Source organism: Lactuca saligna, chromosome 4, assembly GCF_052625555.1.
Source record: "Lactuca saligna cultivar CGN05327 chromosome 4, ASM5262555v1, whole genome shotgun sequence".
Classification (NCBI taxonomy): domain Eukaryota; kingdom Viridiplantae; phylum Streptophyta; class Magnoliopsida; order Asterales; family Asteraceae; genus Lactuca; species Lactuca saligna.
Genome location: NC_136420.1, coordinates 286,951,460 through 287,023,548, shown reverse-complemented (window position 1 = coordinate 287,023,548; position 72,089 = coordinate 286,951,460). Strand labels below are relative to the sequence as shown.

The 72,089-nt window shown below is 38.7% G+C and overlaps 3 protein-coding genes across 4 annotated transcripts in view; 1 reads left to right on the top strand and 2 right to left on the bottom strand.

Annotated features, from left to right (window-relative positions):
* LOC145043743 (ribulose bisphosphate carboxylase small subunit, chloroplastic-like) overlaps window positions 1–1,102 on the bottom strand; it is a 1,716-nt gene extending 614 nt beyond the window's left edge. Inside the window, exons 1-2 of the mRNA XM_078992486.1 lie at window positions 882–1,102; window positions 617–751 (exon numbers count right to left, since the gene is read on the bottom strand). Of these exons, the coding sequence (XP_078848612.1) occupies window positions 617–751; window positions 882–1,046 (300 nt within the window). The 5' untranslated portion in view covers window positions 1,047–1,102. The remainder of the gene's footprint in view (window positions 1–616; window positions 752–881) is intronic.
* A 48,138-nt stretch (window positions 1,103–49,240) lies between these two features.
* LOC145040740 (uncharacterized) lies at window positions 49,241–52,013 on the top strand. The gene is made up of 6 exons (XM_078988645.1): window positions 49,241–49,639; window positions 49,757–50,128; window positions 50,222–50,406; window positions 50,751–50,976; window positions 51,324–51,849; window positions 51,934–52,013. Exons 1-6 carry the CDS (start codon window positions 49,241–49,243, stop codon window positions 52,011–52,013), a joined length of 1,788 nt encoding a protein of 595 aa, XP_078844771.1.
* Window positions 52,014–55,777: 3,764 nt separating this feature from the next.
* Window positions 55,778–57,497, bottom strand: LOC145043741 (ribulose bisphosphate carboxylase small subunit, chloroplastic-like). Of its 2 annotated transcripts, none has more exons than XM_078992484.1 (3): window positions 57,273–57,493; window positions 57,008–57,142; window positions 55,778–56,190 (listed from the first exon to the last, which is right to left on the bottom strand). In XM_078992484.1, the coding sequence occupies exons 1-3, from the start codon at window positions 57,435–57,437 to the stop codon at window positions 55,957–55,959; spliced, it is 534 nt and encodes a 177-aa protein (XP_078848610.1). In that variant the 5' UTR covers window positions 57,438–57,493; the 3' UTR covers window positions 55,778–55,956. The 2 variants fall into 2 exon arrangements, with proteins under 2 accessions (XP_078848610.1, XP_078848611.1); XM_078992485.1 differs by having other exon boundaries at window positions 55,962–56,190; window positions 57,015–57,142; window positions 57,273–57,497.
* Window positions 57,498–72,089: the final 14,592 nt, after the last annotated feature.

The following is a 72,089-nucleotide window of genomic DNA, read 5'->3' as shown; positions in this document are numbered from 1 at the left end:
AAAAAAAACAAATTGGGTTTTTGCCGAGGGTATTGAGTTTAAAACTATATATAAATGTTATCCGTCATTGCCATTTTTACAAAAAAGTAATAATTGCTTGTTCATTAATACTTATCTATCATAGATGTCCAAAATTTAGTCAAAATTAGATAAAATCATCTCTTTATTAATCAAATACATAAATTTATATCATGAAACCAGTTAACTAAAAATTTGTACTTATTTACTAATATGTAAAAAAGATCAATTTCCTCCACATTAAAACTTTGGGTCAAATTTATATGTTTAAATTCCACAATTTTAGAATGTATCAATCATTTTATAATACTTTAATGCTTGCAATTTTTTTTTCATCTCAACAATTGAGGTTTTAACTTTTTTTTTTTTTTTTTTTTTTTTGTTAAATAAAGTGCGAAACAATGCAAACTTTAAAAATATGAACTAATAACAACCTAACAAAAAGTTTTTTTCATTTGCAAGATTATAAATATGCATTGAAACTATGCTACGAAAAATCAAGGTCATCAAATTTTTAGCATACTTTATGATAGATGAAAGTTACTTTTAAAATGAAGTCATTAAATTATAATAATTCAGAAAAAGATGAGAAATCGACCTCCAACTCAAATTCCAAGCAAGGAACCCATTTGTTGCGGAGAAGGTAGTCAACTTCCTTAGCCAAAGAAGCATCAGATAGAGGGGGCAAATATGAAAGAGTCTCGAACTTCTTGAGCCCTAGAGGTGGCCACACCTAAACACAAAATCATAACTTTTAAATTATTTTTTTATCTAGAACAAGATAATTATGTAAAAAAAATGTTCTTTTTTACTTTAAAATCGAACTATTTTGTATGTATATATGTATATATATGTGTATATACCTTCATGCATTGAACTCTTCCACCGTTGCTTGGAAGGGAGGAGAAGTCGTTAGCCTTCTTGGTGATAGGGAAGGCAGAGTTGGACTTGAGGCCGGTGAACGGAGCCACGGCTTGAGCGGGGGCAGCACGGCTGACAGTGGCTACTGCAGAGGAGATCGAGGCCATTTTAGTAATTTTACTTTAAGGCTACCCTTTTCAAATTCAGTGACTCAAAACAGTTTTCGTAGCTCTATTTATAATAGTTGTACATGAGCAATCCCTTTGCTACATGCCATCCAACGGATACAAACAAATGAGTCTAAACCTCTAGTGAGGGCAGCCATTAGATCATGTGGCTCATGTCATTTCTTACATAGTGTCCACAAAATTGAAGGATGTACTGCCTTATCATTAAACTAGCAGAAAAAAAAAAAAAAAAAAAAAGGAGCGCCACGTGTCAGTTGCACATTGCTCAAAAAATATTATCTCATCTTTTCAAGGAGAGGCATGGACGGTGGGTGAGTGTAATAATGTTTCTTTTTCTCAAATTATTTCAAAAAATTGAACATCTTAAAATTGTTATCCATTTTCTCTATACATCAAACCAAGCGTAAGTGAGTTTCACTCGATATTGAACTCAATTTGAAATTTTGGTTTGCTATCATAGTTATATCCCTTTCTTTCTCATAAGGGGTAGGCTTTCAAAGTTGGTTATTAATTTTTTGAAATAATTATCATATAAACTATTTGTGATTGAATATCATATATGAGCGATTAGAAAGTTTTGTAATAGAAATTACATTGAAAACAAATTATACGTGTTTATAGTGCATTATATTAAGGTAAATGACACAAAAAACCAGGTTACATACTGACATGTTAGTTTTGATGACGTGACATGCTGACATTATATGTTGACGTGTCAAAAATGAATTTTTTTTCCACAAAAAACACTAAATTTTCACTTTTTTTTCGATTTTGACACTAAGTTAAATTTTTTATTTCAATTTTGGCACTATGTTTTTTTTTGTTCCAATCGAACATCATTTATCAAATTTTGTTCAATTTTGTCTATTTTCCATTTGAAACCGTATAAATATATTTTTTTATTACATTTTAAACCGTATAAATATATTTTTTTCGTTTAAAATCCACATTTTTATTTAAATACAAGGTGTTTTTTTTCTTACATTCAAAGCATTAGTTATATCATTAGAATCAAACTAACCATAAACTTCTAATAAGATGTAAAAATTTGATGGGTTGCAAACTTGATATCCGAGTTTTGATCCACTACACGCCTCCAAGCATCCAAACACATTTTAAAGTTGCATATTTAATATAAAATATAATTTTTATATAACTAATACATATTTATACATAAAAATATGGTTTGAGTGTGTGTGTGTGTGTGTGTGTATATATATATATATATATATATATATATACACAAAACTATGGTTTTTAAATAAAAAAAAAAACATCTTTTTACGGTTTAAATGCATTAAAAAAATATTTATACGGTTTCAAATAGAAAATTGTCAACATTGAACAAAATTTGAAAAAATGATATTCGATTTGGAACAAAAAAACATAGTGTCAAAATTGAAAGAGAAAAATTAAACTTAGTGACAAAATCGAAAAAAAATGAAAACTAAGTGTCTTTTGTGAGAAAAAAATTCAATTTTAACACGTTAGCATATCATGTCAGCATACCACATCATCAAAACTGATACGTCATCATGCCACGTCAACATGTAAACTAGTTAATCCGGTCAAGTGGTCAGAATTGTAACAAATTGGAAAACATAGTGTCAAAACGGACACAAAAAACATAGTGTCAAAATCGAATTTCTGTGTAAAAAGAGTGTTTTTTGTGTCATTTACCCATTATATTAAGATGTTATTCAGTCAGTTTAATGGTTATCAATTTATTGTTAGGAAAACTAGAGTTTGTGGTGGAGATTTGGATACCAACTTGGATCGTGATATCACTTTCCGAACTGATATTTCTACCCTATGTCTGGGTTACAAGAAATTCAGCCTAGGATAATCAAAGTAGATACTTACGTTTCTAGGCACATAAAACGTAAGCCAATATGCTAGACGATTCTGTGAAAGTATGATGAAAAACGAGAGCTTAAGATAGTAACCCTCTTCTGAAGAGAAAGAACTGTTTATATATTAAACGAGATTAGGGTTTCATTAGGGTTGGGTCGTCATTAGTTTCTTTGGAAGCAAGTAATGTTAATCCGGATTTAATGAGGATTTAGGATTACTAAAACTAACGAGTTTTGTTAGTTTTATCATAATTACCCTCAAGAAATTGAATTTTTCACTATGTTCCCATATGTAAAATTTGGTGAGATTTTGGGGCCCCAGCCAGGGGCTCTGCCTCTTGGACCACGCTAGGGGCGCTGCCCCTTTGGAAACGCCGGACCCAGGAGCGTTGCCCCCGGACCTCCGAATAGTCATCGAACCGGCTTCTAATTTGATCTTATACATGCGTGCACTCCGCACAACCCCGTACATATATTAGAGTACAAATTATGAAACCATTTAGCTCACATGTTATTTCTAGTTACTTAAAATGACATGGTAACACTAAAATCACAAACATTTATTCGATTTAGTAAATTCTAAAAAATATTTTCCAAAATAAAACCGAAAAATATTTGGTTTGATTGGTTTTACGTTGAATTCGAACAACATATGTCGGTTTTTATTTTATTTGATAACATTTAATCTCTTAGATAAATTGGAACTAAACATTATTCTTATAAAGTAAATATATTGGAATAACCAGTGAGTTTCTCTCATTTGTGACCCGCAAGAGTTTTGGCCTCATTTTATATAGCAAATTACTTTTCTTTTTATTTTTTCATTTTATTTAGCTTTATGAATCACTTGTTATAACTATGTAATGACTATATTAATGTAGTTATTATGATACAATTTAAAATCCATTTCAGTTGCTACATATGTTTTATAAAAGAAAAATGTTCATTTTGAACATTTTTACCCTTGTGTCCCATATTTATAACTTATTTCAAATATCATGGATTCTTCTGATTACATATAAATATTGATGAAACCCTTTAAACTAGTGTTCGTTTCGACAGTTTTTGACAACTTTCTCATTCATATGTCGTATTTTGCCTAGTGGTGTTTGCTCGAGTTTTAGGATATCATTTTAGCAACTTTCTAGTCCCATGAAAATAATAAAAATATATTTTATAATGGTCTTTTATGTTCTTTCAGCAATTTCATTTCTTTTTAAAATTAAGTAAAATTCTATAATTATGAACCAAAACTTATCATATTTTGGCTAAAAATCATTTCTCTTATTTTAACAACTTGTTCTAAGATAATTCTATTTAATTTGTGAAAAATCAAAATTTTTTAAAAAGTCAAAAAAATTCAATCACTCCGTTTTCGACAACACAAAAATTTAGCTAGTAGCTAACTTTAAACAAACATAACTTATACATACATCTCCAAATAAGTTGAATTTTCTTGTTACACCTTCCTCTCATAACCCATTGAATTTATGGTTCAATAATGAACTAATTTTGATATTTATAACTCAAATTATGCATCTCTAAAGATAGCATCTAAATACTTTAAGTTTCCAGCATTACAAATTTCAACATTTCCAGCTTTGTGTAAAATTTTTCCTCAAATTTGTAAACTTATAAATTCTTCATAGGAATTCAGATTCGATTGATTATTTTCCCTATGTATTCTTTGTTTTATTGACTAAAAGACAGAAGAAATAATCAACTAATTTGCTTCATTTATAATAAAGTTACGTAGCCTCAAACATAGGTAGTTGGGGCATAATTTACTAAAATTATGCACTTATAAAATCAATCATTTTTATGCACTTATAAAACCAGTTTTGGCCTCATTTTTCATATATAAGTACTTTTCTTTTTATCTTTTCATTTTATTTAGCTATATACTTCACTTGTCATAACTATGTAATGGCTATATTAATGTAGTTATTCTGATACAATTTAAAATCCATTTCAGTAGCTACATATATTTTATACAAGAAAAATGTTCATTTTGAACGTTTTTACCCTTGTATCCCATATTTATAACTTATTTCAAATATCATGGATTCTTGTGATTACATATAAATATTGATGAAACCTTTTAAACTAGTGTTCGTTTCAACAATTTTTGACCATTTTCTTATTCATATGTCGTACTTTTCCTAAAGTTGTTTTCTCGAGTTTTAGGATATCATTTTAGAAACTTTCTGGTCCTGTGAAAGTAATAAAAATATATTTTATTTTGGTCTTTTATGTTGTTTTAGCAATTTCATTTCTTTTTAAAATCGAGTAAAATTCTATAATTCCGAACCAAAACTTGTCATATTTTGGCTAAAAACCATCTCTCTTATTTTAACAACTTGTTCTAAGATAATTCTATTTAATTTATGAAAAAATCAAAATTTTCAAAAAGTCAACAAAATTCAACCACTCAGTTTTTGACAACACAAAACTCAGCTAGTAGCCAACTTTAAACAGTTATAATGTATACATACATCTCCAAATAAGTTGAATCATCTTGTTACACCTTCCTCTCATAACCCATTGAATTTATGACTCAATAATGAACTGATTTTGATATTTATAACTCAAATTATTCATCTCTAAAGATAGCATCTAAATACTTTAAGTTTCCAGCATTACAAAACTTCAACATTTCCAGCTTTGTGTAAAAATTTTCCTCAACTTTGTGAACTTATCAATTCTTCATAGGAATGCAGATTCGATTGATTATTTTTCCTATGTGTTCTTTGTTTTATTGACTAAAAGATAGAAGAAATAATCAACTGATTTGCTTCATTTATAATAAAGTTATGTAGCCTCAAACATAGGCTGTTGGGCATAATTTACAAAAATTTTGTACTTATAAAGTCAACCATTTTTATGGTTCTTTCCATTACAATGATGGATTAGATGGTACTTGAACAATTACATGTTTTGTTAAACATAATGTTATTATTTACTAACTTCAAGATGTTGTCATTGTTCAAATTTCTATGACCTTATATGTAACATCCAGTTTAAGGATGTTTCTTATTTGGGATAGCATACCATAATTTGATTGAATAAAGGTTTTGGGCTTTAACGGAATAGATTTTAGAACCTATTGGATGATGATATTGGTGGTTACGTGATTTAAGCCATTGAACTATGTTTTGGAGACAAATGGTAGAATGGGAAAAGTAATATTGTAGGCTTCTTGCATGAATTAATGAATTTATTTCGGTATGTTTTTATTCAAAAGTAATTAGATTGGATTGTGGAGATTCTCAATACCTTCGCGTGCATATAAAGATCACTAAAAACGTAGTTAGAACGAAGAAGTTATGACCATTTGAAGTTGAAGCTGAAAACTAAAAAAAAATCGGGAATTTATCTGAAGACCACGTGGCACCCTAGCCTAGTGGGTTGTGTGTTTTTTTAGGATTTTGGGGGTTTTTTTTTAAGGCCATTAACCCTAAGGACTTCTTCATTCTCAGCCTGCACCTCCTCTAGAACACCTTTAATGAAACCTTAGCCTCCATTGAAGTGTTTGGAACTCACCCGCTCTCATAAATCCATTTTGGTACTCTGTTAATGCCAATCTTATTCTTTCTTTTGGTGGTATGGTACTCTAGAAGAAAAAAGAACAAGAAAGATTGGCCCTTCATTTTATGCATTGGAAGTATTAAGCCTCTATGTAATAAACGTAAATTTTCAAACAAAATTTTCAATTTTAAATTACCAACATCACATATAATAATTCTCAAAATCTCAAGTGTCAATGTCATAACATATTTCAAAATAGTTTTCAAAAGTAATTATCAAAATCCAGGATCCTCATTCATGACTCTTTTCTCTTGTGTGTACAATCGAGTCGCCGCCTTCTAGCGATCCTGATAGGAACCTGAAACACATAACACATAAAACGGTAAGCACGAAGCTTAGTGAGTTCCCCAAAATACCACATGCATATAACTAGCCACTCAAGGGTATGGCTCTACGAGACCTTCCGATCAATGTGTCTCAGTGGACCTTCCGGCTCCACAACTCTGGTAGACTTTCTGGTCCTACCCATGATGACCTTCCAGTCCTGCAGCTCGTTGGACCCTCTGGTCCGGTCTGGTTGAGCCTTCTGGCCTCATATAACGTTGGACCTTCCAGTCTGGTCTAAATAACTCATAGCATAATATCACATAGACAAGATGCATAACTCAAGTAAGCACATAAGACCTTCCGGTCACACATAAATACCACTCTAGGTAACGTATAATGAGAAGACTCACCTTGGACGATGAACAGCCCCTATAAATGCTGCTGCTACGCACCGACCTCTATCTCTGTGTCAAACCCACAATTATCCTAATTAGGAACTAATTCTCAACTCTTGCTCATTTGGTCTAAATGTAGTCCACTAACCAGCCCATCAATGACTTAGAACCCATTGGCCCACCAAGGCCCAATAATAAATGGGCTCTCACGAGGCCCAACTGTCTCACATCTAATGGCTAGCCCAACTTAAGGGCCCAAAGCACATATATATAATCGTCTGGTCCAAGACTCTATTGCAAAAAGTCCAAAGTCAAGGCCCAACACTCAAGGCCCAAAATGAGACTAAGCCCAAAAGTCCATACTGAGGTTACGCGGGGCGTACCTCTCTTGGTACGCTCAGCGTACTCACGAATCCAAATTTGCTATCGGGGACACTGGGGCAGTACGCGGGGCGTACAAGAATTACACTCAGCGTACTCCCTAGATTCACTCTTTCTACTCATTTGGTCTTAAACAGTTAATACATTACCTTAATCCCCATATCTGGACTCCCTAATGGCACTTACTGCATAAACTCAGTTACTTTAAGCGTTTGCTTGGCTGGAAAGGTCACAAACACCCAAAACACTCACTTCCTTATTTCAAAAACCTCCTATCTCATGCATGGCTTGATTCCAACATCCAAGATTGGATTTTTATGACATAACACCACTAAATATACTCAAAGGGACATATATTATCCGCTGGAGTTCAAAAACTCATAAAGCTTCAAGCTTTGGGACCAAAAACCCTAAAATTTACCCAATAAAAAAACTAGCACAACAATAATCAACTTCAAAACTTGATACCTCTAGAAGATGCACCAACAAGAGAAGAAAATAGATCCAAAAGCTAGGTGCTCAAGTTATCCTATTTCAAAGCTCCTTCTTCTTCAAAAGCCAAACATAACAAGTGATCACCCCACTAGATCCACATGAGAAAGCCACCAAGATTCAAACTTCATGCTTTCTAGAGCTCGATCAACATGATTAGGGCTTGGATCCACAAGCTCCAAGCCAAGCAATGCTTCCTCAAGGAACTCCTTCTTCCAAAATATGCACCAAAAACTCACCAAATCACCAAAAATGATCATGAATCACTCAAATGGAGGCTTAGGGTTGATTTTTAGGGTTTAGAGGGATGGAGTATGAAGATATTTGGGTTCGGTTATGAGAAAAGGAGCTTAAATAGGGTCCAAGACCCTAAAATAGCATTCAGGTCTTTTGGCGTACGCCGAACATTCATATGGTATGCCAACGTACTCTGAAGAACATTTGCGACCATCCATGGTCAGTACGCCCAGCGTACTCCAAAATTACGCCCAGTGTACTAGTACGCCCAACGTACGCTTTGTGTACGCCCAACATACTCGGTTAAGCCTACAAACATCAAAACTTCTGAAGGACATAACTTCTTCGTTATAAATCTGTTTCCGACGATCCTTATATCCACGAAAAGGTAACGAGAAGCCCTACACTTGTATCAATTTTTTCCTCCTGAAACCCACTCGAACTCGGATCCAAAATTCATGAAAAGCCCGCACCAGCGCATTTAACAATACATTTGGGCTCTAAAGGACAAACCAAACTCTATTATCACACAACCTACCTTACCCATATCAAAAAAAGGCCTAAACCTTTCTCCTTCATAGTCTCAAAACCTTCTAATACTTGTATTAAGGCCCATAGGCCTTAAATCACCAAAACAATCTGGAACAGGATATTACAATTCTCCCGAACTTAAATTAGATTTTGCCCTCGAAATCGTTCCTTTTCTTCGCATATATCGATACAAATAACCCGAGAAGCACAACCGGAAAATCTCTTAACATTCAACGATCCTTCTCCCAAGTCATCTGTGACACTTGTCAAATTCAAAGTCAAATAAAGTCAACAAGTCAAACCGGTCAGCTCAACTAACCCTTGTGTACTTGGACTTACGTTCAGTATTTACTAAACAACTCGCTATTCTGATAAGAAAACATAAATCGAAAAGTACGTACAACTAGATCTCTTTAACCTAAAAGCTGCGGTAAGTGGCAAGCCAAACTGATAAAACAATGATGCATACTCATCGGGAGTGTGTAAGATCCTTAAACAAGGCTTAACAGGGTTTACGAACCATGCATTGCGATGCCGGACACTCACAATTGTCACACATGGATCCTCTCTCAATCGTTTTCACTCTATCACTCTCTATGTCAAATCTCTCCCAAATCTCTCCAAGTATGTGAAATCTCTCTCAAATATCTCTCTGTATGAGAAATCTCTCCAAGAATGTCAAATCTCTCCCAAATCTCTCCAAGTATGTGAAACCTCTCTCAAATATCTCTCTGTATGAGAAATCTCTCCAAGAATGTCAAATCTCTCCCAAATCTCTCCAAGTATGTGAAACCTCTCTCAAATATCTCTTTGTATGAGGAATCTCTCCAAGAATGTCAAATCTCTCCCAAATCTCTCCAAGTGTGAGAAATCTCTCCCAAATCTCTCTCAAAAGTTTCCCGTAACTTTTTGGAACCATTCGGGTCATTCCGGCCCTTAACCGGGTCAAAAACGGCTTGAAACGGGGCGAAAACAAGAAAAATAGGCTTTAGGAACCGAAACCGGAGTGAGAGGCTTCTTAGACCAGAGACCGAGCCTCTGGTGGCTAAGCACGCGAGACCGAGCCTCTGGTGGCTAAGAGACCAGAGACTGAGCCTCTGGTGGCTAAGAGACCAGAGACCGAGCCTCTGGTGGCTAAGAGACCAGAGACCGAGCCTCTGCCTCTGTCGCTTCACGCTCTGCTCCTCTCGGTCTCTGTTCGCTACTCCGCCCCTCTGTTTCGCGCCCTCTGTTCCCTTCTTCTCGCTCTGTCTCTGTCTCGCGCCCTCTGTTCTCTCCTTACCCCTCTCGGTTCCTTCCCTCTTCCTTCTTCCCTCTCGGTTTTGCCCCTCTCTCTCTCTCTCTCTCTCTCTCTCTCTCTCTCTCGGTTCAGCACCAGAAGGCCGAGCCTCGGCCAGACTTCGGGAAAATGCCACTTTTAGCCCATTTTTGATATTTTTAACTTTTTAAGCCCGTTTTTCGTGATTTTAAAGCGGGATTTTCTCCAGAAATTATATTTTAATATAATAAACTCTAAATATTCATAATTTAAACTTATTTTTATGAAAATCATTATTTAAATAATAAAAATCAAATGGGTGAATTATTAAAGGTGGAGTGTTGACTTTGCCTTATCCAATGTCACAAGCAACCACCCCACACCCACTCTTTGACTAACCACACCTCTCCACCTTACCTAGGTCACATCAAAGTCCTTTCCACCCAATTTACACTCATTCCCACGTTTTTAGAGCTGGAACAAACATCCTCTCTCCTCATTTTCTCTCATTTGCCCTCATTTCACTAAGTATCAAACACCACTTTCTCTCAAACTTTTCCCACTCCAAACTCGAGATTCAAGGCTGATCTTCACGTGTTCTTCCACTCTTAGTAAGTAAAATTCATCCTCCTTATGATTATTTCACTTCATTCTACTCAAATCATGAATATCTTACACAAACTCCATCATATTAGCGTTAGAGCTTCGAATCTTCAAGTGATTCTTCAAGTGTTCTTGGGTTGAACACTTCTCTTCTTCAACACTTATCTACTGAAATCACTTAAGGTGAGTTCATACCCCTACATTTTCATGTTTTCTCAAGTTTTCAGGGGGGGAATACAAGTTAAAATACTAAGAACATAACTAAATTTTTCTAACAGCCTTCATCAGAAAAGTTCAACTCCATTCACGGACTGTTTTGGGCATCTTAAACATTTTTGTTTTCAAAACTGTACAAGGTGCAAATAGTTCAAGTTTTTAGCTTTAAAATGGCTACTTGCACATCTCCATACGATTTTTCTACAATTTATGGTGATTTTTACAAAACTACCTATCATTTCAAACAACAATCCGGACCAGTCTGTGATTTTGGACTTTTTCACCCAAGTTGGAGGTCATTAAAAATCGTGATAAAAATTATGAGTAAACTAGACATATTTTGTGAACTCTCAGAATTTACGGATCTAGTTTTCGACTTCGTATGATTTTTCTATGATTTTTCCAAAAACAGGGCAGAATGGCTAAAGTTAGCCAACAGCATGTAAATATCATAACACTTTGTATTATGTTGAGCAAAGTGTATAATCATAAGTTCTAATATTTGAATGTGTTTCCTTATTAGTTTATCATTATGAACCGAAACTAAGACATTCATATTAAATATTATTCATTCATTTTGGAACACGTATTATTTAACTATAAAAAGTATAGTTTGAATATATTTATAACACTAATACATTTCCATAAAAGGGTTCATACATATTATATACATTTTAGATAAACTATAATAGGTATAGTTTATGATACATCACTCAACGCACTCGTACAAGAAGGGTACATTCATACAAGAAAGATTTCTATTCACACACATTTCACGTAAATTTGTTAATCTATGGTTTGATAAATTCACAACACTAATACATTTCCATAAAAGAGTTCATACATATTACATACATTTTAGATAAACTATAATAGGTATAGTTTATGATACATCACTCTACGCACTCGTACAAGAAGGGTACATTCATACAAGAAATATTTATATTCACACACATTTCACGTAAACTTGTTACCCTATATTGTGAGACTCTCTCTCTCTCTCTCTCTCCCCATACGTCCGAGTGCGGGATATAATTCCTGGTAGTTATAATCAGAATCTCCTTGAGGGAGAACGTGATACTTGTATATAGATCTATATTGGGATTGACACCCCACACCTTGCTGCTAGCTACAGTTGGACCTGCAGGTCTACGGGTGATAAATGTCATTTCACATACTCCAGAGCTGGGTACCTGGTTGATGGGTCGTGCTGGTGCCTTACAGAAACTCGGTGAGTACCAGAAGGATTGTCGGTTGAGTAAGTTATGTTTATAGAATGTTCAGGGTCAGGGTTGACCCGAGATGATTATCCGCAAGGATTAATGTTAGTCGAAATGATTGAGCGGAAGGCCAACGAAGGTATGCAGCTGGTGTTAGAATAATTGGTGGGTTGTTGGAGGCAGATCGCTGGCAGTGGATCATAGTAAACTTCAAGGACGAAGTTTAGTTTAAGTGGGGGAGAGTTGTAACACCCAAAGTGTGGAAGGCCAAGAAAGGAAAGAAACCGCTAATTTTAAGGGGCGAATCGGCGAGTCCGAGGAGGAACTTGGCGAGTCCGAGCGGGATCCGGGTCGAGGAGTAAGTGACCGACTCGGCGAGTCGGCCAAGGGGACTCGGCGAGTCTGGTCTGTGCGAGGAAAACTGTCACACCCCAAAACCATGAACGGCGGAATCGTTATGGGGTGGAGGACGTCATGTACAGTATCACAACAATGAAAAGTAGTAAACAAGCAACAACATCATCCATTGCATTAATAATATAATTTTAATACAAGTGTGTTCTGTCAAATTTTAATAGACACTAAAGCATAAATCAAAATGAAAGATGAGTCTTGAACAAGCTCCATCTTCTCTAAACCCTGCATCAGTACCTATCTATTGATGACCTGAGGATACAAGTAATTTTAAAAAGCGAGTATCAGCTTTGAAGCTGGTGAGATCATAAGTATTTTAGTGTCTTAATTTGTATGTAAGAATTTGTATGAATATGAATTGTAAGTATTGAAAATGTTTGTAAAACAACCGTAAACGTTTGAAAAACTATAGGAATCCCTATGATTTCCTACTATTATAACAGGGAGTCTTCTACCAAGACCTAACTGTTCTGAATGTAGTCTTCTACCAAGACCTAACTGCTCTGAATGTAGTCTTCTACCAAGACCTAACTGCTCTGAATGTAGCCTTTTACCAAGGCATCTAGTATCTGAGTGGGTGTCTCTTGTAAGAGTGTGTATTTTCCCAAGTCTGACTATCATTAACCAAAAATATAGTTCTACATTACCATGCGTCGTTTGAATGTTCACGAAGTGAATGTAATTGGAAAATGAAATAGTACTATGGTGTAGTGTCGAACTACAACCGTACTAATTACCTTAAGTCTAGGGTAATTCTTCTAAGTACTGTAGCATTTGTAATAAATAACTACATCGGTACTCAACTGCTTTATTTGAGGGATAAGGTATAATGTGATGTCTAGATCCCAGACTATACGATCCCCTATCCAAGGGATTTTGAGACCTACCCACGACCCCTGCATGTATGCAAGCCGTGAGCATCCACATTACTATGATCATGTATACTCGATATAACTATCACAATCGCGTTTGTGATTGATCGGTATAGTTAGATCTTGAACTGGTTCCATGCTATAGCACCTAGTGACGTCTGTTCTATGTATATGTAAGTGTACTCATGTAAGTGTGATCATGTAAACATATCTATGTAATAGTATAGTAATGTACTGTAATGTTCTAGCTGTAATGTATGCTCTCCCTATCTAGCAAGTATAGTAATGTATTGTAATGTTCTAGCTATAATATATGCTCTCTCTCTATCTAGAAAGTATAGTAATGTACTGTAATGTTATAGAAAGTATTGACTCATGAATGAACTGACTCATTGTATGATATTGCATTCTAGTAATAGTTCTAGTATCTTCCTAAACTACCCATATGGTAGTTTACTAGTAATCTAATTGGTACGTATGGGCATGGATGTATACCCTTGCTACCCAAGGGCATTGGAATGAACTGGAAGGAACTTAATGACTATATATGTACACATGATATATAACTAATATTTAAATGACCTTCGGACGGGTACCCGATATCCCACCAGACCACATCCAAATCGAGGAAAAGGAAACAGTGTGGATAGCCTTCCTAAGTCTTTTAAACATTTCTTATATAATTATACATATAGAGTCATGAAATTTATAATATAAAAGCATAAAATAAGTTTTGTAAAACCTTTGAACATGATTATTATCTAAGAAAAGATCGACATGATGTCAATCTATAAAACAGTTTGAAGGTATGGGTTTGATAAAACAGTTTAGTATAAAGAAACATTTGTTTGAAATACAATTATAAATAAGTTTGAAATGTAACATACAGAGTAAAAAGTACAGTGTAATAAGGAGTTTTTAACACATAAAGTGTTTATGAAAAACATTTGAAGGAAACTGTTTGGTAAAACGGCTAATGAGTAGCCAATCATTTAAATGCTGCTTATTAATCACATGTGACTGATATAATAATTAGCATAATTCTACTTGTATCCCCCCCCATAAAACATTTAAAGATAGTTAAAACATTGATTAAGGGGTATGAACTCACCTGTAGCAAGTGGATCGGAAAGAAGTGTCGGATAAGTGCTTGGTGTCAAGTGAAGACTTAGACACGCACAAAGATCCTAATAGCATATAAGGATATATGTATATAAACAATTAGTCTTTAAACAACTAATAAACAAAGTTAAGACACTCTAAGGCATTACAAACATTTTGTATAAGTGTTATAAGTGCTAAGGAGTGCATCTAACTGTTGTAGGGAAAGGCTAGTATGATTGGGGTTCAAGGAACACTCTTAAAATGAGTTTACTCCCTAAGGACCAACAACCCTTGAGTTTACAGTCGTAAACTCTTGCGTTTATGGTCGTAAACTCCTAACCTTTTGACCATTTGTTGGTTTGGAGTCTTCTAAGCTATTCCAAGCATTCCTACTTCACGATTTAGCCTTAGGATGTGTTGTGTGGCATCAAAACACTCCTAAATGGAGTTTACGGTCTAAGGACCATTTATCCATAAGTTTACTACCTTAAACTCATGAGTTTACTACCTTAAACTCATAAGTTTGGTATTTGGCGGTTTTCAAGTCCTTAGCTCAAACATGGCAATAGTCTAGGTTAGATTTAGACATAAGGAACAACCGTGGGACATTTATGGGACTTTTACACCTCATTTGAGGTGTTTACGGTTTTGGGAGCACCCCAAACCGTAAACACATAAAAATATATGATTTTGGTGCTTTTTGTGTGATACACCCATCAAGGATGGATCTAGACAAGTCCCTAAGGCATTGTGAAGCATTTAGACACTCTAAAGCACCCTAAGGCACTATATTTGGTGTTTACAGTTTTGGGAGCCTCCCAAAACCGTGAACACCTTGTTCTTGTTGTTCTTGGGACTTTTCCTTGGTATAAACATGTATAGCAAGCTTAAAATGACTCTAGGATAGAAGTACTTACATAGAGGAAGCTTGAAATGAACTTTAAGTCCAAGAACACTTAGTGTGTGTTCTTGGTGTTTTTGGAAACTAATCAAAACACAAAAATGGATGGATTAAAGGATGTACAATCACTAGATTAAGTGATATACTAACTTGAAAGGGCTAGAAACACTTACTAGATTGAAGATTTTGAATAAAAACTTGGATGATACTTGAGAGGATATTTTGGACTTTACTCTTTTGACATTTGGGGAGTAAACACAAATGACTAACTTTTTGGGGAGTAAACTCATACATAGGTATGAGTTCACGGTTTTGGGTGATTTCTCAACCCAAAACATAAAAGTTTGGTCGGGTGTTTCTAATACGCGAAGTGTTTGCGGTTTTTAAAATTCAAAACCCGAGACGGCACTTTCTTTCGCCCGTTCGTTTAAAAATAATATTAAAATAATCAAACGAACTTTATATTTGTTAAAAATAAGAAATAATGACATTGACTTATGATATGAAGTGGTTGACTTTTAGGGTTTGACTGAATGGAAATTTCAGATTATCACAAAAACCCTAAATTCGGGACTTGGAGCCTATTTAAGAGCCTCATTCTCTTCCCTAGGGTTCCTTTACTGCCTCTCTAACCCAGAACACCAAACCCTAGCCGCCATATCCATTGTTTGAGCCAATTGTTGCCTTGAAGAGTGCATTAAATCTTGGAGAAGGAAGAAGGATCTTGGAGGTGCAAGAAGGGGCTATAGATCTGGGATTGGGAAGATATTTCTGAGCATTTGGAGGTAATAAACTAATTATTGGACTCTTATGCACCTAGATCTATGTGTGGGTGTTGGGGCTTTTTAGCCATAATGGTATCCATTTGAGTTAGAATCCAGATCTGATGTTGCTACTTCGGATCTAAGCATATTATGGTCTTAAGAAGCATAAAGTATCTGCCCTTGAGTTGATTATGGAGCCTCTTTGCCTTAAACCCTAGTTTATGGTGTATTTTGCCTAGATCTCCTTCTCTACACGTAAAGTTTGCAACTTTACGTGAGGAATAGGTTTGGGAAGGGTAGATCTACAGTTTGGAGTCCATGCATGCCTCAAAAATCCTCTGCATGTAAGGAGATTTGAATGGACTCGGCGAGTCCTTTAAGTGGACTCGGCGAGTAGCATGAAGATTAGGAGCAACTCCACGAGTGGGATGAACAGCTCGTCGAGTCAGATGAAGATTGCCTTGTACTCGGCGAGTCAGATCGCGAAACCCTAAACCCTTCGAGTTGAGACTCGAATCAGTGAGTCGAGTGGAGACTCAGTGAGTCGGACGGGTCGGGACTCGGAAATCGGTAGACTCGACGAGTCATGGACTGACTTAGCGAGTCGAGTCGCGAATGGAAGGACTCTGAACATATGAACTCGACGAGTCAATAGGGTGACTCGGCGAGTAGGGTTGACCTGGAAGGTTGACTTTGACCAGGACTTTGTCTATGACCAGAGTTGACTTGGTTGTCTTTCAGGGGTAAATTAGACTAAGTGTTGCATTGATATTGGTAGCTCGGAGAGCTAGTGGATCAGGAGTTCAGAGAGTTGCCGGGCAGCAGCTAGAGGGGTTATCAGCAAGTTCGGAAAGAGCAGGTGAATTTCCCTTTGTGTGAATAGGTCTAAGGCCACAATGCCGGCCCATGTAGTTATGAGTAGAAGGCCTGGGGGTTAGCCCTAGGCACAGTATGCTAGTATGATATTCAAGACGAGGTCCATTAATAGCGGGCGGGGTGCCCAAAGATTTGTTTATATGATAGTTTATACTTGTTGTCTGTGTGATACATGTATGTGCCTGGTAGGGAGGTGAGTGTGGGCGAGGTCCCGTATCTCACCAATAGTAGAGTGTGGATGGTGTTCCACATCTCATTAGTAGCAGAATAGGGGCGAGGCCCAAGTTAGGGAAGGAGTGAGAGTGGGCTAGGCCCGTATCTCACTACCAGTAGGAGCGTGGAAGGGGTTCCATGACTCATCAGTAGCAGGACAAGGGCGAGGCCCAAGATAGGCGACGCCTTAGGACAGGATCAGTCGTATGAGTTTAGCTTATGTGTTGTGATATGTTTATGTGTTATTATTTGTTGGCGAGTGAGGCCCTATGACAGGCGAGGCCTAAGTGAAACAGATCTATATCCGAGCGGGGCTCGAAGCCAGGCAGGGCCTGGAGCGGCGGGGCCGTTGTAGCGGGCGAGGCCCGAGGTAGGGGGCGAGGCCCAAGATAGCGGGCGTGGCCCAATACGTGCAGTATGTGGTTATGCATGGTATGTGGTAGGGTGGGGAACTCACTAAGCTACGTGCTTACGGTTTTCAGTTTTGGTTTCAGGTACTTCCAGTAGCGGAGGGAGGAGCTCGGGGTGATCGCATGGCACACCCCATTGATTAGACAGCCTGGGAATGTTTTACTCTGATAACGAACATGTGTTTTGGAAATTAATACTCTGTTTATGCTTTGGATTGATGATTTTGCTTTAAGTAATATTTTATTAAAATAAATTTTTTGTCTTGAATTTTGGGTCGTTACATACAAGGCTCAAATGACACTATTTATACCTAGACCTAATAACCAAGCCCAAGCCCAAAACTCAAACAACACAATATAAAGCCTAACTGAAATCACATACGATTTCGGTCCAATTCTAAAGGAACTCATTGGAATCTCATCCCTGGACCGAAAACCATAAAGGCCTAGAAAAGCAAATTGTAAACCATAAATTATGACCTAACAATCTCCCCCTTGGTTTATAGGTTTCTTTTCTTATGTCCTAACAATCTCCCCCTGAGATTGTAGCTTTCTTTTCTTGTCAATCTTTGCTTTGTTCTTGGCTTCAACTTTTGTCTTTGAATTCTTCACAACTTCAAGATGAACATATGAATCTTCATGAATAAATTCATCTTTAGTATTTGAATTTCCTTCTAAGAATTTGACTTTGAACGCACACTGGGTGTGGAGGCTTCTTGTAAGGATTCTTGAAAATCAACACATGTAGCTTTGAGAACCTTCAGAGAAAATAAAAAAGAGACCAATGCTTCAGGATCATTTCAGCAAGTTTCATAAATAGCAACAAATTGATTGAGGAGGATTCAATGCAATCTATCACATAACTTTAGGTACAACTTCACCTTGATTCTAGAGTTGAAAGAATGAATGTTGAAAAATAATCTTCACTTCCAGTTGCTTTAATTGAAAGTTCTTCAACGATCACCATTGCGCCTTGAAAAGTAACAAATGACTAAAAAGACATGTGGATCATAGAGTTATAAAAAACCCTTCTCACCACAGTTGTTTAAGGATCCAACCTTGGCTCATAATGAGACTACTCGCAGTATCTTTGTGAACACGGAGGAACGCAATGCGATTTGTTGAGTATCAGAGAACTAATCATGGCTATTTGATATTAGCCCCAGTATATCCTAGATCGAAGATCTCAATACAGTTTTTCAAGTTAAACAAGTTAACTTGACCCTTGACGAAACGTTCAGCGATAATCATGCCTTGCGAGGTGCATCGCCCTGGTGCCATGACATCTATACAGTTTTAGACTTTTAATTCTTTAAATACGACAGTTCTTAGAAAAATATTGCCTAACTGAAAATTTGTACAGTTTCAATCCTTCAATTCCTTGTGAAAATAGAGTGAAGTGAAAGGACCATCAACTCCTTTCCAAGTTTCTTCTCCTTGCTCAGAAAAATTCGATATAGTCTCCTTGAGTCTCGTCTTCTTTTGAATTTCGCTTTATAAGACAAATGAAACTTTGAGATAAAAAGTAAAAGTAAAAATAAACTTAGGACACAATAGAAATAACTAAGAAAATAAAATTAAAATTAAACATGCCCTTGTAAAATCTGGATTCCCACGTATTTATTTATTTAATTATTTATTTTTGAGATCTCTTGAGCAACTCGATGAGTTGGTGCCTCAACTCGTCGAGTAGAGTTGGATTTAAGCATGCGGGTTAAATAACCGCTTCGACGAGTCTGAGATGCCGACTAGCCAAGTAGGTGTTATGTGAGGAAACCCTAAATCCTCAGGTTTGTGGCCTATTTAAGGAAACTTATGTCCTCATTTCCGCCTCATCAGCTTCCCTACTCCCCTGTGTGAAACCCTAATCGTTGGTAGTGAGCTAAGAGAGTTATTGAGATAATCCTTGAGTGTTTTAGTGCATCTTTTGCAGAGAAGGGAATAATTTCAAGAAAGAAACAAGATGGGGCTATTAGATCTATTGCTATTTTCATCCAGAGCTTCTGTTAAAGGTAAAAAGTCAACACCTTTCTCATTATGTTGGTTAGATCTCGTGTTTATGGAATTTAGGGCTTTTTCCATCTCTTATTTGGGACTATGAGTGTTTTTAGTTCATCTAGAGGTTTGGACTTCAGATTTGGACCTTGTGAGGTCCCAAGAGTCCAAAGGTCCCAACTTTATTCAGTCATAATAGAGCTCTTGAGTGAAAAACCCTTAATGAATCATTTTTTTGGCATGTCAAGCCCTAAGTGCCATTCATGGACGTAAAGCTTGTGGCTTTACGTGATAATCAAGCCTTGGGAGGTTAGATCAAGATTTTGGGGTTTTTTTCTACCATAAAAATGTCTGAATGAGAACAGAGTCTGAAAGGACTCGACAAGTCGGATGGGGTTGTCCCGATGATCCTGACCATGCAATAACTCAGCGAGTTGACGGGTCAACTCGACGAGTTGAGTTGGACTTTTGTCAGATTATGAGAATATCGATAGAACTCGACGAGTCGCATATATGCACTCGACGAGTTCGGTCAACATGGAATGTTGAATCGAGTTGACTTCTATTGACTTTACGGTTTGGTCAATCATGACTTATGGAGACCATGGATGGGTAAAATGGTCTTTTTCCCATTCCAACAGTTAGAGAGAGAGAGAGAGAGGAAGTAACTTAGTTTACTTAGAGTTATGATTAAAGTGTTAATTAGAGTCAATTATCATGTGTGAATAGGAGGAGGTTAGATTCGGTGACTCGTGTTCGAGGGGTACACATTTACCTTTCTTATTACGAGGTGAGTCTTATCACTATACTTACCATGAGTGCTATCTATGTGTGACCGGAGGGTCTTCTGTGCTTATTTGAGTTACGTGATTTTATGCATTCTCTGTGTGATATATATGCTATATTTGTGTTTCACTGAGATCGGACTGGAGGGTCCAACCCGAGTTGTGGGACCGGAGGGTTTCCACTGAGACAGGACCGGAGGGTCCAAACTGAGTTGTGAGACTGGAGGGTCCTCACTGAGACACATAACCGAAGGTTCCACACCGAGACACATGATACCAGAGGGTCCATGTCGAGTTATAGCCATGAAAGGCTTATTATTTGTGAATGTGGTATTTTTGGGGAACTCACTAAGCTTCGTGCTTACCGTGTTGTGTGATATGTGTTTTAGGTACTTCTCAAGACCACAGGAAGGCACCGACATGATTGTACACACTTATTCATGATTATGTTGAGGATTATGGGATTGACTTCTGTTTGTAGTTTCATGTTGATATTTGAGACACATATGGTTTTATGAAATACAATATATGAGTTTAATGTGTTATTAAAAATGAAAATTTTGGTTTGAAAATTTACTGTGTTACAACACTGAAAATAAAATATTTTTAGATTTTGATTTTTCTGAAAAAGGAAATAAAACAAAAATAAACATATTTTTGTATTTTTAAATGAATTTTGTTTGATTTTTCAATTTCCCCCCTAAACTTATGCATAGAGGGAAAAATATGAACACATTTAACAAAAAAATAATAATAACTAAATTTAAAACTTTTTGGGATCAAAGTTGTCAAGCAATTCAATATTGTTTATCAGTACACACCTGCATGTTTAGCTCTGGTCAATCACCAATATTGTGGTTCACTTAAACATAAAGGATATTAACAAGTTGGACAGATTATAAGTGACAAGACATTGCACCTATATTCCTAAATAGACCATTTAGATGACGACGACCAAGGATATTGTTGTCCACTTAAATTCATCAGCGAGATCTACATTCAACCTTTAGTTAATTCAATTTTAAACTCACTAGAACGTGTTCCCCAGTACACGGCATACCTTAGAAATCAAGGAATTCTAAAGAACTCTTTACTTTAGGTGAGTGCTCAATTATTTGAGAGATAAGATAGATGTAATGATGTATATGTTGTATCCCAGGTCGGATGTCTTCCAATCACGCAAATGGACAACATATGACTAACATAGATAGAGGGATAGAAAGATAGAAAGGTTCATATGTTGTGTCCCAGGTCGGATTTTCCGATCACGCAGATGGGACAGCATATGACTGACATATATATATATATATATATATATATATATATATATATATATATATATATATATATATATATATATATAGACATAGAAATAGAGGTACATATGTTGCGTCCCAGGTCGGATCCACCGATCATGCAAAGAGAGCAACATATGACTGATAGAGAGGTTAAGAAAGAAAAACAATTTCACACATACCTACTTTATCAGAACCCCTAGTCATCCTATTAGCACCAGAATTAAGGACACAAGTCCTTACATTGAAGAAATGTTGAGCCACAGTTCTAGATGATAAGTAACTTTAATGTATCTCATAGGCTCCCTTATTTATCTCACTACTCAATCTATCTAAGCATCGTATAGTCAGTCCAAATGTAACTATCTAAGTCCAGATGAGTTAACATTGTCTAGTCCTTTCATTGTCAGCTGTGTTTATTCCATTAATTTTGAAACCTTCGTGTCTACCTACACATTGAACATAGAGTCTAAACAATTTAGCTTCAGTGTATAACGCTCATTTCAAATTTCCCTTTAACACTAGACTTCATATCAGTTCCCAAAAATACTTACGAAAGAAAAACATATTTTTGTATTTATATATATATATATATATATATATATATATATATATATATATATATATATATATATATATACACATATATATTGTATTTTGATTTCTCCCCCCTTAATTTGGGCATGTGGAAGAAAGAAAATAAAATAAATGCACAAATTTTAAATTTTTTTTTTCTTCAAAACGAATCATTTTAAGAAAAACTTAGAAGTATCTAGAAGAAAACTAAAATCATAATTCAGCAATTGAAGCTGCATCCAGATGCTCTGAGAATATCACGCAGATGCAACAAAACATTCAACCTTAGCTGTGCTTCAATTCCGGAACAAATTCAAAAATTCTTCACATCGTTAAGTATAATCCCCATTTTTTATCCTTTTCTTTCTTCCTTTCTCGCAAAAGACACATACACTCAATTTAAGTTTTGAATGTCGTACAATTAAGAGATGTCCCCTACAATGTGCTTGGAACAACCACTATCAACAAACCGAAGTCTGATGATATTCCTCCATAGCTGCCAAACAAATAATGCGAGATTAGTTGGTCTTTGGAACCCAGTCCATTTAGAAGTTGGGTTGACCATTATCATCTACACAATGTACTCTCTCCCATGACATATCCTATTTATCAGACACAGAAGATGAAGAAATGTTAAAATCATTAGATGATTTGGGAGTATGAACCTTTGGTACCCATCTGTAGTCGGGTTTAATCCATTTCATGTTTGATCGGATGGAGGCATTATTACTTCCTTTAGAACTTGAAACCGATCGCCAATATGACTTCGAACTAACTGATCTCTTGAATTTGACCTCTTGTAGAACCATCTCTTGAATTTGACTTCTTGTCCAAAATTTCCTTCTTGTCCTTGGGAGTTTGATTCTTGGCCTTTTTCAAATTCCAGTCACCATTGTGCGATTGAGATCTCGAAGAATTTATTTTGGAGGATCTCCATCTTGACTTGTTATGCCAACCTTGTCTTTAGTAAGGAACGTAGGCACGATTTGACAGTTCCTAGCAATGTGTCCAGGTGTTTTACAATTGAAACATGTATATTTCTTCATGTAGAAATTGTTTCTACCTGTCCCTGGTAGCGTGTCCATGCCATGTATCTGATTGTTCCCCCAAGCACACTTACAACAAGTAGTCTGTTTTGCTTTTTTGGTGCCCTATATTTACCAACAACAGGTTGTTTAAAAGACTTTTGTGGTGTAGATTTTTCCGCAGTGGGAGTATCAGCATCACAAAAATTTGAATCATTATCAGCAGAACTAGACTCATTGTCATTATGCTCATGCTCATCTTGCACTAGGACCTTATCTGCACATGAAGTAGAAGAATTAGAATCACTCACCTCAAATTTTCTCTATTGGGCTAGATTGTTCAGCCTTAACTAAAGCTGGAACATGGGTTTGGCCATACTGACCAGGTACCTCTACTTCATTGGTTTCAAGGGGTGGGGTATAGTTGTCATTAAAGGGAGGTCGAACACTGTGATACCCTAGACCCTTATTTTGATTATCTTTAATTTTTAATTGTTTCTCAATCATAGTCTCAACTTTCTTACTTGACACATCAAATTTTTTAAAATTAAAGTCTGCATTTTCAAACTTATTTTTCAATGTGTTAAGCTCGTCAGTCAAGCTGGCCCTTAACATAGTTATAGTTCTCACATTTGTTACTATAGTCTTCCTGAAGCTTTCTAAAGTCCTTGGTTTTGGCTTGTAATTGATTTTTTAAGGGTTTTTTATTCTTTATGAGATTATAGCCTCCATATTTATGGTCCTCATTGTCTCTACGTAATATATCACTTTAATTACGAAGAAATTTAATTGTATCACTAAAGGCTTGAGAACAGGGCGTTTCATCAACCTTGGTAATTGAAGAACTCACTATTCTCCAAAAAGACTAATAGAACTTATTATGAAACCAAGAAAAAAAACTTTGATTTGAAACCTCGAAAGTCAAACTTGAAAGCCAAACATAAAAGTCAAACTTACAAATCAAAATTGAAATTCAAAGGTCAAACTTGAAAGTCAAAAGTCAAAGGTCAAACTTGATACTCAAAGATGAAAGTCAAACTTTTTGTCCAAAAAAAAAGTAACCTTTTCCGAAAATGATAATTTCTAGTCTGAAAACGAAGGTTTTGGACCAAAAACATGACTTTTGGACCGAAAATGAGATTTTGACCCAAAAATTGCAAGGCCTCTTAGCGCAATCGAGAAGGCTCGCACCGAAATCTGTAAGGCCGAAAAAATGAACCGAGAAGCGAGGCAGAGATTGCTGAATCGAAATCAAGCGCACTGAGAACCGAAGCTGTAGACCGAAAACTCTCGCTACGAGAACTTCGCACCGTGAACCCTCACCCACAACCGAAATCGTTGTTATCCGAGAATGCGAGATTGTTGTCCTGTAGACTGAGAACCCTCACAACTGACCAAGAACTCTACTGAGCCTTCGAAATTTGCTACTGGCCGCCGAGAACCTCCTAGGGTTTGACCGAATGTGAGGGATGCCGCCTAGATCTCGCAAATCTTGACCTAAAATTCCCAAAACTTGCCAAAAACACAAAATTTTCAAATCATTAATGCTAAACTCGATCAAAACTCCAAAAATACGAAGAACACGAAGAACAATGGCAAAAAATTCATAAAATATCAATAAAAAACACCAAGAAACTCCAAGAAAAACTATTTGCAATGACTCGATTGATACCGATCCAAGATTTAATACCACTTGTAAGTCCCAAATTCTCATACGTATCAATCGGATTCACTTTGATGGTGTGGAATCCCAATCAAAGTGTATAATAAAAGATATAAGATGAATAAGAACAAGATAATTAATCTTCAATGCACACGATATATTGATTAATCGTTTGGTACACAATATTCCGATTACACATTGTTGTCTCTCTATTTCTCTCTAGATCTCGTTATTGGCTTATGGCAGCCCCCAAAAACGTCCCACTCTAATTACAAGGCTCAAATGAAACTATTTATACCTAGACCTAATAACCAAGCCCAAGCCCAAAGCTCAAACAAAACAATATAAAGCCTAACCGAAATCACATGTGATTTCGGTCCAATTACAAAGGAACTCATGGGGATTTCGGCCCTAGACTGAAAACATAAAGGCCTAGAAAAGAAAAGTATAAACCATAAATTATGACCTATCAATCCATCAAAACATCATGTTTATTCAGATCTAAAAGTTGGAGGCTTAGACTTAATTAATTAAGTTAAAGAGGATACATTCTTGGACTCTTTGAGACTTAAAGTTTAGATCATGGTTGTTTGGACCATCCTAATGGATAAACTTGGGAACTTTACCCATTATGAAGCAATTAGGAACCAAATATGATGTTATGAGCCTTGGTCTTTATGCATTAAGCTCTTAATAAAGAAAATTCTTTCAGAATGAAGCCACGACGTGGCCAAGAAAGGCCCATGATGTGGTGGCGGGACTCATCATGACTATTTTATCTTTTTGGTAGCCACGACGTGGCCAACAGCTGGTCATGTCGTGGAGACCTTCTGAGTTGACTTTAATCGTTAAAATTTTCACCAGTTTTACTTTGAATCAAACTTTGGTAGCATTGAGTATTTGGCTAAGGAATTGTCTCAGTTTGGCATTAGGTACCTTGGGTTAGCTGTTTTGTTGTTGAGGTAGTTGTTGAGATTCCTTTAAGGAGTTCAGGTGATTTTTCTTAATATACTATGTAGGACACTAAGTGTCGTGATATGTTAGATTGTCTTTGTGACTTTTATCATTAAAGACCATGGTTGGATCCATGGCAGGAAAGACTGTAGCTAGGCTGTAGCAACGTAATTGATTTTAATATTATGGTTGGGTCATAACATTCACATTAGGTTTCATTGTTTGTTATTTATCTTTATGACTTGTATGAAAGACCATGGTTGGATCATGGCAGGAAAGACTGCAGTTGAGTTGTAGCAATTAAAGTTGTAACACCCAGTTTTGGAAGTACTCGGCTGTGGTCTCGGAGGTTAAGGGTATAGGCTATTCGGTATTTTATGGGTCGCGGGTCTTATTTGGGAGGTTTTAGGCTTGGGGTGTGGCTAGAACTGTAGGGCTTCCCGCCACCTTTTCATGGATATAAAGTTCGTTGGAAACAAACTTAAAATGAAGGAGTTATAGCTCTTTCAAGTTATTGGCAATATTGGTACCTAATGGAGAAAAGTGGCAAGAAGGTACCATGCATCAAAGGTGGCCATCACGGAAGTACGCCTAACGTAAGCTGGGGGTACACTCAACATAGAGAAGTAAGTGGACGCGGGTGTGGGAGGAGTACGCCCAGAGTTCCTAAACCCTAATTTTGGGGCTAAGCACTATATAAAGAACATAATGCCCTCGATATCAGCCTCCCTCTCACTCTTAGCACCACGAAACCCTAATCCTTCCTTGAGTGTTCTTGGAACTTAGGAGGACATTATAGAGAATTTTGGTGTTGTGAAGTTGTTTTCCAAGAAAGTGAAAAGTAAAGCAAAGTGGTCGCTCAAAGAAGAAGTTGTAGATCCGAGATTGTTGTTCCATTTCAGATCATCTTGAGGTATAAAGCCTTGAACTTTCCTCAAGTATGCTTAGATCTAGTGTAGTGATGTTTTGGACCATTTTGGTCCTAAGTATAGAGATTTATGGTTCAAATCTGATTCCTAGGCTTAGAGTTGCCACTCTCAGTCCTAGATGAGTCCCTAAGGTAGAAAGTTTCCATCTTGGATGTCTTATTGGGTTCATGTGTGAGTTAAGATCACTTTTATGAAAATAGAATGCCATTTTGGAGTTGGGGCTTATTAGGGTCATTTAAAGTCACCAAGTCAGTGACTTTATAGATTAAGACATTGAAGAGGACTTGGATTTGTGATTATAGCTGTTGGAATATAGTATTAAGTGCTTAAGGGGAAAAGTGACTTAACAAAGAAGTATGTTGCACGTACATGTAGGTACATACAACATACACACCATGCAGCCTGTACGCTTAGCGTACAGAGGAGTATGCCCCACGTACTCATCAGATATGGGCTTGGTGTGTTTTGGGCCTCGAATTGGGCTATGCATTGGATTTTGGTTCTTTGGGCCTTAGTGGGTCATCAGAGGTAGATAATTTGGGCCAATAATATGTTTGGGCTTAGGGTAAGGTCAATTAGAGGGATTGCCCCAATTTAGCAAAGTGGGCCATTAGTGAGCCACTAGTGGGCTTGGGCAGCCTATCTGGTGTTAGGCCTTTTTATATTATGGTTTTGGGCCTTAGATATGGACCAAGTTGAACTAGTGGTAAAATGATCATTTTACCCTAAGTAGAATTATTGGTTTGGACGAATTGTTATTTTAGGTAATGGTAGCTCGAGTAGTCGAGAGATCAGTAGTTCGAGGATCTGCCAGCTAGCAGAGAGGGTTTATTCACAGGATTTCTATAGTAATCTTGTGAAGAAAGTTTTCTCCAGTAGGAATGGGTCGAAGGCACCAATGTCGGACCGTTTATGTATTTAAGTGTCTATCAGATTTAGATTTGATGCTAGGGTTAGCCCGATGTAGTTTATATGTTCCGTATTTCGATCCGATGTCGGGCGAGGTCCGAGGAAGGTTTATATGTATGTTTCCGAACTACGGTTCGATGTTGGGTGATACCTGAGGAAGGAATGCATGTTTAGTTATACCTTTTGTCTTTGTGATACTTGTATATGCCTAGTAGGGAGGTGAGTGTGGGCAGGGGCCCGTATCCTATTACTAGAAAAGTGTTGATGGGGTTCCATATCTCATTATTAGAAGAGTAGGGGTAGGACCCAAGATAGGCAAGGCCTGAAGACTAACAGTTATAGTGTAGTGATTGTATGTTATGTACTAGCATGATTATATGGTATCATTTATATTTGTGTAGCAGGCGAGTCCCAGAGACAAGCGGGCTTAGTAAAAACAAATATGTATACAAAGCGGGGATTGATGCCAGGCGTGGCCTGATACCGGATTCATCTGATGCTGGCCGGAGACCGAGGTAGCGGGCTAGGCCCAATGTTTGCAGTATGTGATTATGTGTATGGTATGTGGTAGTTTGGGGAGACTCACTAAGCTTCGTGCTTACATTTTTTAGTTTTGGTTTCAGGTACTTCCACTAGCAAGGGGAACAGCTCGGGATGACTACATGGCACACACCACAACTTTCAACATGGGATGATTTACTATAATATTTTGACATATGATTTTGATATAGTATTTTGTTATGATGATTTGAGATAGATTACTTATGTATTTTTATGAGTTGATGAATGGGATTTATGGTTTTATAGGAATAATTAAGACGAAAATTTTGGACCGTATTTTGAGATGTTACAAGTTGGTATCAGAGCCTTGGTTTGAGGGATTCGGACACACTCTAGGGTGTGTTTGAACTGAAGCTTAGGAGTTGATATGAAAATTTTCAAAAGAAAATTATTTTTATCAATAAACTTTGAAAAAAAAAGGAAAAGAATTTTTAATAGAGAAACTAACTTTGAAAAGAAAAAAGGGTGTGGTGCATGCAATCAGCCGAGCTTAAGTAAGTACTCCCAAATTACTCATACAAGTTTATGTTATTATATATTCATAAGAACTACATGCTAGATTAGGCCTAAGGATCTAGGAAGGATGCCTTATGTGCATGTTATATGTGTATCGGGCTTTATGAACTGCATGCTAGTACAGATTAATCAGTATGATGACCTGATTAGTATATGCTTGATTATGTGTACTCTATGCTTGAATGTTGCTTTCTTTGTGCTTTTAGGAGTTCAAGTTATCATTTACTAACTAGTAAACAAATATGTTAAGTTACATATTGCAAGGACTAAATAATTTCAAAAGCTTAGGTTTAGCCTTATTTCGTAGTGCTCGTTTGAGTCTAACTAGTGCATGGTAGAACCTCTCATTAGAAGAATTATCTAGTCCCAGTGATATGTAATGGTATTTGCGAGCTAGTTAGGGGAGATAGAAGGAACTTCTTATGCACCTGATGGCGGAGAGTAGGATGGTGATTACCCTAGGGCAAGCCTAGGATGAGAGTAGTGCTGGGAGCAGTAGTAGTAGTAAGGGACTTGGTGGAGCCAAGGAAATCCTTAAGGAAAGAACGGATAGATGTGGAAGGTAGTATGGGCCCATACTACTGAAAGCAGAGGATTCGTACTCGAGTTAAGGAGGGTTGAGATAAAACCGGGGAACTTGTAGTGTATGTGTGATCCCTAGAAAGTGATGAGTATTCTGATGGTTGTTATAGTATGTTGCAGTATGCTGACGCTAAGTGGTGACCAGTGGGCAGTTTAGGCGCCAGTGAGGGATCAGGCTCGGGCTTTGGAGCCAGACAGCTGGATGAGCAGATGAGAGAGTTTATTTCAGTCGAGATTATGCATAGTATTTTGGACCAGACTCATATGATCTTTGGTATGGTCAAGGAGGGCATTATGGAGATTTTGGATGAGAGGTTGGGTGCATTCCGCATAGAGATGGCGATTAGGGTGGGGGCGCGCACATTGACGTTCAGGAAGTTCAGAGCCTGTGGAGCTCCATACTATCATCGGGCTAAGGACCCCATTGCTAGCAGCTGGTGGTTGGCAGATATCGCTAATGCCTTCCGTTCTAGCTGGTGTCCCAAGGGGGACAAGGTCCGGCTCGCCTCTTGTCTTCTGAAGGATAGAGCGTGTGATTGGAGGGAGGAGGTTGGACATTTTATTGGAGATGAATCCATTTTGGATGCGATGACTTCTCGGCTAGGTTCAAGGACGTGTTTGCACCTGTTATTAGGGTGCAGCAGTTTGTATGGGAGTTTCAGGACTCCCAACAGACTACAGAGACAGTGGCGGAGATCACCGCCAAGTTCAGAAAGAGCCCTTCATGTTCCGCAGTATGTGGCCGAAGAAGAGATGAAGATGGCTCGATACCACGAGATGTTGAGGAGCGACATTAGATAGTTCGTGAGCTGGTCCAACTGCAAAACACTGGAGGATATGATCGCTCGAGCTAGGGAGAGGAAGATTCACTTAGAGGCAGATAATAAGAGAATACCAATCGAGGTGCAGACATCCGCGGGATCGGGTAAGAGGACCAAGGCATCAGATTCTAGATTGAGAGGTCACCAGGACTGTAGCCGCTGTGGTAAGTACGACATGACAAATTCCGCCAAACTATACGGACTATTTGTGTAATTTTCACATACTTTTCATTTTGTTCATATTTCGGTAACTACATTTTTTACACATCTACGTAATGAGGTGTTGGATTTGGTGTTTAAGCTCATAACTATAACTGGTATGTCCTTGACCCGATAGTAGCATGGTCCTTTTGGGTTGCCTTCACCAGTGTAATTTGATAGGATGGTTTTTTTAGAATAAGGTTATTTATGATTTATTAATATATTATAAGTATAATTTATTAATACGGTTATTTAATTAGTATTGTCTAAGAATTAATTTGGAATTAATTTTTTGGTCAAAAGAGACTAATTAAATATGAAAGGATTGATTATGTAAATCAATTATTCTTATAGTATGGGCTAGCGATCCATGATTATGTAGATGAGCTAAATCAATAAGATAACCCATGGATAGTCCATGAAGGTTAAACCCATTGAGCATAGGAATGTGGAAAGTCATGGATCATTAGGGTTTACAAAGTGTAACCCTAACACTTGCCACAACTATAAATAGAACCCTCCATACACCAAAATTAGTTGCTCCTACATTTTGAGATAAGTAACATATTTTCTTAGAGCCTCCTTTTGCATATTGGTGTTTGTGAACGATTAGAGGCATCACACTTGAGGTGCTCAAGTTTCCAAAGGTCATGAACTCTACCCTACTCAAAAGGTAAGCATCCAAACTATGTTTTATTATATAGTTTCAACTGTATGCTAGCTAGGGTGAATGCTTTGGAAAAAGAAAAATGCATGTATAATTAGAGAAAACATTGATCCAAAGTATTTAGGGTTGCATGTGCACTTAGGAAGTGCTAGTGCTCAAACCCCAACAAAGGTATCCGAGCCTAGGATAGTTTTCTATTATATTTGATGCTTACTTGTTTTCAAAGTTGAAAAAATCGTGTTTTCTGCATTCTGCTTGATGAACTCGCCGGGTCCACTGGGGAACTCGACGAGTCCATGCATAAATAAAGCTACTCGACGAGTCCAAATTATGGACTCGTCGAGTTGAATGATCATAGTGCAGAATTTCGTGTTTTTGGCCAAAATTGGATATGATCATTACAACAAACTATATTGAATCGTAAAAATATGTTTTTTAAGATATGGTAGTGATCATGCTCATCCAACTGAAAGATAATTGTCAAAATTTCATGTTTTGTATTAGTTTATATGATAAGTCCAATTACATGAAATTTGTTTTATATGAATTATTTTGTTCTTATGGGTTTGAGTAGATCATGTATGTATTATTTGATTATCGTGTTAGTTAAATTAGTAATATAAATGCTTTTAAATGTGCTCCATAACTTTTCCTCAAGTTATGGAAAAGGAAAAGTCACTTCTTTAAAAAGGCATTAAAACTCATAAGTTATGGACTTGAAGAGTTTTGATAAGTTTCAAAACTTACCCTCAAGTTTTGGAATTTTGCAAAGTCGAATTCAATGAAACTTTAATTCCGGCCCTAGAGTTTTAAAAGTTAAAATTTAAGCTTTATAGTTTAAATTATAAGCTTTATATATATATATATATATATATATATATATATATATATATATATATATATATATATATATATATATATATATATATATAAGACCAGTCAGTCTTACCGTTAGTAGGTCTCATTCACGAAGTTGGTATATAAGGGGGTTTAAGGTTACCACCTATAAAACGATGGTTTAATGGGTGTCCACTCTCACCCACCACATCATTGACTGGTGGAGGGTCGTTAGTCAAACGGGTAGGATACGACACTAATTCTCCCTCATTAAAAGTACAATGATAAATATAAAGTAACTAAACTTTTATTTAATTCTCAATCCTAGTTACTTTAGGAAAAATGTGAAAATGGTGCTAATCCATGAAATTACACTTTGCACCTTGTTAACTCGTTAGTAAAGCGTGTATAGTTAACCGACACACTAATCTGGGACCAAAAATGTGTGGCAAAGGGTAGCTTGATGTTAATCATAGATCAATGGAGCGTGTGTGGTTAACCAGTACATTGATTAGGTGATTTGAAACATTGGTTGTACAATGTTAGTTTGCATGGTTATTCACACCTTATTTGTGATCCTCGGCGTCCCAGTCACAAACTTGAAGGGCACAATCGAGATTTAAACATGCCTTTGAAAACTTCAATGAATCTCAAAGATCTAGGAATTTCAAACCAATTAAAACTTAATAATATATTTCGTTTTCATGGTGGAAATTGGTAAATCATCATTGACCTACCTTCAAATATTTTACAATTGGATTACGACATCCCTCTTCGCAATTGTAGAATATTGTGTTGGATCCTAGCCTTAATGTTTCATTTGGGTGTAATATCAAGGATTCTCATCTAATCTAAACTTTGTTCTTCTTTTTCAGATGTCTATCCCAAGCAATGCTTCAATGCCAATTCCTTTAGGCTCTTTCTCCCTCATGAACCTATGTGGGAGGGTCATTTTTGATGGCTCGAACTTCAATTACTGGATTCATAACATCAGAGTGGCTATTCGCTATGAGGATAAAGAATATGTCCTTGATAAAGAGCTGAAGGAGATTGATTTTACCACTGCGACTCCTGAACAAATCACTGAAAACACTACTCATAAGAGGGATGCGATAAAGGTGTCATGTCTTATGATTGTTATCATGATTGCAGAGCTACAGAAGTCCTATGATGACTATTATACCTATGAAATGTATCATGATTTGATGGAAAGATACCATCAAAGTGCTCGACATGAGAGGTATGAGATCATTGCCCCCATGATCACAACCAAAATGAAGGATGGTGAACCCATCATGACCCATTTGCAGAAGATGCAGAGATTCATGGACCGCTTGCTTAAATTGAATGTTAATTTTGATGAAGAGTTGGCCATAGATATAATTCTACACTCTTTACCTTCTTGTTATGATCAGCTGTGTAAGACTTATCTTATGAACAAGGATGAGGTCACTCTTAGCAAGCTTCAAGGCCTTTTAAGGAATGCAGAAAGCAACCTTAAAAGCATTTCGGTTGTATCTACTCCTACTACTACTTCTGCCCCCGTTCTGGCAATAGGACAAGGAAAGGGAAAGAAGAGGAAGGCTCCTTCCAAGATCCAAAAGGGATAATCTGTTGATGGATCCTCTTCTAGTAGGACCAAAGTTGGTTTTATTAATCCCTCTTCCAATCCGAAGGATGCTGTCTGCTTCCATTGTCGTGAAACAGGGCACTGGAAATAGAGTTGCCCCAAGTACTTACAGGACATAAAGGATGGGAAGATCAAACCCTCCTTTGAAGGTATTTACACTATTCGATCTAATAACTCATCACATGCTAATTCTTGGTTCGTTGATACAGATTGTGGATTTCACATTTGTTCTGATTTGCAGGGACTAAAAAGAAGTAGAGATGTGGAGCACGAGAAGATAAAATTATCATGGGAAATAGGAAAATGTCGCCTGTGACCAAGATTGGAGTTAATTCTTTATTGCTTAGTAATGGTTTAAATTTAGATTTGAATAATTGTTGTTACTTGGCCGATATGGCGAGAAATATTATTTCCTTCCATAGTTTGTACAAACAAAGTTTTACCTTTTCATTTAATAATGAAGTTGGTGCTATTTATGCTTATTCTAATAGTGTATTTTATTTTGAAGCATTACCATGCAATGGTATATATGAAACTATGAATTTTGTAGATAACTTAGGAAATAATGTGCTTGAATATTAATTCGTCCAATGCTTTGGACAAGGCATGCTTGTGGCATTGTCATCTTTGACATGTCAACAAGAAGTGCATAGCCCAACTCCAAAAGGATGGAGTTTTCGAGTCATCCGACTTAAAGTCGGATGACACTTGCAAGTCTTGTGTACTTGGAAATATGACCAAGTCACCCTTCACTGGTACTTGTGAAAGGGGTGAGGGTTTGTTGGATCTCATACACACATATGTGTGTAGACCCTTCAGAATTGCCACAAGGGATGCTAACCACTTTTATGTGACTTTTACTGATGATTACAGTATGTATGGCTATATCTACTTAATCAAGCATAAGTTAGAAACTTTTGAAAGGTTCAAAGAGTTTAAGCAAGAAGTGGAGAATCAATTGGGCAAGAAGATAAAGATGCTATGGTCTGATCGTGGAGGAGAGTATCTTAGTATCAAGTTCCTTGACTATCTTAAGGAATGTAGAATTGTTTCACAATTGATGCCACCTAGGACACCACAGCTTAATGGTCTTGCTGAGAGGCACAATAGGACCTTGCTAGACATGGCCCATTCCATGATGAGTCGAGCTCCGTTGCCAATCTCATTCTGGGGGTATGCCTTAGAGACTATCACCCATATCCTTAATCTAGTCCCTACTAAAAAGGTTTCCAAAACACCTCACGAGATGTGGATAGGGAAGGTTCCCTTGTTAGACCACATCAAAGCTTGGGGTTGCAAGGTTTTCGTGAGACATGAGATTCATGACAAGATCGAACCTCGAAGTGACCGATTTATTTTCATCGGCTACCCGCAAAAGGACTTTGGATATCTCTTCTATAGACCGGGTGACAATGTTGTCTTCGTGGCGAGGAGAGGAGTCTTTCGAGAGAGAGAAGTCATATGCCAAGAGGACAGTGGGAGAAAAAAATGACCTTGAATAGCTTTAAGAGATAAGCGATGAAGGAACCTCAAACACTAGCACTCAACCCGAGGAGGAAACACCGGTTGAACCAATTGACAAGTCTGTACCTCCAAGGCATTCCAGTAGAGTTAGTGTTCCACCTTTGTTATATGGTTTTCATGTAACAACTGAAGGTGATACATTTAGCAGTGATAGCACGCTAATAAATTTAGATGAACCTAATAACTACAAGGAAGCCATGGTAGGCACCAAGTTTTCTAAATGGAAAGAGGCTATGGACAACGAGATTCAGTTCATGTATGAAAATCAAGTTTGGAACTTGGTTGATAATGTACCAGGCCATAAGATAGTCAGGTGCAATTGGATCTTCAAGAAGAAGCCCGACATGGATGGGAATGTACACACATATAAGGCGCGACTGGTTGTGAAGGGCTTTACTCAAACTCCGGGAGTCGACTATGATGAGACCTTCTCATCAGTAGCAAAGATTAAATCTGTAAGGGTTATGCTAGCCATTGATGCTTTTCATGTGTTGTATGTGGATGATATACTACTCATAGGAAATGACATCCCAATCTTGCAGGAGGCCAAGTCCTAGCTTGGGAAGTGTTTCTCTATGAAGGACCTTGGAGAAGCTGCCTATATCATGGGTATGTGGATATTGAGAAACAAAAGTAAAAGACTAATAGGACTTAGTCAAAGTACCTACTTAGATAAGGTGTTGAAACATTTTAGCATGGAGAACTCCAAGAAAGGTGACTTACCTATCCAGGGCAATACCAAACTGAGTAAGACTCTGAGTACGAGTACAGAGGTTGAGATAGCATAAATGAGTCATATACCATATGCTTGTATAGTTGGTTCGATCATGTATGCGATGAATTGTACTCGCCCTGACGTGTCCTTTGCTTTGAGCATGGTCTGCAGATATCAAAGGAACCTTGGTAAAGCTCATTGGACTACAGTTAAGAACATTCTTAAGTACGTGTGGAGGACTAAGGATCGGGTCCTTACCCTCGGTGGGAGTGATGACTTGAGAGTAACAAGGTATAGTGATGCGGGCTTTCAGACCAACAGAGATAATTTCTGCTCTTAGTCGGGCTGGATATTTACCCTGAATGGAGGAGCAGTAACATGGAAAAGTTCCAAGTAGGATACTATAGATGATTCAATGTGTGAATCAGAGTACATATCAGCAAGCAAAGCAGTGAAGGGGGCGATATGGTTGAAAAACTTCATCGGAGTATTTGGAGTCATTCCATCCATAAAGGAGCCTGTGGAAATTTTATGCAATAATGATAGAGTGGTTGCCTTACCCAAGGAACCCAAAGTTCATGGTAGATCTAGACAAATCGATAGAAAGTACCACTTCATAAGACATCAAGTAGAAGAAGGGCACCTTGTGGTGAAGAGGATATCGTCAGAGGACAACCCAACAGATCTCCTCACCAAGGGACTGACTCGGGTTAAGCACTTGCAACATGCGAGGGGCATTGGGCTAAAGGATGATATTAGTTTTAGTGATTAGCTAAACCAAAACTTGTAATAGCTAAATTGTAATTAGCATTTGATGATTAATAAAAGAAGTTTTATTTATAAGTAAAGTTACTGTCTTGTGTCAATTATTTACTATTGTTTCACTTTGCATGTTTTGACTTCCAGAATAATAATATTTATTCAAACTATCCACAGTCGATCATACTTTGGAAGTAGGAATGAAAGAAGACTGTCATGAGTTGGCTTGTAGGATTGTCTAAAGAGCTAGGCATAGCAATAACTTTGCTACACCATTCATGAGTACTTCTGAAATAAGATTTGAGTATTGGATCAACCCGTGCTCACTTGAATCACTTCATGGAATTTATCACGAGTGATCATGAGAAGATAATATCATATATATGTATTCAAACCTAGATATATGAGTTGTTTACTATGAGTTAGTCATACATTGATGGCACGAAAACACATCGATAACTTGATGTTACAAAACGTGTCATTGTGCATGATTTAATGAAACGACCAAAAATACGACCCAAAAATTTTTGTTTTTAATCAAAACTATAATCAGAGTATCATATAAATAAACCATGCGTGATATGTCCCAAAATATAATAAAGTACTGTGCGGAAACTGTATCATACTACATCAAATCAACAACTAAATCAATCCCAGACTAAAGCTGAGGCGGTGGTGTGTGCAATGCCGTCACCCCGAGCTCTTCCCTTTGCTTGCGGAAGTACCTGAAACCAAAACTGAAACTGTAAGCACGAAGCTTAGTGAGCTCCCCCAAATTACCACATACCATACAAGACATATAAACACATATTGGGCCTTGCCCACTGCATCAGGCCGGGGCCCGGAAACTGCATCGGACCGAAGTCCGGAACTGACTGGGACCTTGTCCCCTGCATCGGACCAGAGTCCGGAACTAACTGCATCGGACCAGAGTCCGGAACTAACTGCATCGGACCGAAGTCCGGAACTGACTGCATCGGACCGAAGTCCGGAACTGACTGGGACCGTGTCCCCTGCATCGGACCGAGGTCCGGAACTGACTGAGCATAGTATAGCATATCATAACAATTATACTGCATACTGCATCGGGCCGTAGCCCGGAACATAAACACATACACATAGCGCATAAATTATGTCTGAACCACGAAGGCATCAAACATACTAACTACTACATGGGCCGAAGTCCGGAACTACTACTAACTGAAGGGGCCGACATTGTGGCCTTAGACCCGTCCCTACTGGAAGGAAACTCACCTCGTAAGCTAGCGAATGAGTGTGTGGCTCGGAAAGCTAACGGCTGCTGCTCCTGAATCTCCTCGGCTACAAATCCATAAACACACTCAATCAATCACTAACACTACACTCGGGGTAAAATGACTCTTTTACCCTTGGTCAAAGTCAACTTACTCAGGGCTGACTCGCCGAGTCGGGATACCCAACTCGCCGAGTCCTAGACTTTCCTCTCAACTCTTACACGCTGGTACTCGTCGAGTGTGGCATCGACTCGACGAGTACCCTCTGGATCCAAGAACTCAGATGATCTTCATTCGACTCGCCGAGTCGGATGAACAGTCTCGACGAGTTGTTCTTGATCCCCAAGAAGATTGCCTTGGACTCGCCGAGTTGTATGAACAAACTCGCCGAGTCCCTCCATTACTGAGTCTACTCTCAACTCGCTGAGTCCACTCCCTAACTCACCTCGTCCACTCGACACTGATAAAACTGAAGAACTCAGGACTCGCGACCCGACTCGTCGAGTCGCTCTTCCGACTCGCCGAGTCGCCGCCATGCAACATATTTTTACTCGATTTCTCTTGAATCCAACACATGCAAATGATAGATCTAGGTCCAATAAGCTGTGTTACCACGTAAAGTTTCCAACTTTACGTGCACAACCTCATGAATAAGGGAAATAAGACTAAAAGATGCACAACAAGAGTAGATCCATGGCTAATATGCAATGTAACTCCAAAAAGACAGTAGATCTGGGCTCTACAACACCCCAACACTCAGATCCAAAGGTATTTCGACTTATTAACACATTCATGCAAACATAAGGCTTGGAACAACATCAAATAGCCCTTAAAAGAGCTCTAATGGAAGTTTAAGCATGTAACCAGAAGGGAACTCCGAAAATACCTCAATAAGCTCAGATTTGACCTTGGATCTTTGCACTACAACTCGTTTCCTTGCTTCCTTCTTCTTCTCCTTCTTCACACCTTCACAAAATGGAACTAAATCACTTATAAGCTCTCAAATGGAAGGGTTAGGGTTTCTCACAGAGCTTTCAGGGTGAAAGTGGCGAGAATGAGGCTATAATGGGGTTTAAATAGTGAGCAAACCCAGGGATTTAGGGTTTCACCCAGACGGACGGACTCGCTGAGTCCGGGATATGGACTCGCCGAGTCGCCGGCTCCCGCGTGCACAAAATGCGCGACCCAACTCGGCGAGTCAGGCTAGAACTCGCCGAGTACCTCTTGAAGACTTAGACCATTAACAATTAATTAACATACCGGAAACGAGTCGTTACAATTCTCCCCCACTTGACTCAGACTTCGTCCTCGAAGTCTGCTACGGCTGGATCTGCGAATAACTCCGGGTAGTGCGTTCTCATTTCTTCTTCAGCCTCCCATGTCCATTCGGACCCCTTCTGGTGCTGCCACTGCACCTTTACCAGCTGAATTACCTTGTTCCTCAAGGTCTTGGTCTTCCGTTCCAAAATTGCTATCGGCTTCTCGATATAATTCAGGTCGCTATCAACCTGTATGTCCTCCAAGGGAACGACTGCTGTCTCGTCCACTAAACACTTCCTCAACTGCGACACGTGGAAGGTGTTGTGTATCAAACTGAGCTCCTCAGGAAGATCTAACCGGTAAGCAACCCGACCCACCCGGGCCAAAACCCTGAAAGGACCAATAAATCTGGGGCCCAATTTGCCCCTCTTCCGGAACCTGATGACACCCTTCCAAGGTGAGACTTTTAGAAGAACCGTGTCTCCCACCTGGAACTCCAAGTCTGAACGCCTCCTATCAGCGTAGCTCTTCTGCCGACTCTGCGCAGTCTGCAGTCTACTACGGACCTGCTGGATCAATTCCGTCGTCTTGAGCACCACTTCGGTGCTCCCCATGACCCGCTGACCGACCTCGCCCCAACAAATCGGGGTCCTGCACCTCCTGCCATATAACATCTCAAAAGGAGGTCGATCAATGCTCGCGTGATAGCTGTTGTTATACGAGAATTCCGCTAAGGGAAGATACGTATCCCAACTGCCCCCAAAATCTAGAACACATGCCCTAAGCATGTCCTCGAGAGTCTGAATCGTCCTCTCGCTCTGCCCGTCAGTCTGAGGATGAAAAGCGGTGCAGAAATGGAGACGAGTACCCATCTCGTAGTGGAATCGCTTCCAGAATCTGGATGTGAAGCGAACATCCCGGTCCGACACCACCGATACCGGCACTCCATGACGTGCCACAATCTCTCGCACATAGATATCGGCTAACTTTTCCGCCGATATACTCTCCTGGATCGGAATAAAATGGGCACTCTTCGTCAACCGATCCACCACTACCCATATCGAATCCACTCCACGTGCGGTCCTAGGAAGTTTGGTGATAAAATCCATGGTGATATCCTCCCATTTCCACACGGGAATATCCAACGGCTGCATCTTGTCGTGAGGTCTCTGGTGCTCCGCCTTGACCTTCCGGCAGGTCAAGCATCTCTCAACGTACCAAGCGACGTCCCGCTTCATGCAGGGCCACCAATAATCAGGTCGAAGATCTCGATACATCTTCGTCGCCCCTGGGTGGATGGAAAATCGAGACTTATGAGCCTCGTCCATCAATACCTGCCGTACCCCACCCCAGTACGGTACCCATACCCTACCATGAAGCGTCATCAAACCCCGACTGTCGTAATCAAATGAAGCTACTCGGCCCACTATCCTCTCGCACTTCTGCCTCTCCTCCTTGAGACCCTCCATCTGAGCCTCCTTGATCCGCTCCAACAAAGGAGTGATCACCGTCATCCTCATACAAATCCCTGATAGGGGCCACCGACACCTTACGGCTCAGGGCATCGGCCACCACGTTGGCCTTCCCTGGATGATACAGGATCTCACAGTCATAGTCCTTCAGCACGTCCAACCATCTCCTCTGTCTCATGTTCAAACTCGGCTGATCCATAAGGTATCGTAAACTCTTATGGTCCGTATAGATAGTACAGCGGACCCCGAAAAGGTAATGTCTCCAAATCTTGAGGGCAAATACAACTGCCCCCAGCTCCAAGTCGTGGGTAGGATAATTAGCCTCGTGAGGCTTCAACTGTCTCGAGGCATAAGCCACCACATGGCCTCGCTGCATCAACACTGCTCCCATACCCGTGATCGAAGCATCACAATAGACCACGAAATCCTCAACACCCTCTGGCAAGGTAAGAATCGGAGCCTCGCACAATCTCTGCCTGAGAGTCTCGAACGCCGCCTGCTGCTCAGGCCCCCAACGAAAAACCACCGACTTCTTGGTTAGTCGGGTGAGCGGCACTGCTATCTTGGAGAAGTCCTGAATAAATCTCCGATAATACCCTGCCAATCCTAGGAAGCTCCGAATCTCAGATGGAGACCTCGGGACCTCCCACTGCATCACGGCCTCGATCTTGGCCGGGTCAACCAAAATACCCTTCTGGTTAACGAGATGCCCAAGAAACTGCACCTCGCGCAACCAGAACTCGCACTTGGAGAACTTAGCGAAAAGTCTCTCCCTCCTCAAAGTCTCCAACACCTCCCGCAGGTGCTCCTCGTGCTGCCCCTGTGTCTTGGAATATACCAAGATGTCATCTATGAACACGATCACTGACCGATCCAGCATCGGTCTGCACACGCGGTTCATGAGATCCATGAACGCGGCTGGGGCATTGGTGAGCCCAAATGGCATCACCACAAACTCATAATGACCATACCGGGTCCTGAAAGCAGTCTTCTGTACATCCTCATCCCTGACCCTCATCTGGTGGTAACCGGAGCGTAGGTCGATCTTGGAGAACCAAGACGCTCCCTGGAGCTGATCAAACAAGTCATCTATCCTCGGAAGTGGGTAACGGTTCTTCACCGTTACCTTGTTCAACTCCCGGTAATCAATACACATCCGATGCGACCCGTCTTTCTTCCTCACAAATAAGATCGGCGCTCCCCAAGGCGAACTGCTCGACCGAATGAAACCCTTGTCTAACAGCTCCTGAAGCTGTGTAGACAACTCCTGCATCTTAGGGGGAGCAAGTCGATATGGTGCTTTGGCTATCGGAGCCGCACCAGGAACCAGGTCGATCCTGAACTCAACCTGCCTCTCAGGAGGTATCCCCGGCAAATCCTCGGGAAACACGTCCGGGTAATCTCGAACAATAGGAACATCATCGATCGTCGTCTTGCCCTTATCCCGGGCATCCAAGACGTAGGCTACATAACCGGCGCAACCCTGCTGAACGTAGCGCCTCGCCCTAGCGGCAGAGCAGAAGGTCAATTCTCGCTGGGGCCTCTCGCCCTGGATCACTATCTCTCCCCCACTGGGAGTGCGAACCCTCACTAGCTGAAGCTCACAATCAATCACCGCCCCATTGGGGCTTAGCCAATCCATACCCACAATAACTTTATTCCCGCGCAGGGGAATCGGAACCAAATCCACTGAAAACTGCTCCTCAAATATCTGAAGGGAACACCCTCTATATACTCTGTCGACCCTCACGGTCCTATCATCTGCTATCTCAACCTCTAATGGAAAATCCAGCTCCCCCGGAGCTCTGCTAAATCTCTTGCTAAGCGCAAGCGATACAAATGATCGGGTGGCCCCCGAATCGAACAATACCAAAGCAGGGATGCCGTTCACCGAGAACGACCCTAAATAAAACGTACCATCAAATAATATTCAAACGATATATTAATAATTAAAAGATGAAAGAAATATACATACCCGTCACCACATCAGGAGTTGCTCGCGCCTCCTCCGCTGTCATCTGAAATGCCCTGCTCTTTGCCACTAGCGCATCAGCTCGGCCCTGCCGGCCATCCATGATCCTCAAGGTGGCAGGGGCGGGTGCAAGCACCTTCCCTGCTGCAGCTAAACTGGGACACTGGGACCTTTTGTGTCCCCTCTGATTGCACTGAAAGCAAATCAGATCCGATGTTGTAACCGTAGTGGCAGGGGCCGTACAATCCCTACTCATATGTCCGGTCCGACCGCACTTGTAGCAGCCGGAACTCCCTACCTTGCACGCCCCCTCGTGCAACCTCCCACACTTGCCACACCGACCGTGGCTCTGCTGACCCCTGGACCTGTGATCTGAAACCTTGGGCTTTTTGCCCACACTGCCTGTACCCGAAACCGCCTCCGGTTTCCTCTTCCTCTCCATCTCGAGATCAATCTCCCTCTCTCTGGCTCTAGCAATCATGTCGTCCAGTGTTTTGCAACTGGACCGGCTCACAAACATACAAATGTCACTCCTCAACATCTCGTGATAACGGGCCTTCTTCATTTCCTCATCGGTTGCATACTGTGGAACAAGAAGGGCCCTCTCCCTGAACTTGGCGGTGATCTCCGCCACTGTCTCAGTAGTCTGGGTAAGATCCTGGAACTCCCTGGCTAACTGTTGCACCTCGATGACTGGTGCAAACTCCGCTCTGAACCTGGTAGAGAAATCAGCCCAGGTCATGGCATACAATGCCGCATCATCCCCGATGGCATGTCCTATCTCCTCCCACCAGTCTCGTGCCCTGTCCTTCAGGAGACAGGACGCCAATCTGATCTTGTCCCCTTCGGGACATCTGCTAGTGCGGAAAGCGTTGGCCACATCCGCCAACCACCTGGTACTCGCTATGGGGTCCCGTGCCCCGTGATAGTCAGGAGCCCCGCATGCCCTGAACTCCCTGAAAGTGAGTGTGCGCGACCCCATCACGGCCGCCATCTCAGTACGGAAAGTACTCAGTCTCTCATCCATCATCTCCAAAATGCCCTCCTTGATCGAACCGAAGATCACAGGAGTCTGCTCAAGTATGATGCGAGTAACCTCAGAAGAAAGGAACTCTCTAGTCTGCTCATCCATCTGTCCGACCTCCGGGTCTGATCCCGATCCTGATCCCCCTCCGGCATCTGAACTGTCGGCTGCTGGCCTCGGACGCAAAACTACCATTCTGAAACATATCACAACAACATCAGAACACCGAAATATTTCAAGGGATCATGATACGACTACTAGCTCCTTGGTCTTATCTTGGCCTTCCTTGATTCGAGTACGGATCCTCTGCTTCCAGTAGTATGGGCCCCTACTACCTTCCACATCTATCCGTACTTTCCTCAAGAACTGCCTCGACTTCCCCAAGTTACTCCTACCGCTGCTATTCTCTGCTACTCTCATCCTAGGCTTGCCCTAGAGAAAACTCGAACTCAATACGACTGGTCCTCAGCTGCTGTAGGTCTCCTCGCACTGCCAGTTAGCCATCACCTGAACACCATCACATGTGATGAGGATCGGATAATCCTTCAAGTAAAAGATCCGTCCCTACAACGGTTGGACTCAAACAAGAGCTACGCAGTAGGGCCAGTTCCAGCACTCTTGGATTATTCAAACCTGATTACATGTGGTGTAACGTGTCCACCTAATGGCTAACTCCCATTACTCGGAACCCCACTAAGCACAAAGCAAGCAGCATTCAGACAAGGGAAACAGACTCACGCAAACTATTCTTATAACAAGAAACTGTACTAGCATAGGATGCTAAGCTCATACTATCAGGGATAACCTAGACAGGCTATCCTATTGCTGTCTACTCAATTCTAGCATGCAATATTCATAAAGTTGTAACACATAAGCAGGCACATAAGGCATTCTCCTACATCCTTAGTCCTATTCTAGCATGCTGTCCTACTAAAACTGAAATTGAACAATTAACTTGTATGGGTAATTTGGGAGTACTTACTTGAGCTCGGTTGACCGCATGCACACACCTCTATCTTGTTAAAAACAATTCTTTCCTTCTAAGTGTTTTCAAAATTATTTTGTAAAAACATTTTATTAAAAATCTTTTATTTCCCTTAGTTTGAGTTCAGATACACCCGAGAGTGTATCCGAATCCCTCAAACCAGGGCTCTGATACCAACTTGAAACGACCAAAAATACGACCCAAAAATTTTTGTTTTTAATGTAATCAAAACTACAATCAGAGTATCATATAAATAAACCATGCGTGATATGTCCCAAAATATAATAAAGTACTGTGCGGAAACTGTATCATACTACATCAAATCAACAACTAAATCAATCCCAGACTAAAGCTGAGGCGGTGATGTGTGCAATGCCGTCACCCCGAGCTCTTCCCTTTGCTTGCGGAAGTACCTGAAACCAAAACTGAAACTGTAAGCACGAAGCTTAGTGAGCTCCCCAAAATTACCACATACCATACAAGACATATAAACACATATTGGGCCTTGCCCACTGCATCGGGCCGGGGCCCGCAAACTGCATCGGACCGAAGTCCGGAACTGACTGGGACCTTGTCCCCTGCATCGGACCAGAGTCCGGAACTAACTGCATCGGACCAGAGTCCGGAACTAACTGCATCGGACCGAAGTCCGGAACTGACTGCATCGGACCGAAGTCCGGAACTGACTGGGACCGTGTCCCCTGCATCGGACCGAGGTCCGGAACTGACTGAGCATAGTATAGCATATCATAACAATTATACTGCATACTGCATCGGGCCGTAGCCCGGAACATAAACACATACACATAGCGCATAAATTATGTCTGAACCACGAAGGCATCAAACATACTAACTACTACATGGGCCGAAGTCCGGAACTACTACTAACTGAACGGGCCGGCATTGTGGCCTTAGACCCGTCCCTACTAGAAGGAAACTCACCTCGTAAGCTAGCGGATGAGTGTGTGGCTCGGAAAGCTAACGGCTGCTGCTCCTGAATCTCCTCGGCTACAAATCCATAAACACACTCAATCAATCACTAACACTACACTCGGGGTAAAATGACTCTTTTACCCTTGGTCAAAGTCAACTTACTCAGGGCTGACTCGCCGAGTCGGGATACCCAACTCGCCGAGTCCTAGACTTTCCTCTCAACTCTTACACGCTGGTACTCGTCGAGTGTGGCATCGACTCGACGAGTACCCTCTGGATCCAAGAACTCAGATGATCTTCATTCGACTCGCCGAGTCGGATGAACAGTCTCGACGAGTTGTTCTTGATCCCCAAGAAGATTGCCTTGGACTCGCCGAGTTGTATGAACAAACTCGCCGAGTCCCTCCATTACTGAGTCTACTCTCAACTTGCTGAGTCCACTCCCTAACTCACCTCGTCCACTCGACACTGATAAAACTGAAGAACTCAGGACTCGCGACCCGACTCGTCGAGTCGCTCTTCCGACTCGCCGAGTCGCCGCCATGCAACATATTTTTACTCGATTTCTCTTGAATCCAACACATGCAAATGATAGATCTAGGTCCAATAAGCTGTGTTACCACGTAAAGTTCCCAACTTTACGTGCACAACCTCATGAATAAGGGAAATAAGACTAAAAGATGCACAACAAGAGTAGATCCATGGCTAATATGCAATGTAACTCCAAAAAGACAGTAGATCTGGGCTCTACAACACCCCAACACTCATATCCAATGGTATTTCGACTTATTAACACATTCATGCAAACATAAGGCTTGGAACAACATCAAATAGCCCTTAAAAGAGCTCTAATGGAAGTTTAAGCATGTAACCAGAAGGGAACTCCGAAAATACCTCAATAAGCTCAAATTTGACCTTGGATCTTTGCACTACAACTCGTTTCCTTGCTTCCTTCTTCTTCTCCTTCTTCACACCTTCACAAAATGGAACTAAATCACTTATAAGCTCTCAAATGGAAGGGTTAGGGTTTCTCACAGAGCTCTCAGGGTGAAAGTGGCGAGAATGAGGCTATAATGGGGTTTAAATAGTGAGCAAACCCAGGGATTTAGGGTTTCACCCAGACGGACGGACTCGCTGAGTCCGGGATATGGACTCGCCGAGTCGCCGGCTCCCGCGTGCACAAAATGCGCGACCCAACTCGGCGAGTCAGGCTAGAACTCGCCGAGTCCCTCTTGAAGACTTAGACCATTAACAATTAATTAACATACCGGAAACGAGTCGTTACAAGTTATTACAAGCATATAATGTTAAAGTTTATCTATTCCTTTTATCCAAAGAGGTTTAAAAGCAATATCTTGGGCCCCTCGGTGATTCTGCTTTGACTTATGTGTCGGGCCCGATCAGAACTAAATTGATGTGTTTAGTTATGTTCGATGGCAGACACATCGAAAATCAGGAAACAAACTGATGGACAATAAGTATGACATTGTTCCATGTATTTGTCCAGTTGATATCTTGAGAATAGAGGAGTATATGATCCCTTATCTAAAGGATGCGTCATTGACCGGGTCAAAGTTGATAGAGGCTTTTGGAACCTTACGATTGCTAAGTCGGATCCTGAAGTTATATTGACAGATATAGTTATTAGACTTATCCAAGTGGGAGACTATTGAATTAAGTGTCTAATCCCATAACTATAATTGGTATGTGCTTGACCTGATAGTAGCATGGTCCTTTTGGGTTGCCTTCACCAGTGCAATTTGATAGGATGGTTTTTTGAGAATAAGGTTATTTATGATTTATTAATATATTATAAGTATAATATATTAATATGGTTATTTAACTAGTATTGTCCAATAATTAATTTGGAATTAATTTTGTGGTTAAAAGAGACTAATTAAATATGGAGGGATTAATTATGTAAATCAATGATTCTTATAGTGTGGGCTAGTGATCCATTATTATGTAGATGGGCTAAATCAATAAGATAACCCATGGATAGTCCATGAAGGTTAAACCCATGGAGCATAGGAATGTGGAAAGTCATAGATCATTAGGGTTTACAAAGTGTAACCCTAGCACTTGCCACAACTATAAATAGAACCCTCCATACACCAAAATCAGTTGCAAATACTTTTTGAGATAAGTAACATATTCTCTTAGAGCCTTCTTTTGCACATTGGTGTTTGTGAACCATTAGAGGCATCACAGTTGAGGTGCTCAAGTTTCCAAAGGTCATGAGCTCTACCCTACTCAAGAGGTAAGCATCCAAAGTATGTTTTATTATATAGCTTCAATTGTATGCTAGCTAGGACGAATGCTTTGGAAAAATAAAAATGCATGTATAATTCGATAAAACATAGATCTAAAGCATTTAGGGTTGCATGTACACTTAAGAAGTGGGATAGTGCTCATAACTCAACACCAATTTGTTGAAAGTGTTCATATATGACCATTATGACCTGCTATAGTTGGATGTAATCTGCTACAGCAGGTCATAATGGTCTTATGTGAACGCTTCCAAAAGGTTTGTAACCTAGATGTGTACAAAAAAAATGATAGTTACCTCGATTTGAAAAAACCGAAAAATTAGTTACCTTAATACGTCATATTCCTGGTGATTGTCACTATGCGGGAATGCATAATACATATCGAAGTGGGGCTTCTCTAAAATGAAAGGGCATATATGATCATCTGGGATTTGGGACAAACCATACACTCCCAAGTCCCAACTACCAAGGAGATATTTTGGTATGCGACTTGTTTTAAGTTTTCAATATAATAATAAAAAGAAAAAAGCAATTAGGTCTTGGTTTATCAAAGTTCCTAACTGCAATCGTTATTAATTTGTTTTTATGAATATGGTCATTAGGATTTTTAAAACTTGTATGGTTGGTCCTTGGGTATATGAAATGACCCTTTTACAATTATTAATTTATTTTACATTTTTCTTTATAAAATTTCACCTTATAAAAAAAATAAAATAAAAACACCTTACCCCACCCTACGGATAATCCTACCCTTACTCATCTCTTCCTCGTTTGTTTAAAATATATTTCTAGCCCAAGACAATTCCAATTTATTTATGAAGTCAATCTAAACTATCTAACTTACTCATTGTTGATTTATTGGTGCGTTATCGATAATGAAATGAAAAAGGAAATGAATAAAGAACGCTACCCTCCACCCTACCACTATATTTCATCACCTGCCAACAAAATTGGAAGAAACATTTAAACAAACAGGTGATGGGTGTGAGCAAAATTATCTTTCAAACAACTGAAACTAACACCAATGTACAAGAAGGCAATAGTAATGGTTAAGCAAATATATAACACCAATATTCATGGACTCTACCATGATAGTAGTTTATTTTCTAATTTAACAACTCCCCAAACACTTCTAGTTTTGGTGTTTCCAACAAGCTCTAGGCCAGAATAGTAAACAGAATGCATTTCGGCCTAGAAACTTACCATTGAATGTTAATGGAGTTAGATCAAACCCACACAAACAAATTTTCCAAAAGCAAACCAAGAATTATCATGGAGCTCCCATGGTATTGATTCCACCTAACAAGCATATTAGGAATAGAATCGTATATCTTTCCAAATTGGCAATCAACTATAATCTTGTTTTAAATGGTATGACAAGGGGAATGGTCGAAGTTGGTATCCATATCTCCACCACAAACCCTAAATTTCCCTACAATCGAACTGGTAAATGCTTTTTTTGGATATGGGTGACTCAATCCAGCAGATGTCTACTAAGTTTGCCAAGCTAGAGAATTTTGAAGGCGTCGATTTCAGGCGTGGGAAGAAAAAGATGCACTTCATGCTAACCACTCTGAAAGCAGCATATGTGCTGACTACTCCAAGACAAGTAGAGACTACGGAAGGTATTGTTGAGACGGTTAAAAAGAAAAGAAAGAGACAGAAGTGGGACAATGATGACTACATCTGCAAAGGTCACATTCTGAACGGTATGTCTAATGCTTTATTTGATATCCATAGTGAAGCCTTGTGTGCCAAGGAGTTGTGGGACACTCTTGAACTGAAATACAGTACTGAGTATGCCTCTAGCAAGAAGTTTCTAGTCAGTGACTTTAATAATTATAAGATAGAAGATTCAAGATCTGTAATTGAATAGTACAATGAACTCCTTGGCATATACGGTCAGTTTAAACTGCACCGTATGAATATGGATAAATCCATTGTTGTGTCCACTATCATTGACAAGCTGCCTCCATCCTAGAAAGACTTCAAACATAACTTGAAACATCAAAAGAAGGAACTGTCATTGGTTCAACTTGCTAGTCCCATTCGTATTGAAGAATCTCTTCATGTGAAGGAAAGTGACAAATCTGAAAAACCCAAAGGAAAAGTTGAACCTGGACAGCCCTGGGTTCGTATGGTTGAAAACAAACCAAGGAACCAAAACCACAAAGGACATGGAAAACATAAGCAGGAACATGTCCCAAGTAACTCCAACAAAAAAAGAAAGGATTTTGTTTGTTGGAGGTGCAATCAAGTTGGGCATTTTAGACGTGATTGCCGTGTGAATTTGGGCAACAATGGTGTTGGAAACAGTGGATCCAATGGGAAAGTGAACGGGTCTTCGGCCCAAGTTAAAGGAGGTCAGTTTTTTACTAACTTTGATAATTCTAATCAGAATTATGTTTATTATGTTTCATTTATCCCTGAATCATTCTATGTGCAGGATGATGATGTTGCTTGGTGGATCGACTCTGGAGAAACGAACCATGTATGCAAGGATAAACATATGTTTGAAACATTAACTCCGCTTGAAGATGGGTCGGTGCTGAAAATGGGAGACGATTCTTTTATTCATATTTGTGGTTTAGGTGTTGTGTGTCTTGAATTTACTTCTAGAAAGACAATTAGGTTATTGATGTTTTGTTTGTTCCCATGCTTCGCAAGAATCTTGTTAGCTCTAGTTGTTTGAATTCTGATGGTTTTAAACAAGTTATTGAGTCGGATAAGTTTGTTTTGTCTAAGGATGGATCGTTTGTTGGCTTTGGATATTTAAATAATAGAATGTTTCGTTTAAATATTGTTGACAAATTATTACCTATTCAAAATTCTACATTTGTATCTTCTGCTTCTAATGTTGATAAATCTATGCTTTGGCATGTCAGATTAGGCCATGTCAACTTAAGAAGGATGCATGATATGTCAAAAGATGGATTAATTCTAGCCTTTGATATGACATCTGATAAATGAAAAAGATGCTTGCTTACAAAAGTGACCGAACAACCATTTCCTAGTGTTACTAGAAATTCAGCTGTTTTGGAACTTGTACACAGTGACCTGTGTGATTTTCACTCCACTCCTTCTTTGGTAAATAAAAAGTTTGTGGTCACTTTTATTGATGACTACACTCAGTTTTGCTATGTGTATTTGTTGCATTCTAAGGATGAAGCCTTAGATAAATTCAAAATATACAAAACCGAGGTGGGTAATTGCAATTGGGAATTTCGGTTAAATGTCTCAGGACTAATAAGGGAGGTGAATATATGGATCCCATATACTTCCAATCGGTGGGTATCATTCATGAGACCACAACACCTTATACGCCCCAACAGAATGGTGTTGCTGAACACAAAAATCGAGTTTTAAAGGAAATGGTAAACCTGATGTTATCTTACTCGGGATTGAGTGAAGGACTCTGGGGAGAGGCCATGTTAACGGCCTGCTATCTATTGAATATGGTTCCAAATAAAAGGAACAAAACAGTCCCATATGAACTTTGGTTCAAGAAAAAGTCGAATTTGAGTTATTTTCGGGTTTAGGGATGTCAGGCAGTTGTAAAACATACCGAGACCAAAAAGAAAAACTTGGTAGAACATGGAATTGATGGTATATTCATTGGATATGCTGAAAATTCCAAGGCATATAGGTTTTATGTAATAGAACCTAATGATTCGGTTTCAGTTAACACTGTTATCGAATCGCGGGATGCAATTTTTGATGAGATGAGATTTTCATCGATTCAAAGGCCTAAGGATCTAACTTTTGGTGCTAATAAAGAGAAAATTTCAAAAAGTCAAGATGATGGTATCGTGCAAGAACCACAAGATATTCATAGAAGCAAAAGAGGCCAAATTGTTAAAAATTTTGGATCCGACTTCCAACTGTACTTGGTAGAAGGTTACAGGGATGAAATTAATCTTGAATACTCTTATTGTTATAGTATTGAATATGATCCTAAGACTTATCAAGAGGCTATGGAGTCTCGTGATAGTGCCTTTTGGAAGGAAGCAATTGATGATGAAATGTCATCAATTCTTGAGAACAACACATGGGTGTTGTCTGATTTGCCTCCAGGTTCTAAACCACTTGGTTGAAAATGGATTTTCAAAAAGAAAATGAATGTAAATGGGACTATTGACAAATTCAAATCCCGATTAGTCACTCAAGGTTTTAGAAAAAAAGCCGATATTGACTATTTTGATACGTATGCTCCAGTTGCACGTATTTCTACTATTTGATTGTTGGTTTCCTTGACAAGTATCCACAATTTGGTTATTCACCAAATGGATGTGAAAACAACCTTTTTAAATGGTGATCTTGATGAGGAAGTTTACATGAAACAACCAAAAGGTTTCAATATGCCCGGTAAAGAGCATATGGTTTGTAAACTTGTCAAATCTTTGTATGGGCTGAAACAAGCGCCTAAACAATGACATCGAAAATTTGATGAGGTGATTTTGTCTTTCGGTTTCAAGACAAACCAATGTGAAAAATGTGTTTATAGTAGATTTGATGATGCTACTAGAGCTGGAGTGATCATTTGCTTATATGTAGATGTCATGTTGATTTTTGGTACCAACCAAAATCAAGTGGATGAAACAAAGAAATTGTTATCATCCAAGTTTTCTATGAAAGATTTAGGAGAGGCTGATGTAATTCTTGGAATAAGAATTAAGAGGATGAACGAAGGATTTATAATGACTCAAATTCATTATATTGAGAAAATTCTCAAGCGATTTAATTTTATCGAGTGCTCTCCTGTGAGTACTCCTATGGACCCAAGTGTAAAATTAATGCCAAATAATGGTGTTCCTATTTCACAATTGGAATACTCTAAGGCTATTAGTAGCTTGATGTATGCCATGACAAGTACCGGACCTGATATAGTTTTTGTTGTGGGTAAGTTGAGCAGATACACTAGCAATCCTAGTGCTCAACATTGGCAAGCAGTGAATAGAGTTTTTAAGTATCTCAAGGGAACCATGAATTATGGTTTGAGTTACTTGGGGAGTCCTTCGGTTTTAGAAGGTCATTCAGATGCAAGTTGGATTACCAATATGGAGGAACATTCCTCAACTTCTGGTTGGGTATTCTTGCTTGGGGGAGGTGCCATTTCTTGGGCTTCCAAGAAGCAATTTTGCATTACAAACTCAACAATGGAATCTGAGTTTGTTGCGTTAGCAGCTGCTGGTAAAGAAGCAGAGTGGCTAAGGAATTTAGTCTATGAGATTCCTTTGTGGTATAAACCGATATCACCTATTTCTATCCTTTGTGATAGTGCTGCCGCTTGACTAAGGCATATATCCAGGTTTATAATGGCTAGTCTAGACAGCTAGGTGTTAGATATAGTATGATTAGAGAACTAATCATGAATGGTGTGATTTCGGTTGAGTTTGTGAAACCACAACAAAATTTGGCAGATCACTTGACTAAAGGTATGACAAGAGACTTAGTGCACAAGTCTGTAATCGGGATGAGATTAAAGTCCAATTAATTCTATAATGATGAGACACCCAACTCCCTCCTAATATAATGTTAAGAGTTGAATTCAATGTGGAAAGCTTATACTTATAGATTGGAACACATGAAGTATTCATCCCAGGTATGTGTTTGGTTCTGCAAGTTAGCCAGGTTGAAGTTTAACTTCTTAATAATTCCTTTGATAAATGTGTGTGCAGATACATGAAAAGGAGTTACCTACGTGATTGTGAAGTGTAGCCACATTTCAAGAGGTTGTGGACTTGACTTTGATACGATCATGAGAGGATTTGGACACGGCTTTATAATAGTGTCAAGTTGTATTATGCTAGAAATTCAACAAACTAGTATGTATTTTACTTTCTGGTATTCAAATGGGTTGATGGGTTGAATTCTTAGAACACCCTGATTCTCGAGTATTTTGCAAATGTATGATACTAAGTGGAAATTCAATTGTTTCGATATTTTCATTATGTACTAGTTTGGTTTGTTTGATAAAGTTTATGATACTAAGTGGAAATTCAATTGTTTCGATATTTTCATTATGTACTAGTTTGGTTTGTTTGATAAAGTTATGTTTGTTCAAGGGTTAAACTAAAATGGGGGAGGATTGTTGGTGATTTTAGCGTCAACATGTCATTTTAAATAACTGGAACCAACATGTGAGCTAAGGGGCTTCATGATTTGTACTCTAATATATGTACGGGGTTATGTGGAGTGCACGCATGTATAAGATCAAGTAAGAAGACAGTTCGACGACTAGTCGGGGGCACCGCCCCCGGGTCCGGGGTTTCCAAAGGGGCAGCGCCCCTTTGGTGGGGTGTAGGGGCCGTGCCCCCAGCAGGGTCTAAGGGGCAGAGCCCCTGGCTGGGGTTCAAAGCAACTAATGACGGCCCAACCCTAAATCCTCATTAAATCCGGATTGACATTAGTTGCTTCCAAAGCTAATGAAACTCGTTAGTTTTTGGTAACCCTAAATCCTCATTAAATCCGGATTGACATTACTTGCTTCCAAAGCAACTAATGACGGTCCAACCCTAATGAAACCCTAATTGTGTTTAATATATAAAGAGCTCTTCCTCTCCAGAAGAGGGTTATGATCTTAAGCTCTCGTTTTCATCATACTTTCACAAAATCCTCTAGCATATTGGCTTATGTTTTCTGTGCCTAGAAACGTAAGTGTCCACTTGGAGTATCCTAAGCTGATTTTTTTATAACTCAAACATTGGTTAGAAATATTAGTTCGAAAAGTGATACCATGATCCAAGTTGGTATCCAGATCTCCACCACAAACCCTAAATTTCCCTACAAAAGATGAATGTGAAGTTGGCTTGTCGATGATGTCCGAAGGGAAGCGGTTATTGGCCGCCTAGACCAATTGGCTTCAAATGTGTATATCGACTAGAAGAAGAAGAGAAGTAGGGAAGTAGTGGCTAAGAATGAATTCTACTTTTCTTTTTATATAGTTTTAGTTAAAGAAAAGGTAAAAGAAATTAAAAAGGTGAAAAGGTTATGAAATTACCACAAATTTTAGAAACAATACAGATCATGTTCGTAAAAAAATTTAACAAAGAATAGAGTTGTGGCCTTAAATAGACTATTTATGTAATTTTATTTAATTAAAAGAAAAAAAATTAAATACTCTCATTTTTTTTCCGGTTATCATTAGTATAAAATTATGATAGGTAAATGCTCCTACCATTTTTCATACTAATCCCCCTATTCATAGAAGTATGAAGATTGTAGTTTATGAACACGTGTGTCAAAAATGGTTTTAATTGATATTTGTTTTGATACATTATAATAGCGATTAAAGTTAACTTGTCATGAACTAATAGTATATGGACCATGGTTAACTTTCTAAACTAATGAACATTTTAAATTTTATTAAAAATGAAAGGCAGAAAAAGCAACTAATAAACGTCTTATCCATTATCATATCCTATTGAAATCGTATCCATAAATTCACCCATCAAAAGGTCCCATTTAAAAAAAAAAAAAAAAATCTTTCACATCATATTTAATAAAAAAAAAGTCTTAATCATTTACAATATTTAATACCCAAAATCTGTATTATATTTTATTAAAAGTAAATAAAATATGTTCTTAAATTATTTATAAATTCTATTTATGTTTATCACCAGATTTAATCGTTGACTTTAAAAAAGAAAGATAACACGTACCAGATAGTGCTATGTTAGAATCACTTTGGTCATATTAACTTATTTCATGAAAGTCTTTCTATATTTAAGTATTTAACATTTAAAATTATCGTTTTTTTATAACGACCGAAAAATTATATTAAAAACTAATTAAACGCTAGAATAAACATTATAAAGAGGACAAAGTTAAAGTTAAATTTTAGAACCAAACCAACTCATGCAATTTTTAGTTTCCCGCTCCTATTATGTATGCAAAAAAAGGTCCGAGTCTTCATTTTAGTGGTTTACAATTATCACACATCTAAAACACAATTTAAATTAAAACAATGCACAACTGAAACATAAGGAGAAGGAAACATACATTTAACGGCAAATAAATATTTTATACGGGTTCCTTAATCCACCTCATACAAATTCAGGAATGAACAACGAAACAAACAAAAAATCTGAAAATCGACAAATTCGAATATAAGTAAAAAGAAATTTATGAAGAACCCTAAAGGTTCAACAAACACAACCCATTATAACTAGATTAAACCGCTTAGAGTACGCCCGGGGGTTTGGAAACAATGAAACTGATGCATTGCACTTGGCGAACATTGTCAAATCCGATAACACGGATGAAGGCATTGGGGTACTCCTTCTTGCACTCTCCGATCTCCTTCATAACCTGAGCTGAGTCAGTGCACCCAAACATAGGCAACTTCCACATTGTCCAGTAGCGTCCATCATAGTATCCGGGGGAGTGGTGGTGCTCACGGTAGACGAAACCGTGCTATATAAAGACAAGTATATATACCACCCAAAAACGTTAGGTTTACTCTACAATTGTAATTTTTGATTATTCAAATAATTAAAATTTCTGAAAATGAAATGATGTAATTATTCCTAATTAAATCAAGGTTGGTGATAAATTTTAAGTGGCATGCATGTACATGAGACTTGAGAAGTTAAAACACTATATAAAAAAACAAATTGAGTTTTTGCGGAGGGTATTGAATTTAAAACGATATATAAATGTTATCCGTCATTATAAGCCATTTTTACAAATAAGTAATAATTGCTTGTTCATTAATACTTATCTATCATAGACGTCCAAATTTTAGTCAAAATTACATAAAATCATTGGTTTATTAATCATACACTTAAATATATACCATGAATAACCAATTTACCAAATTCAACGATTTTAGCAATTAGCATGTATCATTCATTTTATAATATTTTAATGCTTGCAATTTTTTTTTTCATCTCAACAATTGAGATTTTACCTTTTTAATTTTTAATTTTTTTTTGGTTAAATAAAGTGCGAAACAATGCAAACTTTAAAAATATGAACTAATAACAACCTAACAAAAAGAGTCTAACAATTTATATGCAAACAAAAAGTAAGAGTTATAAGTATAAAGTTGCCTCAAAACATATATGGGTTTTAAAAAGTTTTTTCATTTGCAAGATTATAAATATGCATTGAAACTATGCTACGAAAAATCAAGGTCATCAAATTTTTAGCATACTTTATGATAGATGAAAGTTACTTTTAAAATGAAGTCATTAAATTATAATAATTCAGAAAAAGATGAGAAATCGACCTCCAACTCAAATTCCAAGCAAGGAACCCATTTGTTGCGGAGAAGGTAGTCAACTTCCTTAGCCAAAGAAGCATCAGATAGAGGGGGCAAATATGAAAGAGTCTCGAACTTCTTGAGCCCTAGAGGTGGCCACACCTAAACACAAAATCATAACTTTTAAATTATTTTTTTATCTAGAACAAGATAATTATGTAAAAAAAATGTTCTTTTTTACTTTAAAATCGAACTATTTTGTATGTATATATGTATATATATGTGTATATACCTTCATGCATTGAACTCTTCCACCGTTGCTTGGAAGGGAGGAGAAGTCGTTAGCCTTCTTGGTGATAGGGAAGGCAGAGTTGGACTTGAGGCCGGTGAACGGAGCCACGGCTTGAGCGGGAGCAGCACGGCTGACAGTGGCTACTGCAGAGGAGATCGAGGCCATTTTAGTAATTTTACTTTAAGGCTACCCTTTTCAAATTCAGTGACTCAAAACAGTTTTCGTAGCTCTATTTATAATAGTTGTACATGAGCAATCCCTTTGGTTTAGGGCCACGTGTCAGTTGCACATTGCTCAAAAAATCTTATCTCATCTTTTCAAGGAGAGGCATGGACGGTCAGTGAGTGTTCTTTTCTCAAAAAGTAAATTACATGAATGGTCCTTATAGTTTAGGATAATTTACGTTTTTGGTTCCTAATTTATATTTTTAATTTAGAAGATCCGTTATTGTTTGTTTTATTATGCGTTTGGTCATTGTCTTACTTAAAAGAAACTATTTTGCCATTGATTTTTTAATTTATTTAAATAAACATATACCCAACTCCACCCCCTCACCTTACCTAACCTGCCCCACTATTTTTCCATATTTAAATAATAGTCTTTTTAGACCGACAGAGATCAAACGCGTAACAAATTTAAACAGCAGGGACCAAACATGTAACAAAAACAAACAAAAAGAATTTTCCAAATTAAAAAAATAAATGAATGACCAAGTGCGTAAATTACCTCAAACCATAGTGACCATTTGTGTAATTCACTATTTTTCAAATTATTTAAAAAAATTGAACATCTTAAAAATTTTATCCATCCTTTCTCTATACATCAAACCACGCTTTAAATGAGTTTCACTCCATATTGAACTCAATTTGAAAATTTAGCTTGCTATCATACTTATACGAGGCAAATACCCACGCGTTGTGCAGTGAAATAATTATTTAGTTTAATATGGTTATATATGGTTTAATGTATTGTGAATAAGCCATACATAAAACTTGTATGCGATTAAATAACATGTATATTTTTTGATTTACAGATTTTTAATCATAATAAATAATGAAATTTTTTTACTATTAGTTTAAAATTTTAAATGTAATTTTTATGTATACATTAGTATCTAATGTAATTAGTTGATGATTGATTAGATATAGATTCTGATTTGTGGTCGTCTATTTATGTTGAACCTCATAAAAATATATATTTAACGACTATTATTAGTTTTACTATTGAATAGAAAATTGTGCCGTATTTTAAGTAAATATAAAAAATATCGTTTTCAATCTATTTTAAGATAGTGACATACTTTAAGTTAATATAAAAAATCATATTCTAGAACTAATGAAAAGAAAAAACGAAGCCAAAATTTTTAACTATAATAAAGTTGATTCCAATTAAAAAGTGCTCAATCGAAGATAATATCATTTAATAAACATCATAAGATATTACATTATATTCAAATTACAAACATCATTTTTGTAAGAGTCATTCAAAATATATGAGACTATAGTGCCTAATACAACAATGTAATAACCAAATGACCCTAACATATTTTAAATGAAATATAATTGTAATATATTATCTATGCAACTAATATGATATTCTTCTAATATATGGGATTCATCTACTATATGACCCTAACTATGTGGGATTCATCTACTATATGGATATATTATATTATAGTATAAACATTATATTTCGAAAACCACTTTGAGTTATATTGTAGTTTATAATATTAAATTTGTGATGGGCTGTATTTGACACACATTTGTGTATTTATATCTATATTATATATTTAAAACAAATCTTATATAAACATCCAACCTAAATATTCATCTTCAAGTTTTCTTTCTTCGCCACGTGAACAAACTTTTGTTATAAAACCAAAAATGGAATAAAAGACACTTAATTGTATGATCATGATATATTATATTTTGATTGGTGCTTGTACAAAACATGCATGAACATATATTATTAAGGGTTTAGGCCATTTTTGGTCATTTAACTTTTGCTTTTGTGCTCATTTGGTCACTTAACTCTTTTTAAGTTTTAAAAGGTCATCAAACTTTTGGTTTTGTACTCATTTAGTCACTTAACTTTTAGTTTGGTCACATTTAGTCACCTAACTTTTAAAATTGTGCTCATTTAGTCACTAAACTTTTAAATTTTTTCAAAAGTTTAGTGACTAAATGAGCACAATTTTAAAAGTTAGATGATTAAATGAGTACAAATCTAAAAGTTAAGTGATTAAATATGACCAAACCAAAAGTTAAGTGACTAAATGAGCACAAAGTCAAAAGTTTAATGACCTTTTAAAACTTAAAAAGAGTTAAGTGACCAAATGAGCACAAAACCAAAAGTTAAGTGACCAAAAATGACCTAAACCCTATTATTAATCTATCTCTTGTTTGGAGTAATTCAAGTAAGATAGCTTCAAATCCAATGTATCAAAGGGATTACCCATTTACTAAAGTCTAAAACCCAAAAACCCAAACATGTTCTAATACCATACAAATATCATACAAATGCATGAGGTTTTAACAAATTATTATCTCATATGAATTACCATTGATTATGTGTGATTAACTATTAAGAAGGTGAAAAGGTTTGGGGGTTTCAAATGCATGAGGTTTTAGCAAATTATTGTGGGGGTTTCAAATGCATGACAATCAAGGAAAAATACAAGCTTTATAAGTATGTAAGATCACTTTCATTCTCATAAGGGGTAGGCTTTCAAAGTTGGTTATTTAATTTTTTGAAATAATTATCATATATAAATATATGTGAAATCACTATGTGTGATTGAATATCATATATGAGCGATTAGAAAGTTTTGTAATAGAAATTAAATATGTTCTTCGATTCCTCTAGTCTTGGTAGTTCATTCCACTTTCAGAGTAAACGTAATCTACAAATTTTTATCTGATTAATGAAATTACATTGAAAACAAATTATATGTTTTTATAGTGCATTATGTTAAGATGTTATTCGATTGGTTTAATGGTTATCAATTTGTTCGATTTAGTAAAAAATTGGATTTTTGACCTAAAAAATGTTAACCAAAATCAAACCGAATAAAATTGGGTTTGATTGGTTTTACGTTGAATCCGAACAACATATGCCTTTTTTATTTTATTTGATAACAGTCGATCTCCTAGATAAATTGGAACTAAACATTATTCGTATAAAATAAAATAAATATATTTGAAAAAACAATGAGATAATGTGACAAGTATCTTTGTAACACAATTTATATGAACAAGAGGGTTTCTCGCTTTTTGCGTGGGGCAAGGGTTTTGGCCTTTCATATATAGCAAATTATTTTGTTTTATGTTTTTACTTTATTCAGCTAAACGCTTCACTTGTCATTCACTTATCTTAACTATAACTATGTAATGACTATATTATTTCTTTTTATATTTTCATTTTATTTAGCTTTATATTTCACTTGTCGTAACTATGTAATGACTATAGAGAAAATGACTTATATGGGTAACTATGTTTCAAAATCATTCAATAAATACAATTCAAGTTTGATGTGTCTAAAAAACATCATCTAAATAAATCATCTATACAAAAAACACCAACGGACTACATTCTTTATTCAAATTTGATCTTGTGGTAACCGGTAAAAAATAAGTAAAGGAAAAAAACAAGAGTAAATGACTCAAAGGGGTAACTATGTTTCAAAATCGTTCAAAAAATATCATCCAAGTTTGGTATGTTCAAAACCACCATCCAAGTAAACTTTTTGTACAAAAAACACCAATAAACTATATGTTTGTTAAAATATCACCGGTAACTGGCACTTACAGGTATGATGTCTTGGCTTAACTATTATGACATGTCATAATAATTATTGACAAAATAACAAATGACATATTCCTCCTTTAAAAATCGATTTAGGGTTTCTTCAAGAACGAATGACTTCTTCTTCTCCTATGATTGCTCTTCTTCTTCTAAAGTGATGATCTTGAACTCTAGTCCAAAATCCTAATTCATGACTTAAGGCAAACAGGGCTCCTTTACCCCTGCCTTAATGGCCCTCCCTCCCCCTTAGGCACAAATCCATAAGAGCCTAAAAAGACATCCAAGCCCAACAACAAGGACTCTAAGGCCTAATATCGCCTACGAACCCCCAACATCGCCTTAAGACCAAAAAACGACCTGCTAAAATCAGGTGAGCCCGTGACCTAACTTAAACAAGTCCATGCATACACCCAAAATATGCTGAAGCCTCTACGATCTGGATTTCAAGCTAGTATGCCCGACGTACTCCTAGCGTACGCCGATCATACTCGACTAGGGTCCAGAACCTCCAATCTTCCGAATGCCATAACATCTTCATTCTAAGTCCGATTTCGTCATTCTTTAGATCCTCGGTATGGCTGTCTGATGCCTAAATTAGCTCTCATGGATATAAAGAATGACAAAATCAGCCTTAGAATGAAGAAGTGATGGCCTTCGGAAGATTAGTGGTTCTCGACCCTAGCCGAGTATATTGGGCGTACGCGAGGAGTACGCCGAGCGTACTGGCTCAACATCCGGATCGTAGAGGCTTCAACATATGTTGGGCGTATTCATGGACTTGTTTAAGTTAGGCCTCAAGACCACCTAATTGTAGCAAGTCATTTTTTGGGCTTAAGGCCATGTTGGGGGTTCTTGGGCCATATTGTGCCTTAGAGGCCTCGTAGTTGGGCTTGGATGCCTTTTTGGGCTTTTTATGGATTTGGACCTTAGGGGGAAGGAGGCCCATTTAGGCAGGGGTAAAGGAGCCTATTTTGCCTTAAGTAAAGAATTAGGGTTTTTGAATTGAGTTCGAGATCATCACTTTCGAAGAAGAAGAGCAATCATAGGAGAAGAAGAAGCTATTCATTCATGAAAAAACCCTAAATCGATTTTTAAAGGAGGAGTATATCATTTATTGTTTTGTCAATAATTATTATGCCATGTCATAATAGTTAAGCCAAGTCACCATTTAATGTGTAAGATCCAGTTACTGATGGGTAATATTTGAACAAAATATATAGAATGTTGGTGTTTTTTGTACAAAAAGTTTACTTGGATGGTGGTTTTTAAACATACCAAACTTGGATGATGTTTTTTAAACGATTTTGAAACATACTTACCCCTTTGAGTCATTTCCTCTTGTTTTTTTTACTTTAATTATTTTTTACTTTAATTATTTTTTACCAGTAATTATCGGTTACTACAGGTCAAATTTGAACAAAGAATGTACTTCGTTGGTGTTTTTTGTACAAATGTTTTACTTAAATGGTGTTTTTTGGACACACCAAACTTAAATGGTATTTTTTGAACGATTTTGAAACATAGTTACCAATATAAGTCATTTTCCCATGACTATATTAATATAGTTATTTGATACCATTTAGAATCCATTTTAATAGCTACATATGCTTTATAATAAAGCAAAATATTCATTTTGAACATTTGTACCTATGTGTCCCATATTTACTAACTTATTTCAAATATCATGGATTCTTTTGTTTACATATAAACTATTGATGAAACCTTTTAAACTACTATTTGTTTCCATAGTTTTTGACAATTTTCTCATTTAGATGTCGTACTTTACCTAGTGGTGTTTTCTCGAGTTTTAGGATATCGTTTTAATAACTTTTTGTCCCAACATGTTTTGAAAGTACTTAAAATATGCAGATATGAAGGTATCTTTCATTTTGTTCTTTTATGTTGTTTCAACAATTTCACTCCATTTTAAAATTAAGTAAAATTCTATATTTCTGAACAAAAACTTCATATTTTGGCTAAAAATCACATCTCTTATTCTATTAACTTGTTGAAAGATGATTCAATTTAATCTGTTAAAAAATCAAAATTTTCAAAAAGTCAACAAAATTCAATAGCTCAGTTTTTGACGACACAAAAACTTTGCATGTAATAAACTTTAAATAGTCATACCTTTTACATAAATCTCCAAATAAGTTGAATCAATCTATTGCACCTTCCTCTCATACCCATTGCATTTTTGGCTCAACAATGAACTGATTTTCATATTTATAACTCAAGTTATGCATCTCTAAAGATAGCATCTAAATACTTTAAGTTTCCAGCATTACAAAAATTCAGCATTTCCAGCTTTGTGTATAATTTTTCCTCAACTTTGTAAGCTTATAAATTCTTCATAGGAATTCAGATTCGATTGATTATTTTTCCTATGCGTTATTTGTCTTATTGACTACAAGATAGAATAAAGAGTCCACTAATTTGCTTCATTTATGCTAAAGTTACATAGCCTCAAATATAGGCTGTTAGACATAATTTCCTAAAATTCTTCACTTATAAATTCAACCATTTTTATGGTTCTTTCCATTCCAATGATGGATTAGATGGTACTTGAAAAAATACATGTTTTTTTAAACTTAATGTTATTATTTACTAACTTCAAAGATGTTGTCATTATTCAAATTTCTACGACCTTATATGTAACATCTAGTTTAAGGATGTTTCTGGTTTGGGATAGCAGACCGTACTTTGATTAATTAACGGTTTTTGGTTTTCAGGGAACATAGTTTATACCTTACTAGATGATGATAATGGTGGTTACATGATTTTGGCCCTTGAATTGTGTTTTGGAGCTAAAGGGTAAAGTGGGAAAAGTGAAATTTCAGGCTTCTTGCATGAATTAATGAATTTATTTTGATATGTTTTTAGTTAAAAGTAATTAGATAGGATTGTTGAGATTGTCAATACTTTTGTGTTCATATAAAGATCACTGAAAATGGAGTTAGAAGAAGTTATGACTGTTTGAAGATGAAGCTGAAAACTTGAAAAAAAATTAGGAATTTATCTGAAGAGTGCGAGGCACCCTCGGCCCAGTGGGCTGTACAGTTTTTAGGGGGTTTGGGGTATTTAAAGGCAATTAACCCTAAGGGCTTTTTCATTTTTAGCCTCCACCTCCTATAGAACGCCTCTAATGAAACCCTAGCCTTTATTAAACTGTTTGGAACTCATCCACTCTCCTAAATCCATTTTGGTACTCTCTTAATGCTAATCTTATGCTTTATTTTGGTGGTTTTATGCTCTAGAAGGAAGAAGAACAAGAAAGATTGGTCCTTAAAGTTATTCATTTGAAGTATTTAGCCTAGACCCTTGTGAGTTGCAAAGATCCTTGCTATATTGTGTTTCATCATTAGATCTAAGTTCATTTGGTGTTTTAGTCCATTTTTAGTAGTTTTTGTTCGTTTGAGCTTGTTCCATGATTTTTGAAGGACTCCATGAGTTGTGGTTCATATTTAAAGTTTAAATCTAGTGATTTGATGGAGTAAGGAATGTATGAAAGAACTCTTTTACTCCATAAATGAAAAAAGCGGGTTTTTAGGGGATGTTTGGCATGATCTGAATTCTTAAGATTTGAAAAATTAGGGGGTCTGAATTTCTAAGAGGGTCTGAATACTTAAGATATGAATTTTTAAATGTTTTTTGGTTGGATCATCTGAATTACAGATCTGAATGATAAAAATGACTATTTTACCCTTATATGTTATCTTTTTGTTGAATTCAATGTTTTTATTTATAAAATAAGTGAATGACCTTCTTGAATAATAATAATAATAAATATAAAAACCATATATAATCCAAATTAAACATGTAACATCCCGATTTTCAGGTATCGTTCAAATTATAGTTTCTTGGTTTTGGCCCTACTCAACGAGTGGGTTACCCTACTCGTCGAGTAGCAGCGGGATTGGATCGCGACTTAAGTGACTGACTCGGTGAGTCCACTAGTGGGACTCGGCGAGTAGGATCTGGCAAGTGAAATCCTAATTCCCGAGGTTTGTATCCCTATTTAAAGGAGCCTTACCTTCCTTGGGTCTCTTTACAGTCTTAGTGAGTCCCTTATTCGAGTGTGTGTGCTTGTTGAGTGTGTGAAGCTTGATTTGAAGATTTTGAAGGAGAAGGCTTGAAGGAAGAGGAGGTTGGAGCAAGTTAGGTGGGGAAATCAGCACTACTTTCAGTTGTCATCTTCCAGAGGTATCCTAAATTACCATCTCTTCTGTGAGTTTTCCTTTCATTGAAGTTCTAGTGTTTTTCTATGGACCTTAAAGGTTGATAGGCGAACAATGAGTTGGATCTGAAGTTGTAACTTCAGATCTGAACCGTCTCTAAGCTCTAGAAACATAAAGTCTCAGAATTGATCATACATGAGGTCCCTATTGGGCATGAAACCCCATTAAGAGCTTAGACATGGCATTTAGAACCTTAAATGCAATGCATGTACGCAAAGTTTGTGACTTTACATAATAAGTATGCCATAGAAGCCTAGATCTATGAATTCGAGCCACTGCATGGCTCAGAATAAGTCTGTATGGAAAAAAGACCAAACAGACTCGGCGAGTCACAAGGATGACTCGACGAGTTTGATGAAGGAAGCCGTGAACTCGATGAGTTGGATGAACAACTCGGCGAGTCCGATGAAGATCATCATGAAACTCGACGAGTTGGATGAACAACTCGGGGAGTCAGATGAACTTTTCCCAAGGATATGCCCGCGTATGCACCCGTCGAGTTTCGCTTAGGAAACTCGACGAGTGGCTTTAGAGTTCAGTCGAAAAACGAGGGAAACTCGACGAGTCACTCGATGACTCGGTGAGTGCCCCGGAAGCCAAGGAAACTCGGCGAGTAGCCAAGGGAACTCAGCGAGTCAGGTCAACATGGACTGTTGACCTTGACTGTTGACTTTGACCATTGACCTAAGTTGATCTATTGACTTTTGAGGACAGTTCTAGAAGGATCAACATCTTATGTATGCAATTCGTGATAAATATAGGTGGTGGGATTCGTGTCAGTAACCCGAAGGTTGGAACTAATTTCTGTGAGTCGACGTTTCGATGTGAGTTATCATCACTATACTAAGGGGTCTAAGGCACCAAGGCCGGCCCAATGGATTTGATATCCTAGTAGTTATTGATATGTTGTGTTGAGTTAGTAATGTATGCCAGTTGATATGCTAGTCGGGTAGATCTGTAGGGCTGCCTATGATACTGATTGATTACCTGTATGTGCATTTATCTGTTACATGTTGACATGTTGTGTGGGGTGGGTTGAGGTTGTACTTCTCCGTGCGGTAGCTAACGAACCCGAGAGTATTCCAGATATGAGTTGAGGGCCCGGTAGGCATTCCATATTCATACTGAGGACTCGGGAGCATTCCAGATACAAGCTAAGGGCCTGATAGGCATTACAGACTCATACTGAGGGATCGATGGCATTCCAAATACGAGTTGAGGGCCCAATAGGTATTCCAGACTTGTATTGAGGGCCTGGGGGTATTCCAGCTTGTAAAGCTGGGGACCCAGTGTATGTTGTTCTGTTTTGATTGATATGATATGCTAATGTTGATATTGTTATGTGGACTGTATGTGTATCGGTATTTTGGGTTGACTCACTAAGCTTTCGGGCTTACAGTTTCAGTTTATGGTTTCAGGCACCTCAGGGGATCGCAGCAAGGCCAAGGCGTGATTGTACAGCTCCTCCTACTATGTTATGTTTCTGGGAAAAGACTCTGATAATTAATGTTTTGAAAACTAAATTTGTAATACTTTGATGAACTTGACATGTTTTTAAAAGTTTAAATTTGTTTGAAATTTTTGATGTTACAAGTTGGTATCAGAGCCTTGGTTTGAGTGAATTGGAGAAATATTCGTGTGAATCCAGTCTCAAATCAAGGAAAGATTTCAAAATAGTTTTTAAATGGGGTTTTAAATAAGTAAAGGAGGATGCAGGGTGTACGATCAGCCGGAGCCAGTAAGTAGACCCCAAAATACCATACAAGTATTTGATATTGTGATATGTTAGAACAACATGCTAGTACTAGGCTAGGGATCTTCTAGAATTGCATGATAAAATTGCCTGATTACGTGGTGCCTGCTAGCCTAGGGTTTCCTTTACATGGAATTGACATCATTACTATAGTGATTTAGTGTATGCATCACAGTTGTACATAATTAAGACCTTATAGCCTGAGAATGTCTGATTTAGCCTTATGTTCTGTTCTTGTTTAATTGGGAGCTTAGGGTAGAATTGAATATTCAAAAGTCTATCGGGTCCAGCGTTATGTGTGGCTAGCATACACTAGTGCTGCAGGGTTGGTGGAAGTTCCGTGAGTGGGACAGTTATTGGGATGAGTCCGCCGATTTCGAGTCGTCTAGCATCCTTTTAAGAACCAGACTTAAGTGCTCGATGTGATTATGTGTATTGTTAGGGCGTTGTGGTGATACTTGGAAAAAACATGGGTAGGTATGGAAGGTAGTATGGGCCCGTACTACTGAAAGCACAGGACCCATACGTGTGACAAGGAAGTCACAACCCCTAGGGTTTTGTTGGGGTTGGTCCCTAATTGTTGTGTATGAAGTTAACTAATACCTTGTGCTATGTTTTAGAATGGTGATGACTAGGTGCTTTGTGACTAGATCCGGGTCAGAATCAGGATCAGGAGAGGGCGGACAGGGGGAGCTTACAGCACCCGAGACGATCGGCCAAATGAGGCCGGATGAGATGGACGGCAGGATTCGAGCAATCCTGCATGACGAGGTTGCTGCGTTGTTCTGGGACGAATTACCGGAGATGTTCGGGTCAATTAAGACCGCCATGGTGGATTATTTCGATGAGCGTTACGCAGCCCTCGCAGAGACAACCGCCGCAGCAGCTGCATCAGCTGTAACTACGACAGGGGGAGGAGTTGATAGGGGTTTTCAGTACCGTGACTTTGACAACACGAAGCCCCCTTCTTTTGATGGACACAGGATCCCATCAAGGCTATGAGATGGATTTCAGATGTTGAGGGGTGTTTTCTTCACCTACTCGTGTCCTACTGACCAAAAGGCCAGGTGTGCTTTTAACCTGCTTAGGTCCGGAGCCAAGGATTGGTGGAGACTTACGAATGGGGCTTATACTGATGATCAGAGAGCTGCTTTTACTTGGGAGCAGTTCAGGGATATGTTCCACACTCTTTACATCCCGAGGGTTGAGTGGTAGCGTTTGGCATAGGAGTTTCTGAGTCTGAGACAGGATGGAGAATCCGTGACGGAGATCACCCGTATGTTCACTGAGAGGGCGATCATCTGCCCTAAGTTTGCTTCCGAGCAGTCTCAGATGACCCGTTATCTGAGTATGCTCAAGACTGATATCCGACAGTTCGTATCCACCCAACGATGTGATACTCTTCTAGAGTTACAGGAGGCCGCCAGGCGGCGGGAGTTGGAGATTGAGCTGTAGCTGAGGGAGCAGCGGCCGACCCCAATACTGTCATAGATGGTGCCAAAGCGGCCTAAGACTGCCGATGCTAGGACCGGGGGTCAACAAGGCCACACTTGTGGGAAGTGTGGCAAGGGTCATTTTGGTGTATGTCGGGCTGGTAGTGGCTGCCACAAATGTGGCAAGGAGGGGCATTACGCGAAGGATTGTCGCCAGGATGCCATAGTTCAAGGTATGAGGTCATGTTATCACTGAACCAGGTTGGCCACATGAGGGCCAACTATCCACTACTTACCAGTCTGCACCGGCTACCTTGAGGATCACAGACGGGAGATCAGATAGGACAGAGCCTCCGAAGGCTCAGGGCCGTGCTTTTCAGCTTACGGCGGAGGAGGCCAGAGCAGCACCAGATGTGGTTGCTGGTATGTTTTTATCCTCACTTTGTTTTATTCATCTGTTATATGCTTATCTGTTGTACCTGTAATTAGGTACGTTTTTGGTGAATTCTTTGCCTGCTTTGGTCTTATTCGACTCAGGGGGAGTCGGTCTTTCGTGTCTCAGTCTCTTAGTGGGGAGTTCAGTATGCCGATGGGTGAGTTAGAGTGTGTGTTGCGATTGTCCATTGCTAACGAACATGAGGTTTCTGCTTCTTTAGTTTACCGAGGATGTGACTTGGTGATTTTCGGGGTGTCTTTTCAGACTTGACTCCGATTCCCATCGCGGAGGTGTGCGTGATTTTGGGCATGGATTGGCTCAGTAGGTTCGGTTCTATGATCGATTGCGAGGGTCAGCGAGTGGTGGTTCGAACCCCAAGTGGGGGGGGGGACTAGTGATATATGTTGAGGGCACCAGAGTAGGTTCAGGTTTTTGCTCAGCTGCCAGGGCTCGACAGTACATTCAGCATGGGTGTATGGGTTATCTAGCGTACATGGTAGATACGCGAGTCATGGACCAGAGTTCTGTCTTCGATGTACCAGTGGTCAGGGAGTTCGCAGATGTGTTTCTGGAGGACTTGCCAGGGATACCTCTGGAGAGGCAGGTCGAGTTCAAGATCGACCTGGTGCCAGGTGTGGCCCCTATCGCTAAGGCGTCGTACCGATTGGTGCCGCCTGAGATGCAAGAACTATCGTCGCAGCTGCAGGAACTGTTGGGCAAGCATTTCATTCGACCTAGCAGCTCTCCATGGGGAGCGTGGATTCTTTTCATCCAGAAGAAGGATAGCTCACACTGGATGTGAATTGATTACTGGGAGTTAAACAAGCTAACAGTGAAGAACCGTTATCCACTCCCGAGGATAGATGACCTCTTTGATCAGCTGCAGGGTGCATCTTGGTTTTCCGAGATCGATTTGAGGTCCGGATACCACCAGGTCAGGGTCAGGGAGGAGGACGTGGAGAAGACCGCATTTTGAACTCGTTATGGACGTTACGAGTTCGTGGTGATGCCGTTTGGGCTCACTAACGCACCAGCAGTGTTTATGGACCTGATGAATCGGGTCTGCAGACCGATGCTCGACCGCTCGGTCATAGTGTTTATAGATGATATCTTGGTGTATTCCAAGACCCGAGAGAAGCACGAGGAGCATCTGCGAGAGCTGTTGGGGCTCTTGACGCAGGAACGACTGTACGCCAAGTTCTTAAAGTGTGAGTTTTGGTTGCGAAAGGTCCAGTTCCTTGGACATCTCATTAAACAAGATGGGATTTTGGTAGATCCGGCCAAGATCGAGGTGGTTATGCAGTGGGAGGTCCCGAAATCCCCCTCAGATATTAGGAGCTTTTTGGGACTATCAAGATACTACCGGAGATTTATACGGGATTTCTCGAAGATTGCAGTACCCCTCACTCGCCTCACGAGGAAAGGGGTGAATTTTCGGTGGGGTTCCGAACAGTTGGGAGCGTTTGAGACCCTCCGCCAGCGTTTGTGTGAGGCGCTAGTCCTGACACTCCCAGAGGGAGTTGAGGATTTTGTGGTGTTCTGTGATGCCTCCATCACAGGGTTAGGGGCGGTTCTCATGTAGAAGGGACGTATGATAGACTACACATCGCAACAACTGAAACCACATGAGACCCGATATGCTACGTACGATTTGGACCTGGGGGCGGTGGTGTTCGCCCTCAAGATATGGAGACATTACCTTTGTGGGGTCTGCTGTACTATTTACACGGATCACAAGAGCTTGAGACACATCATGGATCAGTCGAACCTGAACATGAGGCAGCGCAGGTGGCTGGATATAGTCAAAGAATACGATTGCGAGATCCTTTACCACCCTGGTAAGGCGAATGTGGTTGCGGATGCTTTGAGCCGCAAGTCGGCGGGGTCTTCCACTCCCGCGATATGTATGAAAATAGTTATGGACTCCCCGCTTGTGAGCTTGATCAGGGATGCCCAGATAGAGGTCATGCGACTGGAAAATTTGAAGAGGGAAAGGATCAAGGGTGAAAACACCAGGTTTGTGCAGGATAGTCGGGGATTACTTACCAGGTATAGTCGGGTTTGGGTTTCAACGTTTGGCGGTATCAGGCAGATGGTTATGGAAGAGGCTTATAAGTCTCATTTCTCCATCCACCCAGGGGCCACCAAGATGTACCGGGATTTGAGTTTGAGCTATTGGTGGCCGGGTATGAAGCGCGAGATCGCTTGGTATGTCAAGAGGTGCTTGACCTGCAGGATGGTCAAGGCGGAACATCAGAGGCCGCATGTCAAGCTACAGCCCCTGGGGATTCCCATGTGGAAGTGGGAGCAGATCATGATAGACTTTATTACCAAGCTGCCAATGACGGCGAAGAGATTCGATGCTATTTGGGTCATCGTGAACCGATTGACCAAGAGTGCCCATTTCTTGGCCATACGGGAGAGTTCGTCGTCCGAGAAGTTCGCAAAATCATGTCTCGCCATGGGATTCCTGTTTCCATTGTCTCGGATGGGGATGTCAGCTTTACCTCTCATTTTTGGCAGAAGTTTCACGAGGAGCTGGGCATGCGGTTGCACTTCAGCACAACATTCCACCCTCAGACAGATGACCAGAGCAAGTGGACTATTCAGACCCTCGAGGACATGCTGAGGGAGTGTGCCATCGACTTCGGTGGGAGCTGGGATTCTCACCTACCGCTTACAGAGTTCGCCTACAACAATAGTTATCATTCTAGCCTTGGCGCCCCGCAATTCCAGCTGTTGTATGGGCGGAGATGTCGCACTCCGATTTGTTGGGGGGAGGTCGGTCATAGGGTAATGGGTCGTACGGAGGTGGTTTTGCAGACGACCGAGAAGATTCAGCAGATCAGACAGAGATTGGAGACAGCTCAGAGTCGGCAGAAAAGTTACACCGATAGACGTCGATCTAAATTGGAATTCCAGACCGGCAACATGGTACTTCTGAAGGTCTCGCCCTGGAAGGGTGTGATCCGTTTCAGGAAAAGGAGAAAATTGGGCCCTCGATACATTGGGCCATTCAGGATCATTGCAAGGGTTGGCAAGGTGGCTTATAGACTAGAGCTTCCGAAAGAGCTTAGTAGGATCCACAATACCTTCCACGTATTGCAATTTCGAAAGTGCATTACGGACCAGGAAGCTGTGGTATCATTGGAT

Excerpts from the sequence above, each read along its gene's own strand:
- LOC145043741 (XM_078992484.1), bottom strand. The coding sequence starts at position 57,437 with ATGGCCTCGATCTCCTCTGCAGTAGCCACTGTCAGCCGTGCTGCTCCC. Across the intron at positions 57,143-57,272 it reads GAAGAGTTCAATGCATGAAG|GTGTGGCCACCTCTAGGGCT; the intron begins GTATATACACAT and ends TTTTGTGTTTAG. Across the intron at positions 56,191-57,007 it reads GCTTGGAATTTGAGTTGGAG|CACGGTTTCGTCTACCGTGA; the intron begins GTCGATTTCTCA and ends GTCTTTATATAG.
- LOC145040740 (XM_078988645.1), top strand. The coding sequence starts at position 49,241 with ATGGGTGACTCAATCCAGCAGATGTCTACTAAGTTTGCCAAGCTAGAG. Across the intron at positions 50,977-51,323 it reads TCAAAATATACAAAACCGAG|GCAGTTGTAAAACATACCGA; the intron begins GTGGGTAATTGC and ends TAGGGATGTCAG. Across the intron at positions 51,850-51,933 it reads GTTGTCTGATTTGCCTCCAG|TCACTCAAGGTTTTAGAAAA; the intron begins GTTCTAAACCAC and ends AATCCCGATTAG.